Source organism: Zea mays, chromosome 6 (genome assembly GCF_902167145.1).
Source record: "Zea mays cultivar B73 chromosome 6, Zm-B73-REFERENCE-NAM-5.0, whole genome shotgun sequence".
NCBI classification, from domain to species: domain Eukaryota; kingdom Viridiplantae; phylum Streptophyta; class Magnoliopsida; order Poales; family Poaceae; genus Zea; species Zea mays.
Window position 1 is genome coordinate 47,106,088 of NC_050101.1, and position 72,089 is coordinate 47,178,176.

Genomic DNA, 72,089 nt, shown 5'->3' on the forward strand with positions numbered 1-72,089 from the left:
AGCCGTTGGAGCTTCCGAAGATGGCACACCGAACATGGAGCACCGGACGGTCCGGTGTGCACCGGACAGCCCATGTCCGCTTGTCGTATTTTGGCCATAACTTTTAGCTCCAAACTCCGATTTCGATGATCTTGTACTTTTTGGAAAGCTTATGAAATTCTATACATCCCAGAGTTGAATCCATATCAGTTTGAGTAAATTTGGCACACCGGACAGGCCATTGTGCACCGGACATTCCGTATGCTACTGCAGTTTTTCAGCAATTCCGACTTCGTATTGTGGGGATAACTTTTAGCTCCGAACTCCGATTTTGATGATCTTGGACTTTTTGGAAAGCTTATAAAATTGTCTACATCTCAGAGTTCAAGCCATGTCAGTTTGAATAGATTTGATGTTGTGAAACACTTCCAATTCTGTTAGCCTTTCCTCTCAACGAACTTTATCAACTTCACTTTTGTTTTATAGCTTTGTATCTCACTTCTACTTCTTGATGTGTTGGACTCTTAGCATGTATAAAGTGTCTTCAATATTACTTTGTAATGTCTTCTATGAGTCTTATAGTGTCTTCTTTGAGGTGTTGCATCCTCAGAGCCTCAGTCCAATCCACTTCGCATCCTGTGAACTACAACACACAAATACTTGGGAAATTCATTAGTCCACAGGTTATGTTGATCATCAAACACCAAAACCTATTGACCTAAATGGCCCAGGGTCATTTTCCTTACAGCGAGATAGGGCAACACTACGAGGCCTTTACAAAGTTCCACTAGCTTCCGAAAACCCGCTACAGTTTATGGGAAGAGCACTTGCAAGAATCCCCCGTCCGACCGCCATCGCAGCTAAATCAACCCGAGAACCTCCTTGCATGCAACTCCCCTACTGCCCTTGCCCCTTTCGGGTAAGGTAGTCTTCCACTAGCTTTCCTAATTAGTCAGCCAAGGGCGTCCCATTAATCCCTTGTGGTGGCACGTGTTTCTCAAGTTAAGCTCTATGTTCCAATTAACATTAATGATCTTGACATGAACATAAATAGAATAACAAAAGAATTGGAACATAGATATAATAAATGATTATCCCAAAACCATGTAAAGCAATAGCAAACTACCCAAGTGATTCAGGGGTAAACAAGGTAAAAAGGGATAAACAATCTAGGGTGACCTATTGGGTCCCATCAAAATTAACCTATGCGTGAATAAGTGATATTAAAGAACATTATTAGGTAAAAAGTGGTCAAGGGCACAACTTGCCTTCAATGAGCTCCTGCTCAGCTACTTCTATCTGCTGCTCACCAGGATCCTCGGTCACGGGCTCTTCTACTCGCCACAATACAAACAAGCACAGTACATAGAGAAAATTAACATCACACCAAACATATAAACAAAATACACAATAATAATCTACACATTAAAATAAAGTCCTAGGAATAGGAATCATAATTTTTGGAGTTATAGATTTTAAGTTATGAATTTTCAAAGGTTTCAAGTGCTTAAAATAGGATTAAGTGAGAAATTATTTTTCTTAGTATTTTCATGTCAAAACAGAGGTACTAAGTGATAGAGAATAAAATTACAAAATTTTAGAAACTGGAATGGATTAATTTGGAGCTAGTATGAATCTTCTATGAGTTTATCAAGATCTAGTAATTATTTTCATGTTAAAAATCCATTTTCTATTCATTTATTTGATTTAAACGATCTCTGGACTGGGCCGCGGGTTAATTTTGTTACTCTCTGGGGTTTCTTTTGTAAATAACCCAATCTGAAGGGGTATGATCTAATATGGGCCGCACGATTGAACTTGGACGCTCGAGATTAGATCTGGATCACGGCGAACCGGTATGCTGCGCGATCCGTTGGATCCAGATCCGACGCCCTTGGTTTAATGAAGCCCAGAGCGATGACCGTCATCCGATCCCGATCAGACGGCCAGGGTCATATTCCGTCGCGATCTAATCCTAGCCGATCAAGCCGGATCCGATGGCTCCCGGTCGTCGCCCTCCTCCCAGCGAACTCCGGTGACCGCACACAGACCCACGGCGGCGCTCCATTACCGAGCTAGCCACCCGTGCCCCAGGTGACCCGAAATCCAACCTAACAGAAGCTACACGATGTAGGGGCAAGAGTGAATGCGCGAAGAAGGTTCTCACCATAGATGCCACCCAGCAGAGCTCCGTCGACGAGGAGGCACGGTCACGGCGGAAATCCAAGTCCCGGCGAACGATTTCCCTACGGACCGCGACGACTCCATGCGAATTGATGCCACAGGCGCATCCGATGCATCATGGCGAACACCCGGTTACATTCTCCCATGCCCGAACGGCGACGAACACAGAAATCAGTGGCGACGGCGATTTCTCACTCTTCCTCTTGATTCATCAATGGTGGCTCACGACAATTCGACTGGTAGAGGCGAGGGGAGAAGCGGAATAGTAGCCAGGGGGCGCATACTTATCCCATTGCGAGGAACGACTGCCGAGTCAACCGGGCGAGCGGCAATGGCGGCTCGGTTTGTTACCGAGATCCACGGAGGGGTTCTGGGCGCACTGCTAGGCTGGCCGGACTGCCGCGCGCGGCGCTAAGGTTCCCGCAAGATTCACGTAGCTAGGGCGAGCATCTACCTATGATTCTCGGTGTTGTGTAACAAGGGGTAACGAGCGGGAGGCAGGACAGTTTCTTACCGGCAATGGCGCGGCACAGAGCTCCAATTGCGGAACAATGGTGTCAGTGGCGGAATCGCACGGTGGCAGATGAGATCCACGCGGAATTTCGCCCAGTCCTCACTGCAACGAACGCTCCCGCGCCACGCATAACCTCCACCCACGCAAATTGAACCGCGACCGAGAGTTCCGTGGCCCGAATCGAAGTCTCCTCGCCGGTCGACGGTGGCGGCTCAAACTTCCTTCGCTGGCAAATCCGTGGCTCCCTAGGTAGTCTCAACGAAAGGCGAGAGGGTCGCAGCAGGAGGTTTTATACCCATGGTCCGAGTGCCCTGTAGCCCACCATTAGCGCCGGTCTGGTAGGGAGGTCGTTGCGCTCACCCAGGAGTTCCGTTGAGCTAGCTCCGATTGAGAAGGGGGGAAGAGGAACAGCGGGTCTGGGTCACGAGCACGCTGCACGCGTGTGTCTGCGGAACGGGGCCCACCCATTCGGTCTCCCATTTCTAGTAGAGCGCAGGCGCGTATGGAGCTGGGGCACAGGCCCGCTGTCAGCGGACGAGGGGAGAGGCGCACTGGGCCGAGCGGTAGGATACAGCCCAGGTGCAGTTTTCTTTTTTTCTTCTTTTTGTTTTTATTTTCTGTTTTCTTTTGAATCTCAAATTTGAATTTGATTCTTGTTATGAGGCTCAACTTTGAGTCAATTATACAAATTCAAATCTTAATGTAGGAATACTATATTTTATCATATATATTTTTATACTATTTTTAGTCACATAGCATTTCCTTTCTTCTTTTCCAAACTCTATAATTTCTTTTAGGATTTAATTTCCCATTTGGATATTTAACATATTTCTTTTTACATTACTGTAATATTGTCACAAAAATGCACACACAAATAAAATCCCAGCATGATGCATGTATTTTTTTGGGCATCTCTTGTTAATCATGTATCTGTGTAAGTAATGTGTTCACATGAAATGATAAACATTGGTAATACATATAGATATAGAATAATATAATTTCTCTTTTAGACCTTTCTTACAAAGTGGGTATTACACTTTTCTTCCTTCGGCTATTATCAACATTCTTCTGCTTTGCTGGGAGCCGAAGTTTTTCCATCTCACAATAGCTTCGGCGTTTGCTCTTATCTTCTTTGAATCCATCTTCATCTTTTAGAGATGAAGCTTTCTGTAATAGCTTATGCTAAAAACAAGTAGTTAATTATGTTTTTAGGACATTTGGAAGGAGAAGGCCACCAATATTTTTTATATATGCATTTATCATCATAGTTTAAAATGGCATATAAATATTTTTTTTGTGTTTAATTCGAGGTATATAGTATAAAAAATACGGGAAATAGAGATCACTCTAGTTCGGTGTGTTCTTTAGAGACAACCATTAGGATTTTAAGATGCGTCTAAAATTTTAGGCGTGCTTTAGGGATACCTGGTAGATAGTCTAAGCACGTGGGAACTTTTTTTCCAGGCACTAAAATTTGATTTGGACCCTTAAAACTCTAAATCCTAAACTCTCTGTTTGTACAAATACCGTTCCCGTACATCGATATCTTTTCTGTATTACTGACCCAAGTCTTATAGATCGGTCAGAAGATCTTTCTTGATTTTATTTATCGTTGATTAGTTAATTTTTAATCTAAAATGAAATGCGAAGGATAAAAAAAAGGCATGCATGAGAGGACGTGAGTGGGCGAGCAGTTGGACGACGCCTCGAGATGCATGCGCTGTTGCTAAGAAAAGTCGGTCCCCTTCATCCCCCGCTACCACTTTTTAACCCACTGTTACTGGGTTGTTACTGCTGTTAATCCATACATCAATCCATATCCATACAGAGTGTGATACTAGTGTTAACGTCAGTCACGTGGTGGTGGGCTGGTGAGCTGATGGTTGCAGTGGCCACGCACGCACTGCCTGCAGTCCCTTTCCTCCTGACTAAAAATAAACACAGGTTTCCTATAATCCTATTCTCCCCCTATAGACCCCTTTTCTTTCAAACCGAAATGAAATTTCTGTTGTGTTCTAAGCTGTCCTAGAAAAGACTACTCCCGGTGTGGTTTCACAGCTTCCACTTCGACTACTGCGATTTCGGCGGATGAGGCAGCTTCGAAGTACGTATTTTCGCTCAACTTTAATCCATATCAACTTTTAATATTTTTATATTGTTTTTATCTTTATAAATTATAGCTATAATATTTTATAGTGTATTTGGTCTGATGATTTGGCTCATTCATCATAGCTTGGCTCCGGATGGAGAGGAATTGCACTTTCTTGCGGAGTGAGCTGATTCCACGTGTTAGTCTGTTATTAGAAAGTTACGAACGACTTCGTTCCGCGATTCAAATTAAATGATAATATAGACTCGGACGTAGGTCTTGATGACTCCAAAAGCAGCCTAACCTGCAAACTAAACACGCCGTTAAACAGCTGTAGCGAACAGCGTTTAACTAGCTTCAACTTTTGGTTCGGATAACGGGAACTGACCGCTCCTAATTCAGTCACCGTAGCACGAGGAGCACTATCCTGCAGTATACTGCTACCGTTTATAAACAAGAGCAAGAAATAGCTTTGCCATCTCTCAAACTATCCCTCTGGAACAGCGATGGCTGTGCCGTGAGAACAACAAAACAAAACCCTAGAGGACCCAAAGCCCCCGGGCAGATCGGGCCCGTCCGTCCCGAAATCCAACGGCGCACCTCGCTCCGGCCGCTGTACTTAATCGAGCCGCAACCGGGCCTCTCTGACTGATTTCTTCTTCTCCAGTCTCTCTCTACTCCCCCACTCTTCCCCCACTCCCCCAGCACGCCACTGCTCACACAGACCACCCCCCACTCGGAGGCGGAGTGGAGCTCCTCCAATCCGTCCCGAATCCGGACGCCGCTCGCACCGCCCGCACCGCCCGCAGATGGACGCCCGCCCCCCGATCCGCCCGCTCTGACCAGACGAACCCGGTCCCCGCCCCCGCCGCCGCCGCTGGAGCGCGGTAATGGCGGGCTTCTAGCGCGTCGGACTTAAAGATCTAGCCTTTCTATTTTGTTTCCTCTCTGCCTCTTTTCTTTCGCTGGCACCGATGGTCACCGAGATGGCGGCGCGCGGCGGCGAGGCGGCGGCGTTCGGCGCGGAGGCCGACCGCGGCGACTTCGAGGTCTTCCGCAGCGGCTCCGCGCCGCCCACCGTCGAGGGCGCCCTGGGCGCCGCCGCGGCCGCTGCCGACCTGCTCGTGGATGACGACCTCCGCGCCGACCCGGCGTACCAGAGCTACTACTACTCCAATGCGCACCTCAACCCCCGCCTCCCGCCGCCGCTCCTGTCCAAGGAGGACTGGCGCTCCTCGCACCACCGCCTCCGCTCCGCGGCCTTCGGCGGGATCGGGGACGGCAGGAGGCAGCAGCAGCCGGCTGCCCAAGGGACGGTCGGCCTGCCCGGGATCGATCTTGCCCGCCAGAGGAGCTTCTCCACCGTCTTTCAGGTGGAAAGATCGAACTTTTTCTCCCCTTATTACTTCGCATATTTTATACTCCGTATTACGTAGTAGTAGTATACTCATCGATCTTCATTCTGTGCTAATATATGCCTTCTGACGACAAAGCCTTTGACCTTGTACTAGTTGCTCCTATTTTTGACTGATGGGTTTTTGACTGAGAAGTGATAAGTCCGAGTTCATTCCAATTATAGTAGACTATATATATATCTAGTGTCGAAGTATCTTAGATTTGCTATGTTTGACATATATTAGGTATGCAGCCGTCGTGCGCTCTCGACAGTGTGAACGCATGATTGCACTTTAGACCTGTGGTTTCTGGTGATGTCTCTGTTGCGGTTATGTGATCTATCGATTTTGTCGGACTCGGCTTCTTCATGGATTCATGGAGAAATTTATTTACATGAAGATAGGTAACGTGAAGTAACGGAAAAGACCCCGCCTTCTTTCCCTATTTGACTTTGGAGGCATACAGAGTATTTTCAGCTGACTTTCCTGATTGCGATGTTAAACCGTTACTAGTGATATTATGATGCATAACCGTTATGATGGAAACTAATCCACTTCCGGAGCAGTTCATGCTTTCTGGTCTTGAGAAATGTCTACTGGATCCCGACAAGCATTGTTCCATTTATAATGGAATAAGCGTTATGATTGGATAAACTAATGTAGTTCCAGAGCAGTTCATGCCTTTTGTTTTTTAGAAATGTCTACTGGATCACGACAAACATTGTTCCATATTTCACGTGCAAAACGCTTGTATGCACCTCTTATGGGTATTGTTACTTGTTGCTGTAGCTTATCTATTTCAACACGTCCTTGCATCAGTGAGCCATATTCTGCATTAGGGCATATTGAATCTTCTAAGTTTTGTGGTTCCCTTAGCAGCATACCCTCCCCTCTGCCGATCTGTATTTATTGATGACTGCATATTGTAAGATTCTAGGAATCCTGCATTAAGCCCTAGCTTCTTAAAGGTTCTTTTTTCCCCCTGCATTGCTGTTCATTCATTCTGTTTCATTGATCTAACATCAGACTTGTTCTTTTTGTTCTAAATGGCGCAGGAGGATTCGTATCAGCGTGATATGGATAGGCAGACTGCCAGCCACAATAGTAGTGAATCATTATGTTCTTCTGGAATACAGTATGGTCTAAATCGTGGACCTGGAACTATTGGAGGCCTGCACTCTAGCAATAGTTTACGAAGCTTGGATGAAATTCCGAACAATGATCTGCCATCAAATACATTTGCTTCTCTTTTAGGGTCATCTCTTTCTAGGAGTGCATCTCCAGATCCTGAGCTTGTGAGGAGGGCCCCTAGTCCATCCCTTCCTCCAATCGGTGTGAAAGTTGGCAACACTGATAAGATGAATGGTGGTTCCTCTTCTTTCCGTCGTAGTTCATCCGCAATCGGTGGATCTGATGATCTGGTGGCTGCCTTATCTGGGATGAACTTATCATCTAGGGCAATGAGTGGGCAAACTATGGACCAGTCTCAGCTCTATCAGGATGTTGATAACGTCCAGAAGTTTCTTTTTGATCGACAGGGTGACCAACCAAATGGCAATCAGCAGCACTACATGAGGCGTCCTGAGCATGGACAATCTAAGTTATCTGATGGATATTCTGCCAATTTGGCCAATTCATCCACGATGAGAAACCAGATTAATTCTGGCAGTTTCACATCTTTTGACAGTTTGTCTCTTGGATCTGGCTTTCCTTCCCCTAGGATTGGTTCTAGATCCCCTGGAGGGACTGTATCTTCTCGACAAAATTTAGCTGGTATGTCTAACATGCTAAACTATAATGGAATTGGAAGTCCAACTGCGTCACCTTCTCTTCAGACTTCTATTGATCCAGCGTATATCCAGTACCTTGCTCAAATTGCAGCTACCTGGGATGATCCTCTAATGGACAGGAGCCATCTGGGAAGTTCTTACATGGACTTACTTGGTACACAGAAAGCTAACCTTGGCCCTTTACTTCAGTCACAAAAGCAATATGGTTACTGTGGCAATCTTGGATTTAACCTTGGTGGTTATGCTGGAAGTCCATTGACAAGTCCTGTTCTTCCCTCTTCACCTATTGCACCAGGCAGTCCACTTAGGCATGGTGACCGCAACATGCGCTTTCCACCAGGCATGAGAAACTTCGGTAATTCCTTTGGTTCATGGAATTCAGGCATGAGTGGAAAGATGGATGCTAATTTGATGCCCTCTCTCCTGGAGGAATTCAAGAGCAACAAAAGTAAATCATATGAGCTCTCCGAAATAGCTGGCCATGTTGTTGAGTTTAGGTACACCCCTTCCCTGTTGATGTTTCTAGAATCACGATAGTATTGTAAGTTTGTAACATGCAAATAATCCTACTATTTTTTGAATATTTTGTAGTGCTGATCAATATGGAAGCCGGTTCATACAACAGAAGCTAGAAACAGCCAGTACTGAAGAAAAGGACATGGTTTTTTCAGAAATTATGCCTCAAGCTCTCACATTAATGACTGATGTATTTGGAAATTATGTTGTCCAAAAGGTAGGAGTGTATGGAAGTGCTGCCTGGATATCTGTCTGAGGTTGTCTTGTATCTTTTGTTAACTCGGTGCTCCTTTTTCTCAGTTTTTTGAGCATGGAAGCACTGCCCAGATAAAGGAATTGGCTGGTCAGCTTATTGGACGTGTCCTTGCTCTTAGTCTTCAGATGTATGGGTGCCGGGTTATACAGAAGGTGCTTGTCAATTGAAATACCCCCCAATCCTCATGTCTATTATAACTAGAGCTTGGTTATTGTTTTTTGCCTTGCTAATGCGTTGACGGCTCAAATAAATTACCTTGCACAATAATTCATACCGTTGCTTCTGAGTGGTGGGAGTCATTTGACCTACAGATTTGGTATATTGTTGGTTTATAGTTCTATCCTCCTGATTATAAAACAAGTTAGCATGAAAACACCTGCAGCAAACCACTCTAATATGAGAAGTATACATTGGATGTTTGTTGGAAGGCTGAATTGTATACATTTTGTATGTGCTTGTACAATTGGTATATGAGAAGTATACACTTGCATCTCTAGAATTTACATAATTGGCTGGAAGATTGTATCAAGCAACATGTTGTTTCTGACAATATTGATGATATATGTGCAGGCTATAGAAGTTGTTGATTTGGATCTGCAGACTAAAATGGTTGCGGAGCTGGAGGGTCATGTCATGCGCTGTGTACGTGATCAAAATGGGAACCATGTTATACAGAAATGCATAGAGTGCATTCCTCAGCATGCTATCGAGTTCATTGTCTCGACATTCTATGGCCAAGTTGTAATGTTATCCACTCATCCATATGGTTGCCGAGTTATTCAGGTATGATAATTATATGCATCACTCATCCATTTGGAGGCTTACCATTTGTAACACTTAACTTGTTATTACATCACAAATTGCTACAGAGGGTTCTAGAGCATTGTGATGATCCTAAGACACAGCAAATAATGATGGATGAGATTCTCCAGTCTGTTTGCTTGCTAGCTCAGGACCAGTATGGCAACTATGTGGTTCAGGTCAGTGCCATGTTCAGTTTTGAAAGATATGTATACATGTTATTCCTGCCTTCCTGGTTTTGAGTTGGTGGGCTGTGTTGTGCAGTAACATCTCTAGGATTATGTTGGTCTCAGTATGTTGTTTGCTTCATAACTGGTATCGTTTGACACTGAAATGTGGATCATGGACTCCCTTTCCTTCTTCCATGAAACATGGGTATTAGTGAACTACTTTGTATCAGAGTTGGTTCCATTTGTTGTAGCACGCAACTCACCCTCAGAAAACACCCCAACACATGCAAAAAGATTAACTGGCTTGCCAAACTGTGGACGCCACCTGAACATCGTCCAGGGAAAATGATCTTAAGCAACTTCTTGGAGCTACACTACTCCAGCTGAACATCATAGGAAAGTTGTGGACCCTGGATTTTACCATAGGGTGTGCCACACCCACACCAAAAGTTTCACATGCACGTTGCTAAAAATCCAATTAGCAATTTTGTAAACAACTGTAAAATTTGTCTTATAATTCGGTGTACAAGTACTAAATAACATAAATGGGTCTTAAATTCAACAATTTAGTGCACAATGGATGAATAATCAACAAATAATACCCTAATTAATATTTCCTGATCTACCGGGTACATTAATCAATTGAACTAACTTGACGATAAATTGATCTGGTTAGTAACTACTACCAGTGCAAGTCTGTAACATACATTGGCATTGGCCTTGGGGAGTTCTGACTTGGCTCTGCAGTACTGCTGCCTGTTCCATGTCGCCATGTGCTGTGCTGCCGTGTGGAACAGGAAGCAACAAGAGAGGTGTGAGGTACATTGGCATTGGCCTTGGGGAGTTCTGACTTGGTTCTGCAGTACTGCTGCCTGTCCCATGTCGCCATGTGCTGTGCTGCCGTGTGGAACAGGAAGCAACAAGAGAGGTGTGAGGTACATTGGCCTTGGCCTTGGGGAGTTGACTTGGCTCTGCAGTACTGCTGCCTGTCCCATGTCGCCATGTGCTGTGCTGCCGTGTGGAACAGGAATCAACAAGAGGTGAGGTGCTGATGCTTGTCGGCCTGACTTGCTACTGCTAAATGGCCTAACACAACCAGGAGACTTTAGGGTTCGGTTGAATAAGCTGAGAGGAGGCCAAAGAAGTCGGTTCTGGGAATTCACCAGTCGTGGTGTGATGCCGGAGTGGCAGAGGTCACCGCGGGCGGTCCTCGGCTTGACCAGTTGGGGTCCGATGCAGCTGCACCAGTCACCTTATTAGCTAGTAATGGGAGTCAGACTTGTGCATGGGAGTGATATATTTTTTTACAAAGGGATAACTTGTTTGGCCGGCTTAGGAATAACTAATTGGTTTTCTTTTTATGTTTTCTAGTTAATATGTAGGGAACTTGCTGAATTTTTGTGGTGAAATGGTGCTACTAGTTATTAATCTCTGCAGGTTACAAGTAAATAATGTATTGGAGATAGGTAGTCTTTAACATGGCTTGGACTGCTAATGTTCATTTTTATTTGTAAATTGTGATACTATGTATGTACTTCTGGGGATAATTCTATGGATATTATTTTTGTAGGGGCAATAGTGTATATCATAACGATTTTGTTACCAAATTTTGAAATGCTTGACTGGAGACATTCCAATGGGTTATTTTTCACCTGCTGTAAGCAGCGCACACAATCTTGCTTTAGGATTTGACATTGATTCAGAGTCAAATGTTGCACTTACAGTGTGGGCAGGTTTTATGGGATAACCATAGCTGTATGTGCTTAGTCATGGTTCTGAGATCTTTGGAACTTCTTTTGATTTATTTCAGCTAAGTGTTTAGTTTCTTGATATTTTATTTCTTACTAGTGACTTGCTGAACTCTACAGCATGTTCTGGAACATGGCAAGCCCCATGAGAGATCAGCCATTATTGAGAAGCTAATTGGCCAAGTTGTGCAAATGAGCCAGCAAAAGTTTGCCTCTAATGTCATTGAGAAGTGCTTAGCCTTTGGAAATCCTGTAGAACGTCAGGTTCTGATCGGTGAGATGCTTGGATCCACTAGCGAAAGCGAACCTCTTGAGGTATGCTGATGCTTTGGTCTTTTTATTTTCTTTTAAGAATGTTTTATTTAAGCAGAACTGACCAAAATGCTTTGTTTACCACTCAATAACTGGCTAGTGGCTAATTTGTCTTGAGATCTTTACTGATAAGATATGGGTTGCGTTGTGGTTGCGCTAGGTAATGATGAAAGACCAGTTCGCAAACTATGTGGTGCAGAAGGTGCTAGAAACTTGTGACGATCAGCAGAGGGAGATGATCTTAACAAGGATAAAGACACACTTGAACACACTCAAGAAGTACACATACGGGAAGCACATAGTAGCGCGTGTAGAGAAGCTTGTTGCTGCTGGAGGTATATGCATATGTTCTATCTTCATATACTTATGGCTCCAGGACGCGGCATTATGTCTGTATCGTGTTTGTTTAGGGACTAATAATGATGTTTATTTTGTGCTCACAGAGAAGCGCCTTGGGCTTCAACCAGCATGCACCGCCGCCTGAAGGGCAAACTCTCTAAGTTGTACAGCTAACAGTTGCTAGGTTTGCCTCATGTTTTTTTCTCTACTAAAAACCTTATATGAAGGCCCCTTTTGGCCTCGCCAGGAAAAAAAATAAATACTGTATGTTTGCGGGGAAGAGTGTACATTAATTCTGTAGCAGAAAGACCCCCTACCCATGTGGCGGAATCAAGGGAGGAGTGATGCGTGTGAGTCCGATCGATCTGAAGGCTGCTGTAAAGAGGAAGATGGAAGGGGAAGGAGTGAGAAGCATGTCAGTTACTCTGCTGCTGTACAAATTAAACTTAGCTCTTAGAGTGAGGAGAAAGTAAGCTGTTAGCTGTCTGCCTAAAGGAAAGAAAGGAAAAAAAAAAGAAGCTGGAGGCCATTGGCACCCTGTTTCATGTGTTGGTATAGCTGCTGTGGCTCTCCTGTTGTCTGTCTGGCCTTTGTTGTAACATAAAGCTGAGGCGCACTAGCCTGCCTTCGTTTTCACAGTTAAGCTGAAGTTATTAGTATCAGCTTTCCTGAACTGCTTGGTATGTAATGTGACTCTGTTTCTTCCTTGTACTAATGCTTGTCTCATGTAATCCAGGCCCCTAATGTCTGAATGTTTTAATCTCATTTTTCACCTCTGATAAACGTTGTTTTTTTGTTTGGTTTTGTTGCTGCTGAGGTGATCTGTTTTTTTTTGCTGCTTTTGTTTTGGTATACATACTCCTTGTTGCTTTAATGAATTACTGCACACACACACACGCTCTACTGTTTTCAAGCTGTAGATCCGCAACACTGATTTTTTGCATTCATTGTTTTTTGCTTCATTGCCGACTGACGAGGGAACAGAAAAGGACTGATGTCACTGTCCTTATTATGCTGGTCACTGCATCATTTTCTATTTGACTCGTCTCCTCGTACATCAACTGAAACCATGGCATAGAAAATCAGTGAGCAATGAATAATGTGAATAAGTAAACAGCAGTTGTTATGGTTTCTTGCCTTACCTTTGCATCTGCACTGAATACTTGAATACACTTCATCTGGATCCATCTGCAAAAGCCAGTAAGCATGTTTACGTGGTACGTGAGTGCCATGCATATTTGTTCGTGTTTCCATGCAACTCAAAGGCTGTCATCGACTCATCGTCTTGTCATCGGACCTCAAACCAAACTAAGTCCTCAATTCCGTTGTGAAATGGGAAAAAGGGTTATCCCAAGTCGAAAAGACAAGTATAAATAAGGTCTACCTTTTAAATATACTCTATCCGTTCTAAAATAGTAGTCGTTTTAGCTCTAAATTTTTATGTCTAGATTCATATGAATGATTATGAACCTAGATACATATATAGAACACATACATTAATCATTGTATGAATCTAATAAAAAGTAAAACAAATTTTAATTTACGATGGAGGGAGTAAATGCGAGTGTAGTTTCTAGGTCTTTGTGACAACTAGAAGTGTACTTTCTAGGTCTCTGTGACAACTAGGAATGTGCACATCCAACACATAGCCAGGAGCTAGTTGCTTATTCCAACCAAATCACGCAAAGAAAATGAATTGTGACATAATTTAGCATTTTATAGTTGGCGCAAACAAAGCAACAAGTAACAAGCAGCGCTGTATACATTTCATCTTTAGAGTAGGTCACAAGGTCTTTTTTGTAATGTAATTTTTCACATTGAACTACGATCTTTATAAGCTTTAATTTGGCTTGCCATGATCAATACATGTTATACTTTTTTCTCCTAATAAAATGCATTCTTAGTTTTTTCGCCAAAAAAGAGAAACATTTATGCACTGACATCTCATGTCCTCCTAAATTGTCACTAAAAATATACTTAAGTTGGGTCTTGTTTCAAAGCTTTTATGGTATCAAAATTTATTTTAGATGCTTGTTACATAAAAATATCGTTCTTTAAGTTTTGAAATTTTGCAAAAACCATGTGGCTTCAACAAATCTATTTTTATGTCGCTAAAAATGATTTATAGGGGTCACTTGATAGATCGACACCATCTCCTGTAGCAATAATATGTCATGATTTTTGAGACAACTCTATCTGACACTACTAAAGTTTTGGTTACTTTTTTGCCCTTAAATTATAAAAATTCCCTATTTGACACTAGATGAGCTAAATTTGGTTACTGTTTCTGACATCTAGCGCTGTTAACTTTTATATGGAAAAACGATTTTACCTCTCTTGAAATAATTATTACAAGTATTTATACATAAAAAAATATTACAATACAACTAATTTTTATCACAAGTATTTATACATACATAATTATTCAATAAGGGTAAAATAATCTTTTCACATGAAATTTAACACCATTAGAGGTCAGAACTAATGGTAGTGTTATATAGGGAACCAAATTTATATCCAATATCAAATAGAGAAGATTTATATTTTGACGTAAAAAATGAAAACTTTACTAGTGTCAAATAAGGAATTACTAGTGAAGTGCCCGTACATTGCTACAATTTCCGTTTATGCTTAAATATAGAATATAAAACATAAATACATGTGTGTTATGTTGGCTTTGGCTAAGTAGGTGTGAATGTGAGTTTAGAGCCAACAATCATAGTTCAAATCCTCATTTGTACATAATTTAGCATTTTTTACAATTTAAATGTAGGGGGCACGACGACTGTGAAACTAGGAAAACTGGTGCTTTAATATAGTATAGATAGAGACTAGTTAGATGCTTGTACATTGCTACGATTTCTATATATCACGTGGGTATACTTTGTTTTCATAAAACATAAAAATATGCATGTTCTGTTGATTAGGTGGGTGTGAATGTGGAAACTGATGCTTTATATAATAGAGATATCTATTTTTAGACAGCGTATAATAAATACATATAGAAATATCTTTGCCCTTTTGTTCACATTTAATTGAACCTAGCCTAAATGGGCCTATTATGCAAAACACCTAAATGAGCATAAATCAACCCATGAGAGTTAAGAGGACTCCCACCCTGAATAGGTTCATGAAGTGATGCACTAATATATGCACCTTTTTATAAGTATAAAATCGTACTTAATTCTAATATAGAAATATATTTTGGTAGTAGATTCTCTGATACATAAGGACTTAACGAAACAAATTCAAAAGTTTTACTATATTTCACTAACTTTTTAAATACAATAACCATTTTGGGTTCACTATATTTTTATGTGTCAACCAAAGCACCCTAGATTTGAACCAAGTCCGAGAAGTAAATGGTCTAAAAAATCAAGAGTTAAAAAAAATAAAGGGTTTAAGAATGAACGATTTTGTTCTCGGAGAATAGAAAGATAGACTATGTCCACTATCAAGCCCCATAGAATTGACCTTTTTATACATTCAATAGTTTAGAGTCTTTAGGACTAGAATATCTTTGAAATTATTTTTTATAAAAATTGGTGGCTTGTTTCAATCACACCGAGAACCTTACTTTGGTGTCAAGTTGAAGGCAGTAGTGCCAACTTTCCTAGGCCTTTTGGCATGTAGTATGCCATCATGTTATCTTTGTGTAAAAGGTGTAATATAGGACATAATGATGTGTATGCATATCCAAGACATGTAAAAATATATATCTCATTTGAGATGATATATTTTTAGTATCATGGCACACTATGTATGCGTCAACTATCGAGGACAATGAGATGTGTGTGTGTGTGTGTGTGAGAGAGAGAGAGGAGATGGATTGATTGGTACATATGTGTCATAATCATTCATGTGTTTGTTGTGACTTTGTGCTCATGTAGGTATAAAGCTATAGTTAACTAATGAAAATGGTGACATAGAAACTATGTGGCAACTAGGTGACGATGGAATCCTTATCAAGGCTTACTAACTATCAAATAAAGCTAGCTATTACCAAGGCTGACTGGTCCTTTGTGTGTATCCTTATCTTCATATGCCATTGGCATATCTGAAAGGCAACTATCTCAAGTTAACAAAACCCTTGTCCATATGATCATTGCAGTCTCCTCTAGCTGGCTGAACGGGTCTACAAATATACACTACTACTCCACTAATGTCACATATCCACAACCAGGTGATCTCAAGTAGTAAGTTCACCTTAGCGAGCTCAAGTAGTTTGTATACATGTTTGATCAATGTTGATGTCTACTTCTCTTGCTAAACCGATTCCCCTCCTTCTATTTGTCCATATATTTGTGCATGCAGATTAACAGAAAATATATTCCATCATTGAAAATGAGTTCCGTTGTTTTGGGTGCTACTGGTAGGGAGAATAAGACATCATGGCCTGAGGTGGTGGGCATGTCCATCAAGGAGGCAAGAGAGATCATTCTTAAAGACATGCCCAACGCTAACATTCAAGTTCTACCGGTTGGCTCGCTTGTGACCCAAGACTTTCGCCCTGATCGTGTTCGCATCTTCGTTGATATTGTTGCCCAGACTCCAACAGTTGGCTGACAAGGATATGCCTTATCTATAGGCCAAATAAACAAAGCCTACTTTTATGTATCATGGCTAATAAATCCTACATTTCTTGGTTATCCTTGATTGGTTTAGCTTATTAGCTATATCGCCATCAAAAGGGGCCCCAAGAAATTACATGTATGTCTATCATAAAAATCTCATCCCGATGGAATATATAATAAATAAATAATGATATATGCAATCGTAACTATGTCAAAATAGCACAAAAGATGCCTACACCAGATATACTAAACACAACACAACATTGATGTCAAATTAGAGGCATGGGTAAACTAAATGTGTCTTTGGTAATGTTGCTCATGTAAACATATTCGATAATAGCACTAATCATAGACTAGTCTCATCTAAGCATGTCTCTAATGAAAGGAGATCTTGTTAGTGTCATGTTTCAATAAGAGATATATTTGATGTGATCCCCATCATATATGTGTGATCTAGGACAAGCTCATCAGAGACACAATTATCAATATTTATTTCAAAAAAGATCAAATATAGACGTGTAAATTCAATAACCTCATTAGAGGCATGATCTTTAATACATGTTTATGATGATTTGAACCTCATAGGCACAAACACATCTCTGATGAGGTAACCATGGTTGGCAACCCAATTCTTTCTACTCATTTAGGCATGTGCACATTCCACACCACCTCCTCCTCTCCCCTACCATTCCATGCGTACTACTTTGTCACCACCCCAAAAATCCCATGCAATCTTGCCCCTGTTAATGAGTGTGCCTTGCCACCCACACCACCTGCTCCACTCCCCATGACACCAGTGGTGCTACACTACGAAGCCACCATGGTTGCACAATGTTAGTGGATGTATCCTCTACCAATAAAAACACTACACTTACGCTAGACTTAGGTGAGTTGCATGCTACCCATGTTCTATGCTTGCATGCCCAAATTCTACCCAACCCAAGTTGTCTCGTCTAAGAAATCCATAATTAAATATGTATTTCTTCATGGAGTGTCAAGAATCTTGGTGCAAAAAACGTTTTCTAAATTATTGGTGGGTTCTTGGTTGAGACTTTTTTGGGAGTCATTCATGGTATCTTAGTTTGACCTTTTGGAGAGAGTAAGCCTTGACTGAATTGATGAAGAACAAGCCCTCATTAAATTGATGAATTCTTCCAAGAAAATCTCCCAAAAATGGAGCACTAGTTTCTGGTTACAAGGTAGTCATGGATCTTGTTAGTTTCCTAGATAGTTTCTCCATATTTTACTAGAATGGAAATACTTTTTACTTTCCCTTGTTACAATTGTTTAGGATGTCGATTACTTTACTAGTCACATTTCTTTGCATTGAGCAAGATGGTGATGATGACCTATTGTGCCTTCTAGGAGCATGTGCATGGCTAATGTGTATGTGTGAGCTTTGGAAACATGTACATGAGGTGGAAGGAGGTGCGCTTGAGGTGCAAGAAGGTACTCCCATGCTAGCACATTTCAATCTTGTGCTAGGGAGTGATCCTTATACTGTCACGGTGGAAGGGGTGCTTGACAAAGTGTGTCTAGACATCGCCATTGGATGTTTTGAAGAAGCACTTCCCAGAACATTTGAGCTTGTTGTGTTAATTGTTGTGCTTGGCTACTTTCTATGTGGATCATGCTAGGCATATACCATTTGAGTTGTCTGATATCAATCTCAACGAAGAGGCCAAACATGAAGTGGCGCCTTAGTTGAATCTAGTTTCAATTCCTTTTGTTTCTTTCCTTGCACTACTACAAAATTGGCAAGCACTATAAGTTGCTTTGGAACCCGCAATCATAATGTATCATTATTAGTTTATGGCTACAACCAATAGTAATAGATAGGTTTTCGTAGCTGGTTTGTGGCTAGAACCTATCGCAATTGGTTGTTTCCATAGATTGGAAGTGATAGGTAGGTTTTCAGTTATTTGGCACAAAATTCCATACCTTATAAAATCAAATCAAGACAAACTTTATACTAAAATTGTAGAGTTCAAATATATGCAAACCTTTATAGTTAGAAATTTTTAAATTTGAAATTATTTGTATGTTCAAATACCCAGATAATATTGAGATGGTTGACAATGTTGAATGGAGACAAAGTCAACTTCAAAGTTATAATACTCGATAAGATAAAAAAATACAGTTAACAACCTTTTCATTTGAGATAATTTAGAGTGTCAAATATTTATTATAAGATTCATAAATATATAGTTAAAAGAATAACATCCGTTACTTATATAGTCATAAGTCTTGTGTAGCTCATATGAAAAGGATGGTTGAGAGAATCTTGAAGTCTTGAGTTTGGATTCGAGAAACACATATCAATGATACTCAATCCCATCACCATCGTCACTACCAACTACCCTATGTTGGATTCGATTCTGGTAGTGACCCTTGATTTAGGGCCTGTTTGTTTGGGATTATAATCTACTTAGATTATATATATAATCTAACTTATTTTGAACTAAGTGTTAGTTGAAAATAAGTTAGATTATATAGTCTGAGTAGATTATAAGCCCAAACAAACAACCCCTTAGACTCTACAATGACGCATGAATCTATACGTAGCAGTGTTGACGACTGTATTGACCAATTTAATTAGACTAGTATATAACCATGCTAACGCTACGATCCCATGAGGAGAGGGGTCGACGCCGCCGCCGCCGTGAGGGGATGGTTGATGGTAGCATGAGTGAGGGGGAGGGGGCGATAAGGACACGAGAGTAGGGCGGAGGGGGAGGCTGGGGCGATGAGGTCGCAAGGGAGGGAGAGGGGAAGGGATGTGTTAGATTTATGGGCTTGGCCCAAATTTAGAAATTTGGTTAAAAATCCTATGACTGCTTACTAGCCTTCGAGATCCTGCACCGGGAGAAGTCGAATAAGGTTTCTAGGAAGCGCCCCCACGCGACTGCTCGCGCTCTTCTCCATGACTGCCATCGACGTCGTCAACCCTGTCGCTTTCACGCAGTCAATAAGTATATCTAATCAATAAGCATCATTTGATCTAATCTCGTACTTCAGTTTATCTGTTGTTATAGATGCGTACTGCTTACTAGCTTGTTAGGAAACAACTTGCTAGTTTTTTTATTGTTGTTCATGATTTATATTCAGAATTTAATCTAGAATATGTATATTTATTCATCAGGTTGATCCAAGTAATATTGTCCATTGAATTTGAGTAAGAGAGAGGTGTTATCCAACGATATGAACTATTGGTTTTGATGGTGTGTTAAGTTTAGATGTAATTTCTTTGGTGGATTTAGTAGATGTTATTAGTGTGGGGATGATTTGGTTGAGTGTGTTTTGTTACCACCTCTTGTTACTGTTGTGCATTCAGATATATGGACACGTACAACACATGAGCCCCTTGATCTTTACATAATCTACATGTGAGCTCCGATCATTAGAGAATGCACATGACGATGCTCTACCTTTGTGCTCATGTGGGAACTATTGACAAATGGTCATGACATGGAAAGCTCTCGACAACCACATCATGCATGATAGGACGATGATCCTTATCGTGGCTAGCTAGCTATCCGTTTGTTTTCGGTGCTGACTGGTATATATATCTCTCTCTGTGGGCATCGTCGTCATCTTCGTAGATAGGGCATTTGGCGCATATGGAAGGCCATGGCTGCAGCAAGTTAACGACGAAAGACATGTCGACATGCTGATCATTGCACTCTCTCCTAGCTCTCTCTGCCCGGCCGGATGGGTCCATAAATACGCACTAGTACATACTCAGCTAGTAGTCTCACATAGCATAGCCATCTTCTTCGTCGACAAGCAGGGGAGTTAGGTCTCACATGCATGCTTCATCACGTACTGACACTGTTGATGATCTCTAGCTACTTCTCTCGCTGAACTGATCCTCCTCCTTCTGTATATTAATTAATCTGTGCATGTGGCTAGATTGTTGACTGCATAACGAAACACATCGTCGTCGGATCGGAGATGATGAGTTCCGTCGTCGTGGATGCTGCTGCTACCAGCAGCAGCGAGAAGAAGACGTCGTGGCCGGAGGTGGTGGGCATGTCCATCAAGGAGGCGACGGAGACTATTCTCAAGGACATGCCCAACGCGTACATCCAGGTGCTGCCTGTTGGGTCGCCCGTGACGCTGGACCTTCGCCCCGACCGCGTCCGTATCTTCGTTGACACCGTCGCCATGACTCCGACAGTTGGGTGATACATACCAAATGCAATAAACAAACCCTACTTTTTATTTTATGTTTCCAGTTAATAATAAACCAGGCCTTAGCTTCTTGGTTGTCCTTCCTTGGTTGGTGTTAGCTTCTAAGCTACTAGTACACCATTAAAAAAAGGAGGACCTCATGTATGGCTACCGTGAAAAATGTGATCTTGATGGAATAATATATCATAAATAAGCAATTAATGATGATATGCAACCATCTAATACTATGGTCATGTGCATCTCATATAAATGCTTCTTTAATGAGGCGAGCGAGAACTACAGAGTAAATGCAACGATGTAGGTACGGTGGAGAAGGGGTAAGGAAGGGGAGGAAATGTAAATGCGAGAGATGGCGACTGTCACACCCTGATGTTACGATAACTAAAACTTTGGCATGTCATCATCTGCATTTACATTAACTTGTTTGATATACCTAGAATACCTAGATCATTTTTTTTCTTCAAAAAGTGTGATGTTGTGTGTTGGGTTTAGGGTTTAGTTTAAGGATTTGGCTTAAGCTAAACAAGAATAGATCATCTTTTAAGCAAGTGACAAATTGACTTGGAGCCTTAAGTGCCAAAGGGTAAGAATTAGAATCTAGAGCAACTTTGCTTTCAAAGGTAGATCAAGTGAAAGAAACACTTGGAGAAAGTGAAGAACATGTGAAACCCTAAATTAGCCTCAAAAGTGGAATTCAAAATCCAGAAAGAAGTGGCTAAAAGTTCATATACCAAAGCTGTAGTATTTGGAAAAGTGAACAACTTTTATATTTGGAGATTCCCATGTTGTGTGGAAGAATTTGGAGTTAAGTATAACAAATCAGTTTTGAGTTCAGATTGGAATTTCTGAAAAACAATATCAACTAGCCAACTTTGGACTATTGTAACTTTTGATTTATAAGCAGTTTGGAGATGTTCGCTATAGCTAAGTTGTAGAGCTATCTTAGTTGAACAAACTCGTTTGAGTTACTTAACCTTAAAGCTATATGGAACTAGGTGTAAAACTGGTCCAAATTGGGAATATCAGAAACTGAATTTTTAGATTTAATGCACAATTCAGCACTGTAGTTTTTGTATTCTGAAGAAATTTTGGAGCCTATTGGTGGCTGATCTATACAGTGATTGGTTAAAGTTTCTATACCAAAGTGAAAGACTACATGTTGATGTATAAGTTTGGTTAATGTAACACCCAAAATCTTAACTTGTGGAAATCTTTTAGAGAAATAATAATAATAATAATAGTAATAATAATAATAGTAATAATAATAAAAAATAAATATCCTTGGTAAATAATTGAACTTTAGAACTCACGCTTTCTAAAGTAAACGATCATAACAGAATAATGTTAGCTAAATCATATCCTAAGAAAAATTAGACATTGGAGAATGTTTTCTATCAAAACAAAGGAATATGAACTTTGGGATATATCTTTAATTTGATTACACACCCAAAATAATATTCTATGTAATAAATGTGGTGTGTATTTCATTACCTAAATAAAATAATAATAATAAGTAAAGTAATTAAATAAATATATTAATATAATTAGTGCACATCATTCTGAAATTCTATTTGTGCCTCTAAAATTAAAGGTTTGAAATTTGGACTTGAGTTTGATTTGAAATTAAAAAGAGAAGAAAGAAAAAATAAAATTAAAAAAAGTGAAAACCCACGTATGGGCCGGTTTTCTCACTCCCCGACCTAGCTCGCGCTTCTACCCGGCCGGCCCAAACTCCCCTTGGTGCCGACAGGGGGACCCCACGGGTTAGCTAGCCACTGGACCATGGGTCCCATTCGTTAGGCAGCCCTCCCTCGCGTCCGTCCGCTAATTGGCAACCAGGCCCACACATCATCCATAGCAGCACGCGCCCGTGTCCTCCTCTCTCGCTGACTGTGGGCCCATATGTGGTCAGCTCCTTCCTCGCCCGTAACCAACCTGCTTCAGCCCAGGCGCACCGTTCGCCTAGGATTTTCCCAGCTAGCGCAACCATCCGCGTTTGTTGCGGGCCGGTTATCACACCCGGGTATTTAAGCAGGGACATACCATCTGTTGGGGGTCTTCCTCTTTCGAAGGTCCTCAAATGTCAGAACAACTCCAATAAATTTATATTCAGCTGCAATGTATAACCTGAACAATACTCCTGCTCTTGGTGCTTTCAATACTAGAGCTGAAGATAAATAATTTTTAATAAGATAAAATGCTTCATGCTGTTCTACCTCCAAGTGAAATCAGCATCATTTTAAGCCGAAGAATAGGAGTGAAAGCATGAATCTTCTCGGCTAAATTAGAAATAAACTTTTGCAAATAATTGACTTTGCCAAGAAACTTCTGCACCTCAAACTTACAGGTTGGAGCCCCACATTCGAATGGACTTAATTCAGGCGAGATCTATCTCTATGCTATGCTCATGAATGATGAATGCTAAGGACTTACCAGCCGACACTCCAAAAGCACATTTACGAGGGTTCAGTTTGAAACTTTACTGATGTATCTTATCAAAGGCTTTGTGCAAATCAACTATATGAGAATCAAATTCAGTCAATTTAACTACAATATCATCAATGTAAACCTCCACAGTGTTTCCTAACTACTCGTGAAAGATCAAATTCATAGCCCTCTGATAAGTGGCACCAGCATTTTTTTAAATGGAATGTCATGAAACCCATTCAAATAAACCAGTGGAACCTGGACATATAAAGGCTGTTTTAGACGCATCTTCCTCGGCCATAAAGATTTGATTACATCCGGCATTACTGAGAGCACCTAGAGGGGGGGGGGTGAATAGGTGATCCTGTAAAATCAAACACTAAATAGCCACAAAACTTAGTTATAGAAGTGTTAGTGCGACTAAGTAGTTTTGAGACGAGTTCTTGTGGACAAAACAATCAAAGAGAATGCAACACAAGAGACACGCGATTTCATCCCGTGGTTCGGCCAAGTAACACTTGCCTACTTCCACGTTGTGGCGTCCCAATGGACGAGGGTTGCACTTAACCCCTTTCAAGTGATCCGATGATCAACTTGAATACCACGGTCTTTTCCTTTAGAGTCTTATCCCGTTTGCGAGGAATCTCCACAACTTGGAGTCTCTCGCCCTTACAATAGAGATCACAAAGAAAGCACAAAGTAAGGTTGGGAGAAGCAACACACACAAGACTCAAATACGTAGCACAACCACACACACAAGTGACGACTTGAGCTCAAATGACAACTCAGAGAGTGCACTACTCGAACGGAGCCCAAGTCACTAGCACAATGAAGCGAATGCACGGAAGTGGAGTCTGGATGCTTTAGAATACTCAGAGAATGCTTGGTTGACTCCTCCATGCGCCTAGGGGTCCCTTTTATAGCCCCAAGGCAGCTAGGAGCCGTTGGAGGCCAACTTGGAAGGCCAATCTTGCCTTCTGTCGTGTGGTGCACCGGACAGTCCGGTGCACCACCGGACAACTACTGTTCATGTCTGGTGCATGATTTCTTTCCATATGGAGAACAGCCAACCGTTGGTCCCCGGGATCGGTTGGTGCACCAGACACTGTTCGGTGCACACCGGACAGTCCGGTGTGCCCAACCGACCGTTGGCGCGACCACATGTCACGCGAAGATTGCGCGGCAGACCGTTGCGCTGGCGACCGGTGCACTACCGGACAGTCCGATGCACCAACGGATAGTCCGGTGAATTATAGCCACATCGCCCCGATGCTTTTCCTGAGAGCGGCGAGTCCACGCGGACCAGCCTGGCGCACCGGATAATCCGGTGTGCCAGGCAGAACTAGAATTTGGCTGCACACAACCAAGTCTTTTGCAATTCGATTCTCTTCTTCTCAGCACTGTTTCTAGCACTTAGATAACCTCATTAGTATTAAAAAACAAATGTACTGAGTCTAGAAACATACCTCATGCCTTGATTTGCACTTTTCAACCTTTGGCACATTAGGACTTTAAAGAATATGTGTTGGGCATCTAATCACCAAAATACTTATAGAAATTGCCCAAGGGCATATTTCCTTTTCAATCTCCCCCTTTTTGGTGATTTATGCCAACACACCAAAAAGCAACTCAAAACGTGCAACATCAATTCAATTTGAAGATCCAATTGTTTTTTACTCTAATTTGGCATATTTGGATCACTCTTTGCCACCACTTGGTTTGTTTTTGCAAACCAAATTCTTTTTCCTATCTCTAGGTCAAACACACTTGTTTGGGCAAAAGGAGAGATATTCCACGAGAAAAAATGATCAAGTGCCAAAAACTCCCCCCTTTTTCCCATAATCAAAATTCTCCCCCACAAGAGACCAAATTTTGCAATAAGAGCATTTTGGACAAATCAAAAATTCTAACTCTATTATTTTTGAAATTCACAAGTGGTAGCTGATCCAGTTGCTTTGGCCTTAATTTCTCCCCTTTGGCATGAAGCGCCAAAACGGGATCATTTTTGGCCCTTTAACCCCATTGCCGCACCAAAAATGTCAATTAAGAGCAAAAAGGCAATAGAAGCAGGAACTTGGAAATAATTACACTAATATCGGAGTGCAGTGGAAGTCTTCGCATCGTCCAAGTCCACATTTTCCTTTCAATGCACGTTTAGACTACATCAAGTATACTCAAACAACCAGGTTAGTCTCAAAAGGTCAAGTTGTAGCACATCTCCCCCTTAATATGTGCATCACTTGCAAATGGACTTGTGAGGTCCGGGGATCACGTGTACAACTTGAGCACCACAATAATGGATTTAAATGCATAAAGTAACATGATCAAAGGCATAGAACACATGTATGCTATAGTTCAATCCAAGTTACGCGAATCTAAGACATTTAGTTCACTACGCAACCTGCAAAAAGTTTTCTCATCCAACGGCTTGGTAAAGATATCGGCTAGCTGGTTCTCGGTGCTAATATGGCACACCTCGATATCTCCCTTTTGCTGGTGGTCTCTCAGGAAGTGATGCCGGATGTCTATGTGCTTAGTGCGACTGTGTTCAACAGGATTATCCACCATGCGGATAGCACTCTCATTGTCACATAGGAGTGGGACTTTGCTCAGATTGTAGCCAAAGTCCCGGAGGGTTTGCCTCATCCAAAGTAGTTGCGCGCAACACTGTCCTGTGGCAATATACTCGGCCTCAGCGGTGGATAGGGCAACAGATATTTGTTTCTTTGAACTCCAGGACACCAGGGACCTTCCTAGAAATTGGCACGTCCCTGATGTACTCTTCCTATCAACCTTGCACCCGGCATAATCGGAGTCAGAGTATCCAATCAAGTCAAAGGTAGACCCCTTTGGATACCAGATCCCAAAGCAAGGCGTAGAAACTAAATATCTAAGAATTCACTTAACGGCCACAAGGTGACATTCCTTGGGGTCGGATTGATATCTAGCACACATGCATACACTTAGCATAATGTCCGGTCTACTAGCACATAAATAAAGAAATGAACCTATCATGGACCGGTATGCCTTTTGATCACTGGACTTACCTCCTTTGTTGAGGTCAACATGCCCGTCGGTTCCCATCGGTGTCTTTGCGGGCTTGGCGTCCTTCATCCCAAACCGCTTGAGAAGATCTTGTGTGTACTTCGTTTGGGAGATGAAGGTGCCGTCCTTGAGTTGCTTCACTTGGAACCCAAGGAAGTAGGTCAACTCGCCCATCATCGACATCTCGAACTTTTGTGTCATCACCCTGCTAAACTCCTGTCACACCCGGTTTTAGAAGGCAAACCGAATGCGAACCATGTACGTGCCAGGATCAGTTATTCACGTACACAGCAGTTACATAACATGGACATCATCACACAGTGCTCAAAATGGTATTAAAAAGGGAAATAGTAGTTGATTACATCATACGTCTGAGACGTCCACATAGTCCTTACAATAAAAATCAAAGTGCGGAAAAGAAACGTAGATAAACGCGGCCTTCACAGGCAGCCGACTGGGGGTTGCCGCTAACCCACGCCTAGAACTCGTCGTAGTCTTGGAACTCCTGGAAGTCTCCTTCCACAGCTTCATCTTCGCCTGAGCAGTGGTTGCAATGCTGACAACCTGGGGATGGGGGGGTTTGGTGTGTAGAGCAAGGGTGAGTACACATCAACATACTCAGCAAGTATCCTGTTTGGCTGTAGTGGACTAGCTTTATGTGGGGATAAGTCAAGCAATTGCTTTTAGTTGGTCAGATTATTATTTACTAATAGAAAGCCAGGTTTTAGCATTAACCCAAGTTATTAGCCCGATGTACCCTTTCCAAACGGAAAGAAATACCACTTACCAGTACCATAGTCATAACCAAAACCATCGATCTCATAACCACCTGTACCATAATGTCTCTGATCAAGTACCACTAATCACTGGAGCTCCCTTGGCCGCTCATAACCGCGAGCACGGCTGATATATCAGTTTTCAAACACTCTGCAGAGGTTGTGCACTTTACCCACAAGCCGTGATTCCCTTTCTGCCCGGAGATCATGACTCTCCATTGATCACTACCAAGGTGACCCAGCAGTGCATCACTACGTAGCCTTTACAAAGATTCCCCGGGGCTGTAGCCACCCGTTAGGTTTCCTAAATGCACCGCACTCCTCCCCAAGGGGCGAACCCAAACTTGGCAGAGCGAGCCGCATACACCGAGCCCCATTGATGGCATGACGGCTAAGTGATCTACACCCCGGATCCTCTAATTATTCAGCTAAGGGCATCCCATTCCACCCTCATGGTTGCACTGTTTTCCCGGGCGGTCATCCATAGAACAGGTCCTTACGGAGAGGCACTCGAGAAACCGCTCGAGCCCCCTTGAAGATCACAAGTACGACATCATAATAAGAGAAGGGAAAACAGCGCATCATAGATAATCTCATCATGTTCATTGATTAGAGTTTGAGCAATAGCATAAAGCTAGACAATAATAATCCAACCCAAATAGGTAAACAAGGATATGGATAACAAAACTAGTCAATCCTTAGGCATAAATGTGTAATGTGGGAGGTGAATTAAATAATGAATAGGACAGAGATAGGTCAAGGGACACTTGCCTCCACCAACCGACTGCTGCTCAGGGACTTCTCCTGCGAGTTCCTCGGGCTCTTCAACCGGATCGTTCTCTATGCGATTGCAAGCATACACACATCCATACATTCATATTAGGAAACAAACAGTACACCATACAGGAGAACAAATAAAGTATATATGCATAGAATATCACATACGATAATGAATTCACCACGGTTAGAAAGAAATGGGAAAAGGTCTCGCGAGAGTTAAAGCTTATGCCCGAGACGCACTACGGGTAAACGAATAACTAAACGCTACGTGCTCTAGTTCCAATTGGTTCTAACAAAAGAATTAGCTACATGCACTAATGTAAACGTGACCACTTTTAGTAGATTAACATTGAATGAGATAGATGATTAGTTATACAAAGTAACTAACGTAACCAATTTCCAAATTGAGACTCCTATCTTATTAATATAAACACGTGATTAGCGCGCATAGGACACGGGGGGGGGGGGGGGGGTAGACGGGGACACGACGGGTCGTGCCAAGGCACTGCGCACTACGCGAGCACGCGCGCGAGGCCGCACGCACATGCCACGAACTAGCCGTGCGCACGTCGGGGCCGAGCGCTAGCCGAGCTCAAAGCCGCGCGCCATAGGCACGCTGGGCCGAGCTCGAGGCCATGCCGGGGCCGTCACGACGCGGGCAAGGCACGGCGGGGCGAGCGGGCAAGCACGCCAGGGCGAAGACACGACCGACCACCACACCGGGGCGGGGACGGCGCGGCCGAGCCGGGGCGGAGGCGGGCTTGCCGAGCGCAGCCGGGGGCGGCCAGGGCGAAGCCGGGGCGGCCGGGGCGAGGGCGAGGGCGGGGGCGGCCGGGGCGAGGCCGGGCGTGGCGAGGCGCGACCGCGGTGGGGCCGGGCGCGGCCGGGCAAGGCGGGGCCGAGGCGGGGCGCAGCCGGGGCGGCGAGCCGGGCACGGGATGGGGCGGGGCAAGCTTGCCGGAGCGAGGGCGGGGAAGGGGCGGGTCGCCGGGGTCGGGGGCAGCCGAGCCGGAGCGGCCGGGCTCACCGGAGGGCTGCGCGGGGAGGGCGGACGCCATGGGCGGGCGAGCTCGAGGCGGCGGGGTCGGGGCACGGCCGAGGCGAGGGCGGGGGCTCGCCGGAGCGGCCGAGGCGGGGCCGGCGCGGGGAGGGGCGAGGCGGGCGCGACCGGGGCGCGGGGCGCCGGGGAACGGCGCGCCGGGGAGCAGCGCCGGCGGGCGGGGGAGGGGGAAGGGAGGAGAGGGGGGGGCCTCACCGGAGTTGGCCGCGCGGCGGCGGCGGCGGCTAGGGTTAGGGGAGAGAGAGAGAGAGAGTTGGGGGAGGGGAAGGGGATGACGGGCGGGGCCCGCGGGGAGGGAATTTTGGAAAAAGAAAAAGAAATGGGGGGGGGGGGGCGGTTGGGCCGGCTGGGCCAAAAGGGGGGGAAAGGGGGTGGGCGCGGGGTGGGCCGGCCGGAACGGCCCACGACGGGGGGAGGGGGCGGCTGGGCCGCCGCGGGGCCCACGCGGGAAGTGGGAAGGGGGGGGGGGCGGCTGGGCCGCCAACTGGGCCGGCGCGAAGGGGGAGGGGGCGGCTGGGCCAAAAGAGAGAAAGGGGGGGAGAGAAAAAGAAAAGGCTTTTCTTTTCTAATTTCCCTAATTCCTTATATGCCTAACTCTTCAATTCACTCAACCACAAACAAAAGAGTGCATAATCCGGCATGATGCAACAACCAAAAATAGTTCTAGGTTTTGGTTACACAAGATGTCGAGCTAATTCTTGCTATAACTTTTAGAAAAGATCAAGGCTTAGCGAGAAGAAAAGGGAAAAAGGAAAGAGTAACGCCTGAATTTGGTGAGAGAAAAGAAGAAAAAATTCTACCCCCAAATTCAGGGCGTTACAAACCTATCCCCCTTAAAAGAATCTCGCCCTCGAGATTCAGGGTTGGCTAGCAAAGAGCTCAGGGTATTTAGCCAACAGATCATCTTCACGCTCCCAGGTTGGTTCTTCCTCTGAATGGTGATTCCATCTAACTTTGCACATTCGGATGGTCTTCCTTCGGGTGACTCTGTCTGCAACCTCAAGGATCTGCACTGGCTTCTCAACGTAGGTCAAGTCCTCCTGGACTTCGAGACCTTCCACTGGCAACTGCTCTTCTGGCACACGCAAGCACTTTTTCAACTGAGACAAATGAAAGACATCATGCACAGCGGACAAATTCTCTAGCAGACTGAGCTGATAGGCCACTTCTCCACGCCTTGAGAGAATTTGGTACGAACCAATGTAGCGGGCTGCTAGCTTGCCTTTGACTCCGAACCTTCTGACTCCTCTGATCGGTGACACTTTCAGATAGACGAAGTCTCCGACTTCGAAACTCAGCTCTCTTCTTCTTGTGTCTGCATAGCTTCGCTGCCTCGATTGCGCTATCTTCAGATTCTCTCGAACCATCCTGATGTTCTCTTCGGCCTCAAGCAAAATGTCTGGCCCAAACACTTGCTTTTCTCCAGGCTAATCCCATTGCAACGGAGTTCTACAACTCCTTCCATAGAGCGCCTGAAATGGTGACATCTTCAAACTGGCCTGGTAGCTGTTGTTATAGGAAAACTCTGCATAAGGGAATCTCTTGTCCCATCCGGACTGATCTTGCAACGCACAGGCTCTCAACATGTCTTCAAGAATTTGATTGGTCCTTTCGGTCTGGCCATCTGTCTGCGGATGATACGCTGAACTGAAATTCAGATGTGTGCCCAAGGCTTCTTGCAACTGCTGCCAGAAATGAGAGGTGAACTGCGTTCCTCTGTCTGACACTATCTTCTTTGGCACACCATGAAGACAAACGATCCGAGACATATACAATTCTGCCAATACTGCACTGCTGTAGTTGGTCTTGACAGGTATGAAGTGGGCTGACTTGGTCAAGCGGTCCACTACTACCCAAATGGAATCGTAGCCGGCTCGAGTGCGAGGCAATCCGACTATGAAATCCATACCGATTTTGTCCCATTTCCACTGAGGGATCTGCAACGGTTGCAACAATCCAGCTGGTCTCTGGTGCTCTGCCCTAATTCTTCGACAACTATCGCACATAGCCACATGCTCGGCGATTTCCCTCTTCATTCCGTACCACCAGAATTTCTTCTTCAGATCCTGATACATCTTCTCACTACCAGGGTGAATCAAATAAGCTGTCTCATGAGCTTCCTTGAGGATCAACTCCCGAATGGATTGGACATTGGGAACACATAAGCGGTCTTTGAACCATATCACACCTTCTGCATCTTCTCGAAAATCTTTGCCTCTGCCATCTAGAATCAGTCGCCGGATCTCACTGATCTTCTCATCATTCTTCTGCGCTTCTTTGATTTCTCGCTCCAAGGTAGGTTCCCACTCAACTGTGACTCCTCGCGAATTGTTCAGAAATCCAAGACTCAACCTATCAAACTCCTTGGCCAACTCGTAAGGCATCGGACGAGCGACCATCAGATTGACTTGACTCTTCCTGCTCAAAGCATCTGCCACTACGTTTGCTTTGCCTGGATGGTAATGAATCTCCAACTCATAGTCTTTTATCAACTCTAACCATCTTCGCTGCCTGATATTCAATTCTGACTGAGTGAATATGTACTTCAGACTCTTGTGGTCTGTGTAAACATCACATTTCTGTCCATACAGATAGTGCCTCCATGTCTTCAGTGCGTGAACCACCGCTGCCAACTCTAGATCATGGATTGGGTAGTTCTTCTCATGAACCTTCAGTTGTCGGGACGAGTAAGCCACAACTCTTCCCTCTTGCATCAACACACATCCCAAACCTGTGTAACAAGCATCACAATACACCGAGAAGGGCTTATGCACATCAGGCAAGACTAGGACAGGCGCTGTAGTCAACTTCTCTTTCAGCGCTTCAAAGGCCTCTTGGCATTTCTGGGTCCACTTGAACTCAACCTTGTTGCCTAGCAACGCTGTCATTGGTTTTGCAATCTTCGAAAACCCTTCAATGAATCGCCGATAATATCCGGCCATTCCAATGAAACTCTTGATTCCTCGGGCATCTGTTGGCGCTTTCCAGTTCAGAATGTCTGCCACTTTCTTCGGATCCACATCCAATCCTTCTTTGTTGATTATGTGACCCAAGAACAGGACTTCACTGATCCAGAACTCACACTTGCTCAACTTTGCATACAACTGGTGCTCTCGCAATCTCCGCAATACCATCTTCAAATGATCTGCATGCTCTTCTTCGCTATGAGAATAAATCAGAATGTCATCAATGAATACCACCACAAACTTATTGAGATAATCCATGAATACACTGTTCATCAGATTCATGAAGAAGGCTGGTGCATTGGTCAAACCAAAAGACATCACTGTGAACTCATACAACCCATACTTGGAAATGAATGCCGTCTTCGGAATGTCCGAAGGTCGGATCCTGAGCTGATGATTACCTGACCTCAAATCAATCTTGGAGAACACGCTGGCTCCTCTCAACTGGTCGAACAGATCTTCTATTCTGGGCAAAGGGTACTTGTTCTTGATCGTGACTTCATTCAAAGCTCGGTAATCGATACACATCCTTTTGGTGCCATCTTTCTTTTCCACAAATAGGACAGGGGCGGCCCAAGGCGAGGTGCTTGGCCGAATGTAACCTTTCTCTGACAGCTCATCAATCTGCTCCTTAAGTTCAACCAACTCTGGCCCAGATATTCTGTAAGCTCTCTTAAAGATGGGGGCAGTTCCAGGAAGAAGCTCTATAGCAAACTCAACTTTCCGCTCTGGTGGCATACCTGGTAAGTCCTTTGGAAACACATCCGGGAACTCAGACACAACCTTGATCCTCTCAATTGGATCTGCTTCACTGCTACCAACGACCATCTGATAACAACTTCCTTTCTTTGGCTCAGGCGGGACTAACTCGGTCACCACTTCCTCTCCTAGTGGGGACACCAACTTGATTGTCCTCTTATCACAACTGATAACTGCCTGATACTTATCTAGCCAATTCATCCCCAGGATGACATCTATTCCCTGAGTACCCATTACTATGAGGTTGGCGGGAAACGCTATCCCCCTTATTTCCACACATACATTCAAACAAATGCTATCAGCTCGAATTCTACCACCGGCTGAGTCAATTTGAATGGGGGTTGACATGGTAGTAATTGGAAGATTATGTGCTTCTACCCATGATGCAGTAATGAAAGAATGTGTTGCTCCAGTATCAAATAACACTTCTGCAATATGGGAGTCGACTGGGAACATACCTACTATCATGCCGGGGGTCTCTTGAACTGCTTCAGCCTCCAAGTGGTTCAGTCTCCCATGATTGTAGCGCGGCTGGGAGCGGTTGCCTGCTCTAGGCTGAGACACATTCTGCTTTGCTGGGGCATTGGGGCCTGACTGCTGCTGGGCTGCCTTCTTCGGACATTGCATCACCCAGTGGCCTTGCTCTCCACAGTGGAAACATGCCCTGTTTCCAACCTGAGCTGGTGCTGCTTGACTGTTCTGCTGGGCTGCTGGGGCAGGAAGACGAGGTGCCTGCTGATTCTGCCTCTGAAACTGACCTCCTGACTGATTGCTCTGACGGTTCTGGTACTGATGCTGAGGATACTGCCTTTGGAACTGCTGATGCTGCTGAGGTGGACGCTGGTTCTGCCTGAACTGCTGAGGTTGATTGCCTGAAAAACGAGGATGATTGCTGCTTCCAGGCTGGGGTCCACTAATCTTGCGCTTACGATCTTCCATCTCCTTATGCTTCCTCTCCGTCATGATTGCTCTGTCAATCAGGTGCTGGAATGTCGGGAAGGTGTGATTCATCAGTTGGTATTGCAGAGGGTCAACCAAGCCTCTCAGGAAACGGTACTGCCGCTTAGCGTCGGTGTTGACATCTTCAGGAGCATAGCGAGACAATTGCAGAAACCTGTCCCGGTACTCACTGACAGACAATGGCCCTTGCTTGAGAGCCAGGAACTCCTCCTTCTTCACTGTCATCAGACCTGCAGGAACATGGTACTGACGAAAGCTTCCTCTGAACTCTTTCCAGGTGATGGTGTCGGGGTGGGCATGGGTGGCGAGGTAAGACTCCCACCATGACTGAGCAGCTCCTCTCAACAGACGGGGACCATATAGGACTTTCTCCCTATCATCGCACTGAGCGGTATGCAACTCCCGCTCCACAGTGCGCAGCCAGTCTTCAGCATCCATGGGGTCAGAAGAATGAGCGAACGTTGGTGGATGACCTCTCATGAATTCAACACGCTTGTCTCTGGGCATCTGAGGCATCTGAGGCTGAGGTGGGGCCTGCTGCTGTTGCTGCTGCTGCTGAATGGCGGCCAAAGTCTGACCGATGGCTTGAACTGCCTGAGTCTGCATCAGAAACATCTGCTCGATGGACATCGGGGGCGGGGGCGACAGGTGCTGTTGCTGGGGCACCTCCTCCTGCTGAGCGGCTCGCTCCTGCTGAGCACACCTTCCTCCTCTGCGCCTGTTCTCTGACATCTGCAGAATGCAACCACACATCAGAACTGATCTGGCAAATCTTGCAGCATAAGAAAAGAGTATAGAATTCTTCAACAGCACTGAACAAATGAGCATCTTCACTGATCTCCAACACAGACCACACAGCTTCTCAGATAAAGAGGAAAGTGGAATAAAAGGTTTCCCAACTATATAACTAACTCCATTAACATAATAGGTAAACCAGAATGCAGGGGATACCCACACTCTGGTGACAGTCATTACAAAGATCCAAACCAAACATAGTTCATCATGACAAACATAAATGCACAGGATATAGCAAACTTCCCTGTCTAACTAAGACTAACTAAAAGCAAGACTAACGCTAAGACTGTAGCTTATACGTATATATTTCATATTAATTACAAGATCCAACTCTAACGATCTATGGTTCTAGATTTATCTTGGTCTTGCAGTCGGGATTGCCATAAGGCTGGTGTCCACGCCGAGGTGAGCGGTACGGGTGCTGAGTCCCGACGGGAGCGGGGGAACCATCGTCCAGGTGACGACGTTCCGCGCGCTCAGCCCGCAGCAGGGCGATCTCAGCACGAGCACTACTCAGCTCGTCTAATGCATGGTCCAGCTCCGTGTTTAGCACGGCGGCTAGGTTGACTGTGCTGCTCAACCTAGGATTGCCCTCACCGACAGGTGAGGCAATCACGCCTCCTGTGCTGCCAGATGGACGGCGGGGGTAATACTTCAGGTCGAGACCGTCAGCTACCCCACCGAGAACCGAGCAGTAGAGCGAAAGCGCACGCCGTGCATCATCTTGCGTGGCTGCCTCAGCTGAGTCCCGCTCAGAGATAGAATAGTGCTCTGAGCAAGCCTCTGCACCCTGGAGACTGTTCTCCAGACGGCGCACCAAGCAGGTCGCCTCCTAGCGGTCCGGGTAGACCCCGCGACTATGCTGGTAGACCACACAGCGATACTCGATGGACCAAGTACGCCGGTTAAGTGCCCGACGTAGCAGGGTGTCGAGCGCATCATGGAAGTGACACCCGCGAGCAGCGTCGCGAGTGATGGGTCGAGCAACCCATCCTTCCGGCTCCTGGTCAGCAGAGAAGTCGGTGTCGTGGCTCGAGCTGTCGTCGGCCACCTCCGTCGTCTGGGTCTCCTCCAGCAGCTACTCCAGAGGCTGGGGCGCCCAGTGGTGGTGCAGGGGGCGCCTCCAGGGGAAGCACAGGAGAGCAGCTCCTCATGGACTCTATCTCCTATTGGAGCGAGAAGGAAGAGCCCTGCTGCTCCTGTCGTCGACGTTCCTGCTCCTCATGCAGGCGGTGGTGCAGTCTCTCCAAGTGACTGGACTGTCCGGCCATGGGACGGCGAAGCGGACGCTCAGCAAGGCGGGAGGGTAAGAAGGGGATGACAGACTTTCGTGCAGTGTGTCTAAGTCGAGCCATCTACAAAAGACATCGCAAGCAAAAGGGTGAGAACAGAATTAATATGACCAGCAAATAATGAACCATAAATAAATGAAGGATTAGAATAAAACACAATTTTCAGTAAGGTATAATATATAGTAGAACATAGGTTTGGTCGGTATGACCAACTTTTGAAGGGATATCAAAGCCAAGGCAGAGACAAAGGTCTATAGTCCTTAGAACGACCATTCTACTCTAGGTTAGCGGTCCTACAGTCAGCACGGCTTTGATATCACTTATGTCACACCCGGTTTTAGAAGGCAAACCGAATGCGAACCATGTACGTGCCAGGATCAGTTATTCACGTACACAGCAGTTACATAACATGGACATCATCACACAGTGCTCAAAATGGTATTAAAAAGGGAAATAATAGTTGATTACATCATACGTCTGAGACGTCCACATAGTCCTTACAATAAAAATCAAAGTGCAGAAAAGAAACGTAGATAAACGCGGCCTTCACAGGCAGCCGACTGGGGGTTGCCGCTAACCCACGCCTAGAACTCGTCGTAGTCTTGGAACTCCTGGAAGTCTCCTTCCACAGCTTCATCTTCGCCTGAGCAGTGGTTGCAATGCTGACAACCTGGGGATGGGGGGGGTTTGGTGTGTAGAGCAAGGGTGAGTACACATCAACATACTCAGCAAGTATCCTGTTTGGCTGTAGTGGACTAGCTTTATGTGGGGATAAGTCAAGCAGTTGCTTTTAGTTGGTCAGATTATTATTTACTAATAGAAAGCCAGGTTTTAGCATTAACCCAAGTTATTAGCCCGATGTACCCTTTCCAAACGGAAAGAAATACCACTTACCAGTACCATAGTCATAACCAAAACCATCGATCTCATAACCACCTGTACCATAATGTCTCTGATCAAGTACCACTAATCACTGGAGCTCCCTTGGCCGCTCATAACCGCGAGCACGGCTGATATATCAGTTTTCAAACACTCTGCAGAGGTTGTGCACTTTACCCACAAGCCGTGATTCCCTTTCTGCCCGGAGATCATGACTCTCCATTGATCACTACCAAGGTGACCCAGCAGTGCATCACTACGTAGCCTTTACAAAGATTCCCCGGGGCTGTAGCCACCCGTTAGGTTTCCTAAATGCACCGCACTCCTCCCCAAGGGGCGAACCCAAACTTGGCAGAGCGAGCCGCATACACCGAGCCCCATTGATGGCATGACGGCTAAGTGATCTACACCCCGGATCCTCTAATTATTCAGCTAAGGGCATCCCATTCCACCCTCATGGTTGCACTGTTTTCCCGGGCGGTCATCCATAGAACAGGTCCTTACGGAGAGGCACTCGAGAAACCGCTCGAGCCCCCTTGAAGATCACAAGTACGACATCATAATAAGAGAAGGGAAAACAGCGTATCATAGATAATCTCATCATGTTCATTGATTAGAGTTTGAGCAATAGCATAAAGCTAGACAATAATAATCCAACCCAAATAGGTAAACAAGGATATGGATAACAAAACTAGTCAATCCTTAGGCATAAATGTGTAATGTGGGAGGTGAATTAAATAATGAATAGGACAGAGATAGGTCAAGGGACACTTGCCTCCACCAACCGACTGCTGCTCAGGGACTTCTCCTGCGAGTTCCTCGGGCTCTTCAACCGGATCGTTCTCTATGCGATTGCAAGCATACACACATCCATACATTCATATTAGGAAACAAACAGTACACCATACAGGAGAACAAATAAAGTATATATGCATAGAATATCACATACGATAATGAATTCACCACGGTTAGAAAGAAATGGGAAAAGGTCTCGCGAGAGTTAAAGCTTATGCCCGAGACGCACTACGGGTAAACGAATAACTAAACGCTACGTGCTCTAGTTCCAATTGGTTCTAACAAAAGAATTAGCTACATGCACTAATGTAAACGTGACCACTTTTAGTAGATTAACATTGAATGAGATAGATGATTAGTTATACAAATTAACTAACGTAACCAATTTCCAAATTGAGACTCCTATCTTATTAATATAAACACGTGATTAGCGCGCATAGGACACGAGGGGGGGGGGGGTAGACGGGGACACGACGGGTCGTGCCAAGGCACTCCGCACTACGCGAGCACGCGCGCGAGGCCGCACGCACATGCCACGAACTAGCCGTGCGCACGTCGGGGCCGAGCGCTAGCCGAGCTCAAAGCCGCGCGCCATAGGCACGCTGGGCCGAGCTCGAGGCCATGCCGGGACCGTCACGACGCGGGCAAGGCACGGCGGGGCGAGCGGGCAAGCACGCCAGGGCGAAGACACGGCCGACCACCACGCCGGAGCGCGGACGGCGCGGCCGAGCCGGGGCGGAGGCGGGCTTGCCGGGCGCAGCCGGGGGCGGCCGGGGCGAGGCGGGGCGCGACCGCGGCGTGGCCGGGCAAGGCGGGGCCGAGGCGGGGCGTAGCCGGGGCGGCGAGCCGGGCACGGGATGGGGCGGGGCGAGCTCGCCGGAGCGAGGGCCGGGAAGGGGCGGGTCGCCGGGGTCAGGGGCGGCCGAGCCGGAGCGGCCGGGGCGCGGGCGGGCTCGCCGAAGGGCGGCGCGGGGAGGGCGGACGCCATGGGCGGGCGAGCTCGAGGCAGCGGGGTCGGGGCGAGGCTGGGGCAAGGGCAGGGGCTCGCCGGAGTGGCCGAGGCGGGGCCGGCGCGGGGAGGGGCGAGGCGGGCGCGGCCGGGCATGGCGGGGCGCGAGCGGCCGGGGCGCGAGCGGCCGAACCGCGGCGAGGGGCGGGCGCGGGGCGCCGGGGAGCGGCGCCAGCGGGCGGGGGAGGGGGAAGGGAGGAGAGGGGGGGGGCCTCACCGGAGGGGGCGGCGCGGCGGCGGCGCTGGGGGAAGGGGCGGCGGCTAGGGTTAGGGGAGAGAGAGAGTTGGGGGAGGGGAAGGGGATGACGAGCGGGGCCCGCGGGGAGGGAATTTTGGAAAAAGAAAAAGAAAGGGGGGCGGTTGGGCCGGCTGGGCCAAAAGGGGGTGGGCGCGGGGTGGGCTGGCCGGAACGGCCCACGGCGGGGGGAAGGGGCGGCTGGGCCGCCGAGGGGCCCACGCGGGAAGGGGGGGGGGGGGGGCGGCTGGGCCGCCAACTGGGCCGGCGCGAAGGGGGAGGGGGCGGCTGGGCCAAAAGAGAGAAAGGGGGGGAGAGAAAAAGAAAAGGCTTTTCTTTTTCTAATTTCCCTAATTCCTTATATGCCTAACTCTTCAATTCACTCAACCACAAACAAAAGAGTGCATAATCCGGCATGATGCAACAACCAAAAATAGTTCTAGGTTTTGGTTACACAAGATGTCGAGCTAATTCTCGCTATAACTTTTAGAAAAGATCAAGGATTAGCGAGAAGAAAAGGGAAAAAGGAAAGAGTAACGTCTGAATTTGGTGAGAGAAAAGAAGAAAAAATTCTACCCCCAAATTCAGGGCGTTACAACTCCTCACAAGACTTTTGATTAGTAGAACCAAATATTATGTCATCGACATAAATTTGGCACACAAAAAGATCACCATCACAAGTCTTTGTAAAAAGAGTGGGATCGACTTTCCCAACCTTGAAGGCATTAGCAATTAAGAAATCTCTAAGGCATTCATACCATGCTCTTAGGGCTTGCTTAAGTCCATAGAGCGCCTTAGAGAGCTTGAACACATGGTTGGGGTACCTGTCATCCTCAAAGCCAGGGGGTTGTTCCACGTATACCTCTTCCTTTATTGGCCCATTGAGGAAAGCGCTCTTCACATCCATTTGAAATAGCCTGAAAGAGTGGTGAGTGGCATAGGCTAATAGAATTCGAATAGACTCTAGCCTAGCCACAGGAGCAAAAGTCTCCTCGAAATCCAAACCTGCGACTTGGGCATAACCTTTTACCACAAGTCGAGCCTTGTTTCTTGTCACCACCCCGTGCTCGTCTTGCTTGTTGCGGAACACCCAATTGGTTCCCGCAACATTTTGCTTTGGACGTGGCACTAGATTCCAAACTTCATTTCTTTTGAAGTTGTTGAGCTCTTCCTGCATGGCCAACACCCAATCCGTATCCTGTAAAGCCTCTTCTACCCTCAAAGGCTCAATAGAAGAGAAAAACGAGTAATGCTCACAAAAGTTAGCTAATCTTGAGCGAGTAGTTACTCCCTTGCTTGTGTCACCCAGAATCTGGTCAACAGGGTGATGTCGTTGGATCGTTGCTCGGACTTGAGTTCGAGGGGCACGTGGTGCTTCTTCCTCCATTACTTGTTCTTCCTGTGCTCCCCCTTGATCCTGTCCCTCTTCTTGAGGTACCTGTTCACCATCTTGAGTTGGAGGATGCACCATTGTGGAGGAAGATGGCTAATCTTGCTCCTGTTGTTCCTGTGGTCGCACATCACCAATCGCCATCGTGCGCATTGCGGCCGTTGGAACATCATCTTCATCTATGTCATCAAGATCAACTTGCTCTCTTGGAGAGCCATTAGTCTCATCAAATACAACGTCGCTAGAGACTTCAACCAAACCCGATGATTTGTTGAAGACTCTATACGCCTTTGTATTTGAGTCATACCCTAGTAAAAACCCTTCTACTGCCTTGGGAGCAAATTTAGAATGTCTACCTTTCTTCACCAGAATGTAACATTTGCTCCCAAATACACGAAAGTAGGAGACGTTGGGTTTGTTACCGGTAAGGAGTTCGTAGGAGGTCTTCTTGAGAAGGCGATGTAGATAGAGCCGGTTTATGGCGTGGCAAGCTGTGTTCACAGCCTCCGACCAAAACCACTCGGGATCTTGAACTCTCCAAGCATCGTTCTCGCCATGTCGATAAGCGTCCTATTCTTCCTCTCTACCACACCATTTTGCTGTGGTGTGTAGGGAGCGGAGAACTCGTGCTTGATGCCTTCCTCCTCAAGATACTCCTCAACTTGCAGATTCTTGAACTCGGACCCGTTGTCGCTCCTTATCTTTTTCACCTTTATCTCAAAATCGTTTTGAGCCTTCCTTAGAAAGCGTTTTAGGGTCCCTTGGGTTTCTGATTTATCCTGCAAAAAGAACACCCAAGTGAAGCGAGGAAAATCATCAACAAATACAAGACTATACTTCCCCCGATGCTAAGGTAGGCAACGGGTCCGAAGAGGTCCATGTGAAGAAGCTCCAGTGGTCTTGATGTTGTCATCACATTCTTGCTATGATGAGTGTTTCCCACCTGTTTCCCTGCCTGACATGCTACACAAGGCCTATCTTTCTCGAAACAAACATTGGTTAGTCCTAACACATGTTCTCCCTTTAAAGTTTATGAAGGTTCTTTATCCCAACATGTGCTAGATGACGATGCCACAGCCAGCCCATACTAGTCTTAGCTATTAAACATGCATCTAGATTGGTCTCCTCTTTCGAAAAATCAACTAAGTAGAGTTTGCCGTCTAATACACCCTTAAAAGCTAATGAACCATCACTCCTTCTAAAGACAGATACATCAACGTTTGTAAAAAGACAATTATAACCCATGTGACACAATTGACTTACAGACAGAAGGTTGTACCCAAGCAACTCTATTAGAAATACATTCGATATAGAGTGCTCGTTGGTGATGGCTATCTTGCCCAAGACTTTGACCTTGCCTTGGTTCCCATCTCCAAATATGATCGTATCCTGGGAATCCTTGTTCTTGACGTAGGAGGTGAACATCTTCTTCTCCCCCATCATGTGGTTTGTGCATCCGCTGTCGATAATCCAGCTTGAGCCCCCGGATGCATAAACCTGCAAGGAATTTAAGCTTGGGTTTTAGGTACCCAACTCTTGTTGGGTCCTACAAGGTTAGTCAAAATAGTTTTTGGAACCCATATGCAAGTCTTGTCTCCCTTGCATTTGGATCCCAACTTCCTAGCAACTACTTTTGCATTTTTATGTAAAAGCACAAATGAAGTATTGCAAGCATGGTAAATGGTAGAAGGTTCATTGCACATTCTCCTAGGCACATGAGGCACAACATTATTTCTCCTAGGCCTACTTCTACCATGAACAAAAGTAGAGCTAGAGGCAAACATAGCATGTGAATCATTATAAGCAGCATGAACATAACTCTTATTATAATTGGAACGACTAGCAATTTGCCTATCATAAATAAAAGCATGATTCCTTTGAGGACTATTAGCCATAGGGGCCTTCCCTTTCTCCTTGTTGAGAATGGGAGCCTTTTGGCTTGTTAGGTTCTTGGTTTTCTTTTGAAACCCAAGTCCATCCTTAACTGAGGGGTGTCTACCAATAGTGTAGGAATCCCTAGCAAACTTTAATTTATCAAAATCACTTTTGCAAGTCTTAAGTTGAGCATTAAGACTTGCCACCTCATCATTCAATTTAGTAATAGCAATAAGATATTCATCACATGCATCAACATCAAGGTCTTTACATCTATTACAAATACTTACATGCTCTACACATGAACTTATTTTACTAGCTTCCTCTAGCTTAGCATTTAATTCATCATTTAAACTCCTTAAACTAGAAACATATTCATGGCAAGCAGACAACTCAGAGGATAACATTTCATTTCTTTTAATTTCTAGAGCAAGAGATTTTTGAATACTAATAAATTTGTCATGCTCTTCATACAAAATATCTTCTTGCTTCTCTAGCAACCTATCCTTTTCATTTAGAGCATCAATTAATTTATTAATTTTCTCTACTTTGGCTCTATCTAAACCTTTAAATAAACTAGAGTAATCTACTTCATCATCGGAGGATTCTTCTTCACCAGATGAAGTGTACTTGGGTGTGTCCCGAACACGTACCTTTTTCTCCTTGGCCATAAGACATGTATGGCATTCGTTGGGGAAGAGTGAGGATTTGTTGAAGGCCGAGGTAGCAAGTCCTTCATCGTCGGAGTCAGAAGAGGAGCAGTCCGAGTCCCATTCCTTTCCAAGGTGCGCCTCGCCCTTTGCCTTCCTATAGTTCTTCTTTTTCTCCTTCTTCCCGCTCTTTTCTTGTCCCTGGTCACTATCATTGTCGGGACAATTTGCAGTAAAGTGACCAGTCTTACTGCATTTAAAGCAGGAGCGCTTTCCCCTTGTTTTGTTCTTGTTGGGATACTCCTTGCGTCCTTTAAGCGCGGTCTTGAAGCGCTTGATGATAAGCGCCATCTCATCCTCGTTGAGGCCAGCAGCCTCCACTTGTGCCACCTTGCTTGGAAGCGCCTCCCTGTTACTGGTTGCCTTAAGAGCAATAGGTTGAGGCTCGTAGATGGGTAGTGGACCGTTTAGAGTATTGTCCACGTATCGAGCCTCCTTCACCATCATGCGCCCGCTCACAAATTTTCCAAGAATCTCCTCAGGCGTCATCTTGGTGTACCTAGGTTTCTCACGAATAAGATTGACAAGATGGGGGTCAGTTACAGTAAATGACCTTAGCATGAGTCGGACGTCATCATGATCCATCCATCTTGTGCTTCCATAGCTTCGGATCTTGTTGACCAGGGTCTTGAGCCTGTTGTAAGTCTGAGTTGGCTCTTCTCCCCTTATCATGGCGAATCTTCCCAACTCGCCTTCCACCAGTTCCATTTTGGTGATCATTGTAGCATCATTTCCCTCATGTGAGATCTTGAGGGTGTCCTAGATTTGCTTGGCGTTGTCCAAACCGCTAACCTTGTTGTATTCATCCCTCCACAGAGATGCTAGCAATACAGTGGTAGCTTGTGCATTTTTATGAATTTGCTCATTTATGAAAATGAGATTGTCAGTATTATCAAAATGCATTCCGTTTTCAACAATCTCCCAGATACTAGGATGAAGAGAAAATAAATGGCTATGCATTTTATGACTCCAGAAAGGGTAGTCTTCTCCATCAAAGTGTGGAGGTTTCCCAAGAGAAATTGATAGCAAATCAGCATTCGAATTAAATGGAATACGTGAATAATCAAATGAATAGTTTTGATTAACCGTTTTCTTCTTTGAGGAGTCGTCGTCATCGTCGTGTGGTGAAGAAGACGAGACATCGCTGTCGTAGTAAATGATCTTCTTGATGCGCCTTTTCTTCTTCCCGTCTCTCTTCTTTTGACTAGAGCCTGAGTCAGTCAGCTTGTCGTCTCTTGGCTCGTTGAGGACGGACTCCTTTTCCTTATCATTGACCACCACCTCCTTTCCCTTAGGATCCATCTCTTCGGGCGGTTAGTCCCTTAGATGAAGAGTACGACTCTGATACCAATTGAGAGCACCTAGAGGGGGGGGGGGTGAATAGGTGATCCTATAAAATCAGACACTAAATAGCCACAAAACTTAGTTATAGAAGTGTTAGTGCGACTAAGTAGTTTTGAGACGAGTTCTTGTGGACAAAACAATCACAGAGAATGCAACACAAGAGACACGCGATTTTATCCCATGGTTCGGCCAAGTAACACTTGCCTACTTCCATGTTGTGGCGTCCCAATGGACGAGGGTTGCACTCAACCCCTTTCAAATGATCCGATGATCAACTTGAATACCACAGTCTTTTCCTTTAGAGTCTTATCCTGTTTGCGAGGAATCTCCACAACTTGGAGTCTCTCGCCCTTACAATAGAGATCACAAAGAAAGCATAAAGTAAGGTTGGGAGAAGCAATACACGTAAGACTCAAATACGCAGCACAACCACGCACACAAGTGATGACTTGAGCTCAAATGACAACTCAGAGAGTGCACTACTCGAATGGAGCCCAAATCACTAGCACAATGAAGCGAATGCACGGAAGCAGAGTCTGGATGCTTTAGAATACTGAGAGAATGCTTGGTTGACTCCTCCATGCGCCTAGGGGTCCCTTTTATAGCCCCAAGGCAGCTAGGAGCCGCTGGAGGCCAACTTGGAAGGCCAATCTTGCCTTCTGTCGTGTGGTGCACCGGACAGTCCGGTGCACCACCGGACAACTACTGTTCATGTCCGGTGCACGATTTCTTTCCATACGGAGAACAGGCGACCGTTGGTCCCCGGGATCGGTTGGTGCATCAGACACTGTTCGGTGCACATCGGACAGTCTGGTGTGCCCAACCGACCGTTGGCGCGACCACGTGTCACGAGAAGATTGCGCGGCCGACCGTTGCGCCGGCGACCATTGGCTCACCGGACAGTCCGATGCAGCACTGGACAGTCCGGTGAATTATAGCCACGTCGCCCCGATGCTTTTCCCGAGAGCGACGAGTTCACCGTGGACGACTCACCTGACAGTCCGGTGATTTTTAGCCGTACATCGCCATCGAATCCCGAGAGCGGCGAGTCCACGCGGACCAGCCTGGCGCACCGGACAGTCCGGTGTGCCAGGCAGAACTGGAATTTGGCTGCACACAGCCAAGTCTTTTGCAATTCGATTCTCTTCTTCTCAGCACTATTTCTAGCACTTAGATAGCCTCATTAGTATTCAAAAACAAATGTACTGAGTCTAGAAACATACCTCATGTCTTGATTTGCACTTTTCAATCTTTGGCACATTAGGACTTTAAAGAATATGTGTTGGGCATCTAATCACCAAAATACTTATAGAAATTGCCCAAGGGCATATTTCCCTTTCAATTACCATCAAGAAAGCTGATAACTCTATTTCCTGATGCCTTATTAATTAACATATCGGCTACAAGCATAGGATATTCATCTTTAGGGGTTGCTCTATTTAAATTGCGGAAATCAATACACACTCTGAGCTTACTAGACTCCTTCTTCTCCAGTGGCACAATATTAGAGACCCACTCTGTGTATCTGTAAGACCTAATAAAATTAGCTTCTAAGAGCCTGTGAACTTCATCCTTAATCCTGAGGAGTAAGTCCGGACGAAATAATCTCAGTCTCTGCTTGAAGGGCCTGAAACTGGACTTAATAGGCAACCGATGCTCCACTAGCTCTTGGCTTAATCCGGCATCTCAGTGTAACTCCAATCAAAGCAATCAGAAGATTCTTTTAGTAAGCTGATCATTTCACCCCTAGGATTGGCTTCCAGGGTCTTGTTCACAAAAGTCGACCTTGGAGTTTTACCATCTCCCATGTCAATCTCCTCCAAAGGATCAGACGATGTAAATCATTGTCCAAACTTGTCGATATCCCCAAATTCCTCTATTATTCTTACTTTAGAGGAGTTATACACCCTCTGCGTAGCTGCAGACTATCCGGCCTTAGAGGCTGGACCGTCCGTGATACCGGACTTGTGCTGCGGCACTTTCTGGCTACAACTGAAGTGTTTGGCCTTAGAGGCCGGACTGTCCAGGAGAGGACTGGACTGTCCGCGATAGGGGTTGAGCCCTACGGCCCCTCCTGTTCTACCTTGGACCGTTCGGCCTTGGGGGCCGGACTGTCTACGACCTAGGATATGTTCTCTTTGAGTGTATTCATTATTTAACCTTTACTTGGGATTTAGTAGATTCTCCATCGGCTCTAGCATTATAGGAATGAAACCTTTCTTGTATATACTTATGAATTGATAATCAGAACAATCAACCCCTATGAGACATGTGGCAGTCTCATATATCCAAAGTACAGGGGCAATGGCCATGGCAATGCAAGTCGCTACATCAACATGTACTTGTTCTATATCATCGCCTACCCATTACAATAACATTTCATGTAAAGTAGAAGGTATACATTTATTTGCATGGATCCAATCTCTACCAAAGATTAGACTATAATTTCCTTCTACGTCGGCGACGAAGAAAGCAGCAGCAATGGTTTTAGTCCTGATGGTTAATTCAACGGACGTGACTCCCTTGGCCTTGATCGAACTGTAGGTCCCAAAGACATTGAGCGTCATATTAGTCTTGACTAGTTCTTCATCCTACTTCCCTAATTTTCTATACAATGAGTAAGGTATTAAATTCACGGCCGCCCCACCATCTACCAACATCCTAGCAATCGATATTCCATCGATATGACCGCGCACAAAGAGCAGCTTACATGGTTGACCGATTATTTTGGCTTGGTGAAGGCGGCCCCTTTAGGACCAAAATCAAAATGAGAACGACAGGTTCATCATCACCGATAATAGTGTAATCGACTGAAAACTTAATCACATTAACATCCATACCTGGGTGTTCACGCGAGGCTCCATAGTCGACCACATCCTTTCCCAGTAGGTCGTCCTCCTCAGTGTTATCCTCGTCCATAGGTGTTGGCACATCGTCGGAGGCTTCCTGGCAAGGCGCGAATGGTCTGGACTCAAGGGTCAGCCGGTCCGTGCTGGGTTCAGATGGTCTGGTTGCTGGAGCCGGACTATCCTCTGTACATGCAGAGAGCTGTGTGGTTGCTATTTTGTTTCTATTTTAGTGGCCGCTTGAGTTGCTTCGATGACTTTTGGCCTCCACCTTTTTTGTGGTGGTGGGTACTGTAGATGTGTATCATTAAATATTTTTCCACCTCCTTTCCCTGCTCTCAGGTGCTACAATTTGCGCTTTTGATACCATGTTAGACCAGATGGGCACCATTGGCACATGGAGTATTCCGGGTCAGAAGCTTTTTTGGTTGCTCCTGTGTCTTTCCCCTCATCTGTCTTGACCGATTTACCAAAAATCGTTAACCTTTCATTGTTCCCCTGTATGTCGACATCTGTTGTGCCTATTTTGATGATGTCTCCTTTTGTCGCTATTTTGGTTCATGTAGACATTTTCTCTCTATGCCCCCTGCCGGATTGGTCGGCCTTTGCGTTCAAGTAGTCTAGCAATCTTGCTAGACCTAGGTCTAGTGACCAGATTGAGGTGCACCCAATTGGTCATGCATTAGGGGTGCCAACTTGTCAAATACAGAAGTTTGGGGTGCCCCAAGCGGGGTACTGTGGCATCCCATATGGATATGGTGGCATGCCCCACATTTGACTTGGGATATAAGGTGATTGTAGGTATACATATTGATATGACACAAGTGGGTATGTGGGTGGAGGTGTCCATGTAGGTACATTGGGTCTTACCAGTCGTCTCCCTTGGGTAGGTAAGCGAGGTCGCTTCGCTGGCCGGTCACTTGGGCCGACCTTCTTTTCACATATTTAGATAATAACTGATTAAAGGTCGTACCGGCTTTGACCAGTTGACCGGGTGCCTTAAACATGTTTATCTTTGATGTACCTATTTCTGTTCGTTGAGGTTTGAAGGTACGTGGTCGTCGCTGCTCCTAGGCGCTGCCGAACTGTCCGCCTGACCCACCGGACTATCCGGCGGTGTCCCGGACCGTCCATGTCTGAGCGCCGGATCATCCTCGGTGCGCAGAACAGGGGACTGTGCCTGGCCACCTACCTGCACCTCCCACAGCGTTGGAGGCCGTGATGGTGATTTTTAATGTCTCTCCTTCACCTAGGGTCTTTTCTGTCACCACTTTCCTGCAAGAAATTTTGATGTTTTCATCGGCCTGTCGTGTATTGCCGATGATGACCTTCTTGCCTTTGCCCTTATCGGCCATGCTAGGTTGAGCAAGGACTTTTTTTATCATCAAAGTTGATCATATTCATTGGAAAGGGCTCTGTGTCCACCTACATTTCTTGAAATTTTAATCGGCCCTCATTAATGGCCGATTAGACCTGTCTTCAAAACACATTACAATCATTAGTGTCGTGAGAGAATGAATTGTTCCACTTGCAATAAGCACAACGCTTAAGTTCGTTGGCACATGGAATAGTATGATTTTTTAATGTTGCTTTTGAGTAATTCATCAAATATTTTATCACATTTACCAACATTAAATGTAAATTTAACCTTTTCTTGCTGTTTCTTTTGAATCAGCTGCAAAGAGAAACAAACTGAGATTTGGCTTGCTTTGGCCAAACCATCTCAGCAGCGTACACTTCATTTGATTCATCGTCCGAGCTACTCTAGTCACATTCTACCACATGGACGTTGTGACAAACCACTTTAGTAGTATCTTTGCTTTGGCTTTCACAAGCCAAATACCTCTGCTGTAACTGAGCTAGTGTGAAATTGAATGCCTTCTAATCTTTCTTTTAAATAGTAACACATTTCATTAAATGCTAATCCTATTACCGTTTTTCTGCTAGGTAAATTTAGAAACATTGGTTTCTTGTGTCCTGGAACCTCCGAATGTAGTCATTAACGATTCATCCTTTCCCTGTCGCAGAGCTACTAAATCTACCAGGTCTAACTCATAATCGCTGGAGAAAAAATGATCATGGAATTTTTGCTCTAAATCCTCCCATAAAAAATAGAGTTAGGAGTGAAAGGGAAACGTGCCCTTGGGCCATTTCTAGTTGTTTTGGTGATTAAATGCTCAACACATCAATTTGGACTAACATCCTTCATATGAGCATGAGAACAGGTGTTTAGAAAGCAAATTGAGGAAAATGGGCATATGCAAACCACTATAAATAAAAGTGATAAAGGTATGTTTCTAGTACTTAGTCAATTGTTTTAGGTGCTAATCATGTTTGTCTAAGTGCTAGAGAACTTCTCAAGTTGAGCAAAAAATGGAGTAAAGAAATTTGGCTAAGTTTGGCCAAACTTGGGCTACTCTGGGCCTCACTGGACAGTCACCAGACGTCCTCAAGCGAGTCAGAAATGCGCTACTCGTCCGGGGTTGGCCTCGGGCGAGCCGTGACTATGTCTCCCGCCCGTGGTTGGTCTCGGGCAAGTCGTGACCGTGTCTCCCAATCAAGGTTGGCCTCGGGCGAGTCGTGACTTTGTCTTCCTCCTGGGATTCCCCTCGGGTGAGCCATGACTGCGTCTCCCGCCCGGGGTTTACCTCGGGCGAGCCTTGACTATGTCTCGAGTTGGTTTCGGGGAAGACGTGATTGCATCTCCCACCCGTGGTTGATCTTGGTCGAGTCGTTACTGCGTCTCGCTGCCTGAGGTTGACCTTGGGCGAGTCATGACTGCGTCTCCCGCCTGAGGTTGACCTCGATCAAGTCATGACTTAGGTCCCTTGTGCCTTGGTAAGGTTGAGAGCGTGTTTGGTTATGACCCCTTCTTACTCAAGCATCTACGCACTTTAAGGTTGTGATCCGTGTACCTCTAATTATGGTACCAGACAACCAGACAGTCCGGTGCACACATAGACAAGGAAGGTTGATTGCTTCCCACATGAAGAACGAACGGCTCCTAGGCTCCTTGGGGCTATAAAAGGGACCCCTAGGCCCATGGAGCAGGTAACCAAGCATACTTTGAGTAGACCACAACTCCGAGACTCCACGACCATGCCTCCTAAGTGTTCTAGAGGGATTTGAGCACATTTCTTGAGTCGTTAGTCTGCCATTTTGTTGTTGCGCTCTGTTCTTTAAATTTGTGTGTGTTGTTGCTGCGTTGTGCTCTTGTGTGTGTATTCTATTCCCTCCCTTACTCTTGTTTTGATTGTGATCACTTGTGTAAGGCGTGAGAGACTCTGTAACACCCCTGGTGTTACTGCCAAAGCTCGAGCCCCCTCCTTCAATGAATCTGGTTAACGAATGGTCTCCTACACCCGACAGCGAGGCTACCAAAAGTGATAAGAAGTTAGAATAGTGTAGTAGAGAAATAGTGTCAATGTGTAATAGGTAGTGTATCCTGTTGTAAATTCGAGTCTGTATAATTACCTTTTGAAGTAATGTAAAATGGATGGTTTGCTTTGGCATATTATACTTTCCAAATGTTCTTTGCCTCAGATGCCATCTAGGACTCGTGGATAGGATGGTGCGGCAACCTCTCGTGGGAGGGAAGCTACTCCTAACCCACCACTAGTACCCCCAACCTTGGCTGAAGCTATCGCTACCTTAGTCAATGCAACAGCCAATAACACCCGCTTCCTGTGGGAAATGGCGGGACAACAATACCAACAACAAGGCGGGCGGGCGTATCTGCAAGGACCCCGTGAAACTTCATATTTGGACTTTTCGGAGACACGTCACCCATTATTTGTCAAGGCAGAAGATCCTCTTGAAGCGGATGAATGGATCCGAGTTATCGAATAGAAGTTTGGGCTTCTCCGATGCACGGAGACTCAAAAGCCCTTATTTGCGGCACAACAGTTGTGAGGCCCTGCCAGCACTTGGTGGGGAAATTATGTGGCTATCCAACCTGCTGGTCATCAAATTACCTGGGACGAATTCAAATTGGCTTTCCGGGAGCACTATATTCCTGAAGGGGTGCTCCATATGAAACAGGAGGAATTTGTGAAGCTCAAACAAGGTGGAGATACTGTCACTCATTATCTCAATAAATTCAACCACTTGTCCCAGTATGTCATCGATCAAGTCAACACTGATCTAAAGAAGAGAAATTGCTTCATGAGAGGTCTTAATGACTGGCTGCAGCGGAAAATGGCCACCTGTATCGACCTCACTTATAGCAGGGCTATCAGCACGGCACTGGCAATCGAAGCCAAATATGCTGGCCCCGGAAAATCAAAGGGCTATGGAGGCGACAGGCCCAACCAAGGGACTGAGAGAAGACAAAGGTTGGTAATCCGACCTTTTAATCAGAATCGTTCTTCGCCATGTCCACCCTCCTACCCTTTCGAACAACCGGTCTTTATCCGTCCTACTACTGCCCCCACCTCAATAAATCAGCCGGGTGGCCCTAGTACTCGTTTCCCCGCCCTCCCAAGCTCTTCAACAGGCTGCTTTAATTGTGGAAAGTCCGGACATTTTATCAAGGACTGTCCGTATCCGAAGCAGAACAGATCAAATAATCAACAGAGTTCTGGGAGTTCCGCTCAAGGCAAGGGAAATGCGACAAACAATACTGCGGGCAAACATATGAAGAAAACTGGGCGGATTTATTATACGCAAGTGGCCACGACACCGGAAGGAGAACCGATTATGATGGGTACGTTTCTCGTGGCCAATCACCCTGCAGTTATTCTTTTTGATTCTGGTGCTTCACATACATTCATAAGCAAGAAGTTTGTGGAGCAACATTGCATTCCATACAATGAATGAAGGGAAGGGTTTATAATTCATTCGCCTGGGGGTCAAATATTCACTAAGGAAGTGGTTTTCCATGTGCCCGTAACATTGGCTGAACGGGACTTTCCTACAAACATGATTGTTCTAAAAGGCCAAGATATAGATGTAATTTTGGGCATGAATTGGTTAGCCCAGCATAAAGAAATCCTCAACACTGATCTGAGAACCATCAGGTTGAGTTATGGCCAAGAAGAGGTTCTCTTGTCCATCCCTGTAGCTATTCCAGCTAAACCATTTGGCAGAGTATATGAAGCCATCATACCGGAGATTCAAGATATTCCGGTAGTATGTGAATTCCCAGACGTCTTTTCGGAAGATCTGCCTGGATTGCCTCCAGAAAGAGATGTAGAATTTATGATTGAGTTGAAGCCCGGTACGGCTCCTATTTCTAGAAGGTCGTACCGAATGCCTCCGAATGAATTGGCAGAACTCAAGACCCAATTACAAGATCTACTAGAAAAAGGATTCATCCGACCAAGCTCATCACCTTGGGGTTGTCCAGCCATCTTTGTCAAGAAGAAGGACCAAACACTTCGGATGTGTGTGGATTATAGACCCCTTAATGAGGTCACCATCAAGAATAAGTACCCTCTTTCCCGGATTGACATCCTATTTGATCAACTTACCGGAGCCCGGGTATTTTCCAAGATTGACCTCAGGTCGGAATATCATCAGATCCGTATCCGACCCGAAGATATACCCAAGATCGCATTCACTACGCGGTATGGATTATTTGAATATTTGGTTATGTCTTTCGGACTAACAAATGCTCCTACCCACTTCACATATCTTATGAACTCGGTGTTCATGCCCGAGTTGGATAAATTCGTGGTGGTATTCACTGATGAAATCTTGATATATTCCAAGAATGAAGAGGAGCATGCTCGGCATTTGCGGATCATATTAACGCGCTTAAGGGAGCACTAATTATATGCTAAGTTCAGTAAGTGCGCGTTCTGGCTGGAGGAGATCCAATTTCTGGGACATGTATTATCTGCCAAGGGGATTGCGGTGGATCCCAGCAAAATCAAGGATATTTTGGAGTGGAAGCCCCTAACCACTGTACATCAAGTCCGAAGTTTCCTTGGACTGGCTGGTTATTACCGCCGATTCATTCCAGATTTTTCCAAGCTTGTGAAACCAATCACAAGTTTATTGAAGAATGATACTAAATTTAATTGGTCTTCAAGATGTAATGAAGCCTTTGAGCAGCTGAAAGTATTATTGACCACTGCTCCGGTATTAGCTCAACCGGACATTGAAAAGCCCTTTGATGTGTATTGTGACACATTGGGCAGTGGTCTAGGCTGTGTTCTAATGCAAGAAGGCCGAGTGATAGCTTATGCTTCAAGGCAGTTGCGCCGGCATGAGGAGCATTATCCAACTCATGACCTGGAGTTAGCTGCTGTGGTTCATGCCCTAAAAATATGGCATCATTATCTGCTGGGGAATATCTGTCATATTTATACAGATCATAAAAGTTTCAAGTACATTTTTACCCAGTCAGAACTGAATATGAGGCAGAGGAGATGGCTTCAGCTTATTAAGGATTATGAACTGGGGATTTACTATCACCTAGGCAAGGCTAATGTAGTGGCAGATGCGTTAAGTCGCAAGGCTTCCTGCCATTGTTTGACGATGAAGACTTCTGACATTACATTATGCCAAGAAATGGAAAAGTTGAACCTGGGAATAATTCAGCATGGAACTTCAAATCACTTGAAGCTTGAGTCAGTCCTCCTGAAAAGAATAATTGACGCACAAAGAAATGATGAGGTAATGAAACCCATTCATGAGAAAATAGAGGCCGGTAAAGCCAACTGCTTCAAAAGAGATGATCAAGGTATTGTATGGTTTAACAACCGCATAGTTGTGCCTAAGAATGAGGAGATCCGCCAGCAAATTCTAGATAAAGCACATCTTAGTCGCTATTCTATTCATCCCAGAAGCACTAAGATGTATCCTGATCTGAAACAACATTATTGGTGGACAAAGATGAAGATTGAAATTGCACACTATGTGGCAAGATGTGACACTTGCAGACGTGTCAAAGCCATACATATGAAAACTGCTGGTCCATTGCAATCGTTACCTATCCCAACTTGGAAATGGGAGGATATAAGCATGGACTTTATTGTGGGATTGCCCAGGATAGTAAAAGGGTATGATTCTATTTGGGTTATAATTGATCGACCTACCAAGATAGCCCATTTTCTGCACATCAAGATAGATCACCTGGTTGCTGTCTATGCCCAATTATACATTGCTCGTATTCTTAGTTTGCATGGGGTTCCAAAGACTATAGTGTCGGATCGTGGACCACAATTTGTAGCCAAGTTTTGGGAAGCACTTCATAAATCCCTGGGTACCAAGTTGCTTCACAGTTTGGCCTACCATCCCCAAACTAGTGGGCAGACTGAGAGAGTAAATCAGATACTTGAAGATATGTTGCGAGCATGTGTTCTGGAATTCCCACAGAAATGAGATGATTGTTTACCATTAGCGGAGTTCTCGTACAATAATAGCTATCAAGAAAGCATCAAGATGGCACCCTTTGAAGCCTTATATGGACGACGGTGTCGTACTCCGTTAAACTGGTCTGAGCCAGGTGAAAGAAGTTTCTTCAGGCCAGATATGGTAAAAGAAACATAAGAGAAAGTTCAACGAATAATTCATAATTTGAAAGAAGCCCAAGCTCGACAGAAGAGTTATGCAGACAAGCGACGTCAGCCCTTGCACTTTCAAGTTGAAGATTATGTCTACCTGAAAGTTTCACCAATGAAGGGTGTATCACGTTTCGGGGTAAAGGGGAAGCTTGCACCTTGATACATTGGTCCTTTTCCTATCCTTGAAAGATATGGACCAGTGGCATACCGACTCCAGTTACCCGAAACATTGTCTGCTATACATAATGTGTTCCACGTGTCTCAATTGAAGAAGTGTCTTTGGGTTCCCGATCGAACCATTAAAGTAACAGATGTTGCCTTAGAACCAGACTTGACATATTCAGAGCATCCTATTCGAGTCTTGGATCAAAAGGACAGAATTACCCAAAGGAAAACTCTCAAGTTTTACAAGATACAGTGGAACCAACATACAGAAGATGAAGCTACTTGGGAAACTCAAGACTTTTTAGAAAAGAATTTCCCAGGCTTTTTAGCTTCGTGTAAATTGTAAGATGTGTTCATTTGTTGTAATAAAAGAATGAACCCCATACCACCCTACCTTATACCAAAAATAAGGAAATAAAATTGTGTCGTGTTTCCTTTTCCATTACTTGCCCTAGGACTTTTAATCTCGGGACGAGATTCTTTTATGGGGGGAAGGATGTAACACCCCTGGTGTTACTGCCACTAAAACTTGAGCATGACATCATAAGCATTAGCATATGATGTGTTTGTCACACCTAGAATGCATTCACTAGGCAAAAATTTCAAACAAGTTGTGTGGATATGACTGGTTGTGGGTAAAACCCTAGAATAGGGTACTTAACCCTAAACTAGACTAAGAAGAGTAAACAAAGCCTAATAAGAGAAAACTTCAAAACTCATTAGAAATAGTCATAAAATGTCACCATGAATAGACTTAAGTGGCATCCAAACCCTAGAAGTACCAGAAACCCTAAATAGACCCCTGGAAAACCCTAGATTAAAACCCTAAGGGGTATATGCAAAATGTGCACATTTTTGGACCTAAGTGCAAAACCCATGAAATTAGGTTATCTTAAGTCATATGATTCACATGTATGTGGGTTTGCAAATTAAACCCTGAGTTTTGGAATTAATTGCAAAAAGCCCCACTTAAACTCTAGTGAGTTAAGTCTGAATTTCAGTGACAATGGGTCAACTTTGAAGCCCTATATCTTCCAAATTATGAGGATTTTGCCCTATGTCAACACATCAAGTTTGTAGAGCTACAAAAGGTGAACAACTTTTCTATAGAGATTAAGCCCTAGTACTATGAAAAGTTTTGTGAAAATTGGACCCAAAGATGGACTGTCAGACTGCCATATGTCTGAATTCAGACTGACAATATGATTAAGCAATCTTTGAGCTGGGATTCGAGCATGATCTAGTAAGAATTTATGAGTGCTTGCTATAGCAGAATTATAGCTGGTATAAAGGGCTACAAAATTGCCACAAACGGATTGGTGAGTGTTTGCACAAAAATTCGAGATCGGGGCGCTGAAACCTGTCGGTCAGATGCTCTGAATAAGAATTCCCATGGTACAGTGCCCTGAAAATATCCCCTGTGCACTGATTGTCGCCGCCGGCGTTTTCCGCGGTTGGATTCACGCCGCCGTTATGATTCGTGCTCGCCAGTGCCCGGATAACGCTCCTAGGTAAAAGATCCTGGCGACGGATAAACTCGGACCCGATCGACAGGGAGTTCACCGCACCCACTCGGATTGCAGTCGGCTGGATTGGTCCTCGCCGGCGCTGGCCGTTTACCGACTATGTGCCACATGCCCGAGCATCTTACAACGTCGCAGTTAGTCGCGTTAAGCGTATCCGGTGATCGCCGGAGAGCTTGCCACGGTAATTGACACCAATCGCGTGCGCTAGTGACCTCCTCTTTCTCTGACCGCCGCACGTCTTCGTCCAATTCCCTGGCCACCATTCAAGCCCGCTATAAATTGCGCAAACCTCGGCTCCGTTAAGTAATCAAGCACCTCATCCAGCAACCCATGCCTCGAATCATCCACTAGAGTCCGCCAATTTGGGATTTCCCCCAAATCGGTTTCCACCACCGTAGAAACACCTCACCATGGCTAGCTTGTTCCAGGTATGTTCATATCCCCTGCTCCCTTGTTTTAGCATCCTTAGGTTCTCTGGAGGCTCCTCGACCAGTTTGATTGAGTTAAGCTATCATAGATCACTGGGAACGCGTTTACCCATCCGATTGTCCGCACTGTCTCCGTGGACCGGTTGATTCAAAGCTCCGTTGGTGAAATTGATTGAGGGGAAATGGTCAGGAGGGGTCCAATCTGGTGTCTGCCGCACGAGAGCACCAACCGTTGCAGGATCTGGCCGACGTGGGCTCACCAGAGTTCGGTTCTCCGCCGGGCCGCGTCGTGGACTTCGAGTTGCAAAGAAATTAATGCGGGGGGGGGGGGTGTTCCTGCAAATGTCAGTGAGACATAAGAATAGTGCCGTGACCCTTTTCCAGTTATTCAAATCGAGAAGGGCATTTTTGCAAAACCAGCAGCGCGGGCGCGCGTGGCCGCGCTTCTGCCTGTTGATGGGCCGACTTGGTCCAGTTACGGTCCAGAACTGTTCATTGTTTTTCTTTTTCCTTTTCTGCCAGAGCTAAAGAAATTCTAGAAAATTATAGATAAATGCTAAAAATACCAAACCAATTTTGTTAGACTCCTAATTTTCCATATTATTTAATAAAATTAGTTTCATGATTTTTGGTCCAAATAGGAAATTATAGAGTATTTAAAATGGCCAAAATTCATACTTCTGGAATTTTATAGAGTATTTTATAATTCTAAAATTCACCAAACATTTTAAATGAGCTTTAAATAATATTTAGAAACCTTGGGTAAAGTTTAGTATGATTTGGACCATGTTTGCTGCTTAGAACCCAAAACCCTAGCCCCCCTGCCCTATGAACTTCACTAGACTCTGAAAACCCTAGTTTCTCAGAGATCCATGAAGGAAAGTTGTACTCAAGACATTAGATAATAAACTTTTATTATCTTTGCATCTTCATGGGCATCACATGAGCATTCATGATTATATATGATTATATCTAGAAAACGAGGAGGAAATAGAAGTTGAAGAAACAAGGACTTCCCCACCACCACCTGAAGAATCTCAGGCAGAAAACTGCTTCTACTTGGATATCTGTGGAGTAGAGCCTGATTCACCTATCACTCAAGGCAAGCCCCGGTGCATTTGCCACCTCCTTGTTATTTTGAAATCTTTCTCACTTACTTGATGCATTAGGTGATAGGAGTTGTGTGCCAAACCAATTGCTGCATTTCCTTCCTTGAATTTGGTTACTTCTCCTTAATCCCTGATTTACAAAAAGGTTTTTCTTATGCTTAGCGTGGCTCTAGAAAACAAAATGTTTTGTTTTCACAAAAGATGATGCTTCAAAGAGGGTGGGATGTTTTCAAAAACAAAACTTGATGTTGAATCCATCATGGCCATGATGGGTTCAACATCGGAAAAGATGCACCTCTGCCAGGTACCAAACTTTGGGTTTGAAATGATAAAGCTGAGACCGGGCGGGTGACTTGCACGAGAAGAGAGTCTCGGTGTAGTGTCTCCGTCTGAGTCGATTAAGGACCTTCTCGATGTAGGCCTGCTGATCGAGGACCCTTTAACTGGTCACATGCCTCGTCATGGGTAAGCTTTGCCTCGGGCACACTAATACCAGAATAAGATAACACGCAATGGGAGTGGAGAGATGGTGAGAGTAGCATGTACCCTCTAAGCAAGAGGCTGGACGGTGGTGTATCTGTGCTCTCGGTTGGCGTGAACCTGATCTGGTCTTAAGAACCCCGGTGGCGAGTTGACATATGCAAGGGTTAAGTGCTACATATGTCGTGTGATTGGAGATCCTCAGCTGAGTATAATCGATTCGGATCGTCGTAACTTCGTGGACATGAAGACTTGGTCACTGACCTACACGTAGCGTTCCAGTGAATAAGAAGGATTGAAAAGAAATTGGCTAGTATAGGTCAAGTGATTGAACTAGGGTAGAAGGAACTCTAGATGCAGGCAAAATTCTTAACCTGACAAGTAAAACTGGATTTTTAAGGATCCACTATTAGTAAGCATTTCTGCAAACAGAGTCATTGATTATTGATAAGCCTTACCTTGACTCCCTTAAAGCCAGCATATCCTTGAGAGTCTTTTACTTTGACGGGTAAGTCTTGTGAAAGTATACTTCATACTCAGGGCTTTGTCCCATGTTGTTTTAGGTGAAGAAGCAGCAAACTTTTGTTGCTTCTGTTCCAAGGTGGTACCGAAAGAAGAAAATCAAGACTGAAGCTGCGGGAGGAAAGATCCTCCGTTAAGAAAACTTTTTATTCGGGAGGGGTTTTGCCTCCCAGGTTATGTAATAATAATACTCAGCACTCTTATATTTGCTCTGGTCTGTAATAAATATTACTCTTCCTACTTTTAAATAAAGTAAGTTATTGTAACTGCTTCCGCATTTTCGTACCTCTGATGTATTGTAATGTCTGCATGACAGGTGAAACGCTCTTGGGAAAGGTAAGGAATATAGATACCGAACTTGTCAAGTCATCAGGGGCACCTGCAGGGTTGTCTGAGATCTGTTGGACAAGGACAACTGTAGGTGGGCCTAATGACTTGGGAGGTTCCGTCACAGACTCCAATTTGTGGAGATTCCTCACAACTAGGATATTGATATATGAAAGACAACCGTGGTAGTCAAGTTAGATCTTTGGATCACTTGAGAGGGGTTGAGTGCAACTGTTGACCGAAGGAGGTCACCATAACGTTGAGTAGGCACTGACCAAACGACGGTAAAAATCATATTGTCTCTTGTCCATTTTACTTATTGAGATTACTGTCTTCTTGAGTTCTCATATTCGCTTGTAATATTGCTCCTAAGTTTAATATTCATCTTAAAGGAGCAATCATGTGAAGGATTCTCTTTCTCCTCTATTCTCATCCTAAATTGGTTTTAGTTCTCACTAACACATTTTATAAACCAAGTTTGTGTTGTTTAGAGCTACTTTTGCAGGATCACCTATTCACCCCCTCTAAGTGCTCTCAAGGAGGCACTGTGGTGTACCATGCAAACACAGTCCCTGATGGGGACAGAGAGAATAAACGAATGTGGAACGCCTCTGTGTCAGCCAATTATCCTAATTGTACTAGGAACTAGCCTATGTGCTCATGCGTGCTCTTACCTTGGTCACCCGAAATTGTTGCGAATTCGGGTATCCTTGTTCCTAGGGGATATAGGTGATAATCAAATTGGCTATCATAGGGTTTCTGATAAGACTGTCCCCTAGGGGTCATGCTAACTTCGAGCTTATCTAGGAATGCCCCAACTATCTCCTCCCTTCCTATGTCAATGACGGCCAGTGGCAGTCCACCAGCCCTTTGATTCAACATAGGTGTGGTTGTTTGAATATTGTGTTGTCTCCCTGCCCACTGGTTTGGGTTCGTGGGGCATTAGTGCTTGCCCTATGTGGCTCATATGGCTGGTCATCCCTTTCCGGCTTTCTAGGGGTGAAAAGTACTCGGCCCCACGGGTCTAGGATGTCGCATTACGGTGCTGGGGCGCTTTAGGATGCAGTGGGAAGTTTGACTCGGACAGATGCATAAATGGGGAATAATTGTGATACCCAATTTTCTGGAAAGAAGTTAAATTTCTTTTTCTCTTTTTTTCGTGCTCTGTGCCATTGGGGTTTGGAGTTTTAGGAGGCACTTACCTCAGAGAAACAATAGATCTTTTTTTGGCATTCTTTCGCTAGGGCCGGGAGCACTGTCGAGAGAGTGAGTTTTGGGCTGTTGATTCGCATCCGATGGATAAGAGGCCCCCTCTCCTCTCTAACTCTAGCCGCCCCCTCTCACTCTCCCCACCCCCTTGTGGCCGCCGCCCCCTCCCTCTCTTCCTCTCTTTCCCATTCTTGCAGCCGACCCCCTCCCTCGCTTCCTCCCTTCCCCATTGCTGCAGCTGCCCCCATCACACCAAACCCTAGCCGCCCTCACCATTTCCTCCTCCCCAAGGTGCAGCCATCTCTCCTCCCTTGGATCTCCATCGAGTTGGTGCAAGCCTCTAATTGTAGAATTGGTGGGAGGAAAAAGAAAGGGATGAAGGAGGAACTCAAGGTGATCTTGTGTTTATTTTGTATTTGTGCTGCAATTACATTTGATTATCCGTTCACCTAGGCGAATTGGCGGTAGTGCTGTCCTGATTTTGGTGGCGGGCGGACAGCACTAATGTGGGTAGTTTCTGGGATTTTTGAGGGGGTAATTAGCTATAAGCACTATGAAAATCATGTAGAGCTTTGTCATATCTTTTCATAGAGTACTTATGCATTCGATTCGGTGGTATATTCTAGGAGATATCGCATTTTGAACTCAGCTAGGTAGCTGTCCAAAAACTGAACGCAGGGTGTACTTTGTCGGCTATTTGGGACCATCGAGATGTTGGAATTTAATTTTCTTTTGAATATGAAACTTGTAGGGAATTTTATGTAGATGTTTCTGTAGTTTTTGTTTGATATCACTGCTGTTATAATTTTAAAGTTATGAAATTATCAAGCAGCGCCGCTGCAGTTTGGTGGGTGATGGGGAGAGTTGTTGCTCCCAACGGATTGGAATTGTGCGTAGGTGCGGCGTTGTTTATTAGCGATTGTTATGTGAATATGTGCACTAAGTTGTGTGTCAAAAACAGGTGGTGGACCCCCAGATTGTACTTAATACCTTTCCAAATCCCAGGTGAAGGCAAGTAAAAATAGTGATGGTTTATTCCATTCGGTTGAATTATGTGTCCTGTTCTTGATCCATATAAGTATCGAATGTGTTTATCATCGAATTTCATTATAAGAATTGTTGTTGTAGTTATTCATGTTTGTAACAACCTGAATTTGGGGGTATAAAATTTCTTTTCTAATATCCACCAAATTCAGGTGTTACTCTCTCAGTTCTTCGCTTTCCTTTCTCTTTTCACTAAAAATGGAGAATCATTTTGTTTTATATTAGCGTAAACCTAGTGGAATGAGCCCTAGAGGCACTTTGGTTGTTGCATTCATGCTGTTGCATAGTGTTTCTAAGTGCAAAATGTGTTTGAAATATGTTAACATATCTTATAGAAGCGCTCGGTAAATTTTCATATTTTTCGGAATATTTTTCTATTTTCCGGAAACCAAAATCTATTTATTTGTGGAACTTAAAAATGTTTTTAGAAATTCTAATTATGTTTTTTGAGTTCATTAGGTGCCAAAACATTTATATGAATTTTTCTAGAATTTTTTGAAAGCATATATAATATTTTAAGCACAAAATATGGATTTCTAGGCTTTTTCGAATTTTAAAAATAGTAAAATCCGAATTTTAACCGAATTTTTATCTCATCCAAACCCTAGATATATATACATGTCCGGCTTCATCTCGTCGAGCCCGTTTCAGAACACAAAACGTTTCCCCCAAATCCAATCCCTAGCTCCCGGTATTGCCCGCCGAAGTTCGGGGCGGTTCCAACTCCGGCGACAACTCCGGCGAGCAATTACTCCCAATCCGTGCATCGTCTGCGGAATCCGAGGGTACCACTGCGTTCGTCTCGTCGAAGTCTTCGTCGCAGCACGTTCGGTTCATCGATTGGATCCCCGAATCTCCGGCAATCGATGGATTTCTCCTCGGCTCCGGCGAGGGTCTTCTTCCCCGGTGAGAAACCTCCATTGTTGCACCTAGGGTTTCTTCGTTTCTTCGTTTTCCCGTCCGTACAGAGCCTCTCCCACTCTCCCCTCACCTTCCCCGGTGGCGGCGCCCTTCCCCCTCCGTTTCCCCTCCCCGGCGGCGCCCCTTTCCCCCTCCCCGGCGGTGGCGGCGGTGGCCGACGGTGGCACTCGCGCTCCCGCGTCCCACGCCCGCGCGCACCCCTCCCCGGCAGCGGTGGCCGCGCCCCTCGCGCCCCGTGCGGCCGCGCCCACCCCCGGCCGGCCCAACCTCGTCCTCCCCTGTGCAGCCCCCTCCCCTTCCTCTCCTCTCTCTTCCATGGATGAGAGGAAGAAGATGAAGAGAGGAAGAAGATGACAATTCTGTAAATCTAGTCAGCGCGAATTACAGTATGGTTTAAAACATTCATAACTTTTGCGTTTTAAACCCGATTCGATCCATTCAAGTTGTGTTAGATTCGTATTAAAATTATCTTAATTTAGAAATATTTATCCCAATTTTTTCACATTTTATTTAATTTAGTTAAACGTTTGTTTAACCAGTGGCTACTAAAACAACGTTTCAATTTAAAAACCTAATTTAGGAATTCGATTCGCGCATTTATAATTAGTCACCAAAATGATTAACCTTAACTGAAATGTTACTTATTAATAATTGTTTAGTGTAATCACGTTGTCATTTATTTATTAGTTTCGCATGTCGGTCCGCGCGTACCGTGCGCGTGCCGCGGTGCTGTTTCGCGCATGTCGTTTGCAAGTGTCGCGCGTGTTGTTCGTACGCGTTGTCGCGTGCCATTCGCGTGTGTCACGCGCCTTGCCGCGTGCCGTTCTCGCGTATCGCGCGTTGTCCGCGTGCTAAGTCGTTTGTGTCCGCGCGTTGCGCACATCGTATTTGCACGTCGTGCGTCGTTAATTCGTCTCGCTTAGAATCACTCATATTCATTAAGTTACTTGCTTAACTGTCAACTATTAAAATAATAAGTTAGTCAAAACTAAGTAGTAGTATTAATTTACATTTGATTAATATCAATTAATATAATTATGTTGAATAGATGTTCTAATTAGTACTTGTTTAACGTAAACGTGCTAACCCCTCGACCGTAGCTTCGTCTATCACGGTTCTTTTTCTCGCGTAAACGTAGAAGCGCTCTCTATTTTTTATTGCTCGCTTTTATAACATTTTATCTTGTATGGTGTAATGTTCTTATGCATATGTATATGTTTGTTTGCTTGTGCCTGTTCGTCTTCGCTTCGCGTTGCGATTAGATCGCGATTCGTTTCTGAGCTTCGAGGAATCGACGGACAAGCTTCGGCGACCAAATGACCTAGCTCTTCGAGTTCTACGAAGCTGAAGACCCTGAGCATCTGTTTGGTGAAGGCAAGTGTCCTCTGACCTATTATGTCCCATTTACTTTATAATTCATCAACCCGCATACCATGATCAACCTAAGGATTGACTAGCTTTGTATTTACCTTGTCCTTGATTACCTTTTGGGTTATTATGGTTAGCTTCATGCTATTGCTTTACTTTAATCAATTAACATGATGTGAACACTTATGATACGATGTTTTCTCTATGATTATGATGTTGGACTGGTGATACTTTAGGGGGCTCGAGCGGTTTCTCGAGTGCCTCTCCGTAAGGACCTGTTCGTTGGATGACCGACCGGGAAAACAGTGCAACCATGAGGGTAGAATGGGACGCCCTTAGCTGAATAATTAGAGGAACTGGGGTGTAGTTCGCTTCGCCGTCGTGCCGTTAATGGGGCTCGGTGTATGCGGCTCGCTCTGCCAAGGTTGGTTCGCCCCTTGGGGAGGAGTGCGGTGTATTTAGGAAACCTAACGGGCGGCTACAGCCTCAGGGAATCTTTGTAAAGGCTTCGTAGTGAATCCCTGGCCATTCACCTCGGGAGTGAATAAGGGTCTTGCAAGCCCGGGCTAGAGAGGGAATCATGACTTGTGGGTAAAGTGCGCAACCTCTGCAGAGTGTTATGAAACTGATATATCAGCCGTGCTCGCGGTTATGAGCGGCCAAGGGAGCTCCATTGATTAGAGATACTTGATCAGAGATGGTTTGTTTGCAGATGATGATGAGGAGGATGGTTATGATTATGCTTATGGTAATGGTAAGTGGTATTCTTTCCGTTTGGAAAGGGTACTTTGGGTTAAGAACTTGGGTTAATGCTAAAACTTGGCTTTCTACTAGTAATAATAACCTGACCAACTAAAAGCAACTGCTTGACTTAACTCCACATAAAGCTAGTCCACTACAGCCAAACGGGACATTTGCTGAGTACGTTGATGTGTACTCACCCTTGCTTTCACAAAACACCAGGTTGCCTTTGGTGCAATCTATGCTCAGGTAAAGAAGAAGGCGTCGAGGTGGATCTACAGGAGTTCCAGGACGTCGACGAGTTCGAGGATTAGGCTAGCAACCTCCCCCAGTCAGCTGCCTGTGGTGGGTTGTTTACGTTGGCTACGTTTCGATTCTGTGTACTTTGATTTATATTATGTAAATGGCTCTAGTCTGTAATATTATTACTTACTCTTTATTGTAATTCGAAGCATTGTGCTATGATGAGTCATTTATGTAATCACTGTGTACGTGAATTTCTGATCCTGGCACGTACATGGTTCGCATTCGGTTTACCTTCAAAACCGGGTGTGATATAAGTGGTATCAAAGCCGTGCTGACTGTAGGACCGCTGACCTAGAGTAGCATTGGCCGTTTTAAGGACTTATTGATTATTACTTCATCTCATCCTTGATTCTGCTTCAAAATATTAGTCACCTCGACTAATTCTATGTTGTGCTCCTATATGCCCCCTTGCAAAAAAAGTATTTTATTCTAGTATGGTCTATACTTCTCTCAATCTATTAGATCTGATCTCATCTTGTGCTTGCGACATCTTTGTAGATGCCCCCTGACCATAGCCTTTAGTCTTTTGGGACTCTTTCCTCATCCATTATTAAATTGCTACTATTTGACCATCTCTATTCCATTTTGTTATTGACATGCTTGTATCCTTGCGTTTTTAGCACCCTTATCCCTTAATCTAAAGTACTTACCCTTGTACCTCTATTGCTCATTTAAACAGTTCAGTTTAGGTGTCCATGACCTTCTTGTCTTCTGGGATCATTTCTTATTCGGTTGTAAGTCGCTATCTTTCGACAATTTCTATGTCCTTGGTCTTGGTATGCTCGTACCATTGGAATCTTGCCTACTCTTATTTTTATATGTGCTTACCTTTATGTCCCAATATCTGTTTGAAATATTTCAGTTAACATGCCCTTGACCACCCTTGTTTCCTAATGATCCATGAGTGATCATTTTATTTTGCACACCTGTAGTAATCTCGTTGTTTCCTTGTAACTCCACTCGGTAATGAATCTTTACTTCAACCATTCTGTTGGAACCTTACCTACCTTACACATGATTGTTTTCTCCATCTCGCCATTTCGTGAGTCTTGCCTTAGCTCCATCCTTTACTATGCTCTTTGTTATTATCACCTTTACCCTTGACACTTCTATATATTGCATTGATGTTCATCTCATACCTGCCCTTTAAAATCGCCCCTCTTCCGTCTCATACCTTCTTTCTCTTGGTCGTATCCTCTTCTTTGGCTCGTGAGTTTGTAACCTCATCCTTTGTTGTGCTTTTGTTTCTTATTGCCTTTACCCTTCTCATCTCTCAATCTTACCTTGGTGATTACACTATGTTCGTTATCTAAAACCTCCAATCTCCCACCTTAGTTCAAGCGTGTTCTCTTACTTATCTCACCCATGGTTATATCCTATACTTTACCACTTACAAGACTTATCCTAAATCTATTCTTGGTTGTACCTAGATTCCTGGTTTTTTATGCACATTTACCTCTTCCTTTATATCCTTGCCTATTATCACCTTTGACCCTTGACCTCTCTCCATATTTACCATGATGTTTACCTATTTTTTAGCCTCACTTATTCCATTTCAATCCGAGAGTGTTGTTTTCCCTATCCCGCTCTATTTCGTTTCCTTTCCCTTTGTCGCTTTGCAAGTCTTGTCTTTCCTTAACTTCATCCTTTGTTGAGCTTTTGTTTGATATCATCCTTACCTTTGTAATCTGTAGATCTTGCCTTGATACTTATCTTAGGTCTGCTTGTTGAAATCCCCTCTTTTCTATCTCAATTCGAGAGATATGTTTTACTTATCTCACCCTTGACTATATCCTCTTCTTTACCGCGTGTAGGCCTAGACTTAACTCCATTCGTTATTGTATTTGTACCACTTGCTCTTCTAGGCCTTTATCTTTTCTCTTACACCCTTGTCTGTTATCGCCTTTGGCCCTTGCGATATTTATGTCTTCTACCTAAATGCTTACCTTAAACTTATCCTTTAAATCCTCCCCTTTCTTTCAACCCAGTTTGAGAGTTGCGAGTTACCTACCTCTCCCTTGATTTCTTTTCACTTCTTGTCGCCTTACAAGTTTTGTTTCAATTCCATCCTTTGCTATGTGTTTTATTTGCTATCACCACCTCCTTGTCATCTATCGATCTTGCCTTGATACTCATCTTTATTCTGGCTCTTTAAAATCTCCTCTCTTCCACCTCAATTGGAGAGTGGTTGTTTACCTATCTGGCCATTGGACGTACCTCCTTCTTTTTCATCTGCAGGTCTTGTCTTAACTCCATTCTTTGTGGTAATTATATCCTTGGTTATCATGCGCATTTATCTCCTCTCCTACATCCTTGTCCGTTATCACCTTTAAACCCTCGTGATATCTATGCCCTTGCCCTCATGCTTACTTTGAACCTACCCTTTAAAGCCTGCTCTTTTTCATCGCTGTTTGAGGATAATGCCTCACCTACTTCACCATTGATTGCTTCCCCTTCTTTGATGCCTCACAAGTTTTGTCTAAAATACATCCTTGGTTGTGTTTGTCTGTTATCACCTTAACCCTTGTCATCCCTTGATCTTTACCATGATGCTTGTCTTGCACATGCATTTTAAAGCCTCCTCTCCCATTTCATTTCAAGAGTGATGTCTTGCCTATCCCGCTCTTGTTCATTCCTTTTTTCCTCTGTCGCGTTGCAAGTCTTGTCCTAACTCTATCTTTTGGTGTGTTTTTGCCTTTCATCTCCCTTACCTTTGTAATCTCTAGATCTTTCCATGATGTTATCTTATGCCTACCTTTTGAAATATCATCTTTTCCATCTCGATTTGAGAATGGTGTTTTACCTATCCTAACCTTGGTTGCATTCTCTCCCTTGTCGGTTACAATCATTGCTTTAGCTCCATCCTTTATTATGCTCATGCCCCTACCCTCCATGTCTTATTATTCCCCTTGCCTTTTTTTGGCCTTAGAGGAAAGACCACCATTTAATTAAAAGGAACGTATAGAAACGAGATGTTTGTTGATGTGTGCTCATGATGTTTGTCCTTCTGCTATGACTGATTTGCTTCTTTGGAATGAGTGTTGATGTGTTGTGGCCCTTGGACCGCAATGGAATCTGTTTACTAGGTGAGTGCCATAGAGTTAAGTAGTTGGGTTCTCCCCCTGCTCTCTCTAATCCGTCTATACTTACCTTTTCTCGTTATTCTTTCCTCTTGCACCTGTCCTTTTGGCAACCTCCAACTCCTCCAAATCAGTCAAGATCAAGGTCGGCAACATCTTCATCAAGTGTGTATCAATGCTCTTGTTAAGGGGGTTAGCCGCTAACCCCAATGAAGACAATGCAATCAACATCAACCAACAAGATCAGAGTGGCGCAGCGAAAGCGTGTGTGGGTCCTAACCCACAGGTCCAGGAGATCCTCAAGAATTGCATCAATCGGTCTCAAGCATCTGATGGTCAAAGCAACCAATTCACAAGTCAAGCCGGCGGAGGCAAAGTTGAGTTAGAAAAAGCTATGAAAGACTAATGAACCAATCTCATTTTCTTGCTAGCCTCTTCTTGAATCTCGAGGACGAGATTTTGTTAAGGGGGTTAGATTTGTAACACCCTGAATTTGGGGGTATAAAATTTCTTTTCTAATATCCACCAAATTCAGGTGTTACTCTCTCAGTTCTTCGCTTTCCTTTCTCTTTTCACTAAAAATGGAGAATCATTTTGTTTTATATTAGCGTAAACCTAGTGGAATGATCCCTAGAGGCACTTTGGTTGTTGCATTCATGCTGTTGCATAGTGTTTCTAAGTGCAAAATGTGTTTGAAATATGTTAACATATCTTATAGAAGCGCTCGGTAAATTTTCATATTTTTCGGAATATTTTTCTATTTTCCGGAAACCAAAATCTATTTATTTGTGGAACTTAAAAATGTTTTTAGAAATTCCAATTATGTTTTTTGAGTTCATTAGGTGCCAAAACATTTATAGGAATTTTTCTGGAATTTTTTGAAAGCATATATAATATTTTAAGCACAAAATATGGATTTCTAGGCTTTTTCGAATTTTAAAAATAGTAAAATCCGAATTTTAACCGAATTTTTATCTCATCCAAACCCTAGATATATATACATGTCCGGCTTCATCTCGTCGAGCCCGTTTCAGAACACAAAACGTTTCCCCCAAATCCAATCCCTAGCTCCCGGTATTGCCCGCCGAAGTTCGGGGCGGTTCCAACTCCGGCGACAACTCCGGCGAGCAATTACTCCCAATCCGTGCATCGTCTGCGGAATCCGAGGGTACCACTGCGTTCGTCTCGTCGAAGGCTTCGTCGCAGCGCGTTCGGTTCATCGATTGGATCCCCGAATCTCCGGCAATCGACGGATTTCTCCTCGGCTCCGGCGAGTGTCTTCTTCCCCGGTGAGAAACCTCCATTGTTGCACCTAGGGTTTCTTCGTTTCTTCGTTTTCCCGTCCGTGCAGAGCCTCTCCCACTCTCCCCTCACCTTCCCCGGTGGCGGCGCCCTTCCCCCTCCGTTTCCCCTCACCGGCGGCGCCCCTTTCCCCCTCCCCGGCGGTGGCGGCGGTGGCCGACGGTGGCACTCGCGCTCCCTCGTCCCACGCCCGCGCGCACCCCTCCCCGGCAGCGGTGGCCGCGCCCCTCGCGCCCCGTGCGACCGCGCCCACCCCCGGCCGGCCCAACCTCGTCCTCCCCTGTGCAGCCCCCTCCCCTTCCTCTCCTCTCTCTTCCATGGATGGGAGGAAGAAGATGAAGAGAGGAAGAAGATGGCAATTCTGTAAATCTAGTCCGCGCGAATTACAGTATGGTTTAAAACATTCATAACTTTTGCGTTTTAAACCCGATTCGATCCATTCAAGTTGTGTTAGATTCGTATTAAAATTATCTTAATTTAAAAATATTTATCCCAATTTTTTCACATTTTATTTAATTTAGTTAAACATTTGTTTAACCAGTGCCTACTAAAACAACGTTTCAATTTAAAAACCTAATTTAGGAATTCGATTCGCGCATTTATAATTAGTCACCAATATGATTAACCTTAACTGAAATGTTACTTATTAATAATTGTTCAGTGTAATCACGTTGTCATTTATTTATTAGTTTCGCATGTCGGTCCGCGCGTACCGTGCGCGTGCCGCGGTGCTGTTTCGCGCATGTCGTTTGCAAGTGTCGCGCGTGTTGTTCGTACGCGTTGTCGCGTGCCATTCGCGTGTGTCACGCGCCTTGCCGCGTGCCGTTCTCGCGTATCGCGCGTTGTCCGCGTGCTAAGTCGTTTGTGTCCGCGCGTTGCGCACATCGTGTTTGCACGTCGTGCGTCGTTAATTCGTCTCGCTTAGAATCACTCATATTCATTAAGTTACTTGCTTAACTGTCAACTATTAAAATAATAAGTTAGTCAAAACTAAGTAGTAGTATTAATTTACATTTGATTAATATCAATTAATATAATTATGTTGAATTAGATGTTCTAATTAGTACTTGTTTAACGTAAACGTGCTAACCCCTCGACCGTAGCTTCGTCTATCACGGTTCTTTTTCTCGCGTAAACGTAGAAGCGCTCTCTATTTTTATTGCTCGCTTTTATAACATTTTATCTTGTATGGTGTAATGTTCTTATGCATATGTATATGTTTGTTTGCTTGTGCCTGTTCGTCTTCGCTTCGCGTTGCGATTAGATCGCGATTTGTTTCTGAGCTTCGAGGAATCGACGGACAAGCTTCGGCGACCAAATGACCCAGCTCTTCGAGTTCTACGAAGCTGAAGACCCTGAGCATCTGTTTGGTGAAGGCAAGTGTCCTCTGACCTATTATGTCCCATTTACTTTATAATTCATCAACCCGCATACCATGATCAACCTAAGGATTGACTAGCTTTGTATTTACCTTGTCCTTGATTACCTTTTGGGTTATTATGGTTAGCTTCATGCTATTGCTTTACTTTAATCAATGAACATGATGTGAACACTTATGATACGATGTTGTCTCTATGATTATGATGTTGGACTGGTGATACTTTAGGGGGCTCGAGCGGTTTCTCGAGTGCCTCTCCGTAAGGACCTGTTCGTTGGATGACCGCCCAGGAAAACAGTGCAACCATGAGGGTAGAATGGGACGCCCTTAGCTGAATAATTAGAGGAACTGGGGTGTAGTTCGCTTCGCCGTCGTGCCGTTAATGGGGCTCGGTGTATGCGGCTCGCTCTGCCAAGGTTGGTTCGCCCCTTGGGGAGGAGTGCAGTGTATTTAGGAAACCTAACGGGCGGCTACAGCCTCAGGGAATCTTTGTAAAGGCTTCGTAGTGAATCCCTGGCCATTCACCTCGGGAGTGAATAAGGGTCTTGCAAGCCCGGGCTAGAGAGGGAATCATGACTTGTGGGTAAAGTGCGCAACCTCTGCAGAGTGTTATGAAACTGATATATCAGCCGTGCTCGCGGTTATGAGCGGCCAAGGGAGCTCCATTGATTAGAGATACTTGATCAGAGATGGTTTGTTTGCAGATGATGATGAGGAGGATGGTTATGATTATGCTTATGGTAATGGTAAGTGGTATTCTTTCCGTTTGGAAAGGGTACTTTGGGTTAAGAACTTGGGTTAATGCTAAAACTTGGCTTTCTACTAGTAATAATAACCTGACCAACTAAAAGCAACTGCTTGACTTAACTCCACATAAAGCTAGTCCATTACAGCCAAACGGGACATTTGCTGAGTACGTTGATGTGTACTCACCCTTGCTTTCACAAAACACCAGGTTGCCTTTGGTGCAATCTATGCTCAGGTAAAGAAGAAGGCGTCGAGGTGGATCTACAGGAGTTCCAGGACGTCGACGAGTTCGAGGATTAGGCTAGCGACCTCCCCCAGTCAGCTGCCTGTGGTGGGTTGTTTACGTTGGCTACGTTTCGATTCTGTGTACTTTGATTTATATTATGTAAATGGCTCTAGTCTGTAATATTATTACTTACTCTTTATTGTAATTCAAAGCATTGTGCTATGATGAGTCATTTATGTAATCACTGTGTACGTGAATTTCTGATCCTGGCACGTACATGGTTCGCATTCGGTTTACCTTCAAAACCGGGTGTGACAATGTTCTACTGTTTTAAATATGTTGAGGGCATTGTTCGAGCATGTTATATGTGTTGATTCTTATTTTGAGGAAGTGGAAGTATCTATTTAACACATGTTAAATGGGGTGGACTTATGTTGGTTTGTCATGCATAGTGCATCCATCATTCTTTGCATCGAAGTTTCGTCGCGATCATATGGTCCAACCGTACCGGTACAATAAGCATCGTACGTTACCCGAAGAGGGGTATGATGCAACTTCATATCCCTAGAGGTATAAAGGCAGAAGTCATTATTGCATTTGTAGTCATGTGCACTCATGAGGAATATATGGAACTTGTCATGGATATGTTAATATTGTGGATCTTCTTTTTGTGATTTTGGAACTTGGTGTTTGGTACTTTGTATACTTGCTGCACTCTAATATTTAAGAAGGGAGTTGTGAACTCCGTAGTTGGTAAAACACTGTTTGTTTTACGTTGTCCAATTTTTGCTTGATTATTTTACTTGCTGAGATGTGTCATCTCACTCTTGCATTGTTTGATGCTGGCACTTTAACCTTGCTTGGGAAAGGAGAGAAGTAGCAGCACAATCACTATA

The 72,089-nt window shown here is 44.7% G+C and overlaps 3 protein-coding genes across 3 annotated transcripts; all 3 read left to right on the forward strand.

Moving 5' to 3' along the window:
* The first annotated feature begins 5,416 nt into the window (after window positions 1-5,416).
* On the forward strand, window positions 5,417-12,886 carry LOC100384506 (Pumilio homolog 3). The gene is made up of 9 exons (XM_008649972.3): window positions 5,417-6,139; window positions 7,216-8,447; window positions 8,542-8,683; window positions 8,767-8,874; window positions 9,293-9,505; window positions 9,592-9,702; window positions 11,562-11,756; window positions 11,914-12,088; window positions 12,197-12,886. Exons 1-9 carry the CDS (start codon window positions 5,741-5,743, stop codon window positions 12,235-12,237), a joined length of 2,616 nt encoding a protein of 871 aa, XP_008648194.1. The 5' UTR covers window positions 5,417-5,740; the 3' UTR covers window positions 12,238-12,886.
* Window positions 12,887-16,207: 3,321 nt separating this feature from the next.
* LOC100286271 (uncharacterized) lies at window positions 16,208-16,877 on the forward strand. The gene is made up of 2 exons (NM_001159158.2): window positions 16,208-16,288; window positions 16,407-16,877. The coding sequence occupies exon 2, from the start codon at window positions 16,437-16,439 to the stop codon at window positions 16,656-16,658; it is 222 nt and encodes a 73-aa protein (NP_001152630.1). The 5' UTR covers window positions 16,208-16,288; window positions 16,407-16,436; the 3' UTR covers window positions 16,659-16,877.
* A 3,539-nt stretch (window positions 16,878-20,416) lies between these two features.
* Window positions 20,417-21,067, forward strand: LOC100286333 (subtilisin-chymotrypsin inhibitor CI-1B). The gene is made up of 2 exons (NM_001159220.1): window positions 20,417-20,488; window positions 20,579-21,067. Exons 1-2 carry the CDS (start codon window positions 20,477-20,479, stop codon window positions 20,852-20,854), a joined length of 288 nt encoding a protein of 95 aa, NP_001152692.1. The 5' UTR covers window positions 20,417-20,476; the 3' UTR covers window positions 20,855-21,067.
* Window positions 21,068-72,089: the final 51,022 nt, after the last annotated feature.

Excerpts from the sequence above, each read along its gene's own strand:
- LOC100384506 (XM_008649972.3), top strand. The coding sequence starts at position 5,741 with ATGGTCACCGAGATGGCGGCGCGCGGCGGCGAGGCGGCGGCGTTCGGC. Across the intron at positions 8,684-8,766 it reads GAAATTATGTTGTCCAAAAG|TTTTTTGAGCATGGAAGCAC; the intron begins GTAGGAGTGTAT and ends CCTTTTTCTCAG. Across the intron at positions 8,875-9,292 it reads GGTGCCGGGTTATACAGAAG|GCTATAGAAGTTGTTGATTT; the intron begins GTGCTTGTCAAT and ends ATATATGTGCAG.
- LOC100286271 (NM_001159158.2), top strand. The coding sequence starts at position 16,437 with ATGAGTTCCGTTGTTTTGGGTGCTACTGGTAGGGAGAATAAGACATCA.